This window comes from Henckelia pumila, chromosome 1, assembly GCF_033568475.1.
Source record: "Henckelia pumila isolate YLH828 chromosome 1, ASM3356847v2, whole genome shotgun sequence".
In the NCBI taxonomy this organism is placed as follows: Eukaryota; Viridiplantae; Streptophyta; class Magnoliopsida; order Lamiales; family Gesneriaceae; genus Henckelia; species Henckelia pumila.
This window is the reverse complement of record NC_133120.1, coordinates 134,215,626-134,287,714: the sequence shown is the minus strand read 5'-3', so window position 1 is coordinate 134,287,714 and position 72,089 is coordinate 134,215,626. Positions and strand designations below refer to the sequence as shown.

At 36.3% G+C, this 72,089-nt stretch overlaps 2 protein-coding genes and 1 long non-coding RNA gene across 6 annotated transcripts; 1 reads left to right on the top strand and 2 right to left on the bottom strand.

Moving 5' to 3' along the window:
- Positions 1 to 15,137: 15,137 nt before the first annotated feature.
- Positions 15,138 to 21,132, bottom strand: LOC140874047 (uncharacterized). Its single transcript, XM_073277324.1, has 2 exons — positions 19,087 to 21,132; positions 15,138 to 19,010 (listed from the first exon to the last, which is right to left on the bottom strand). Exons 1-2 carry the CDS (start codon positions 21,130 to 21,132, stop codon positions 15,138 to 15,140), a joined length of 5,919 nt encoding a protein of 1,972 aa, XP_073133425.1.
- A 5,651-nt stretch (positions 21,133 to 26,783) lies between these two features.
- Positions 26,784 to 29,164, bottom strand: LOC140875986 (uncharacterized). 4 transcript variants are annotated; one of them, XR_012148627.1, is made up of 4 exons: positions 29,077 to 29,164; positions 27,930 to 28,016; positions 27,325 to 27,418; positions 26,784 to 27,077 (listed from the first exon to the last, which is right to left on the bottom strand). It is a non-coding gene; the product is annotated as an uncharacterized lncRNA (long non-coding RNA). The 4 variants fall into 4 exon arrangements; XR_012148628.1 differs by having other exon boundaries at positions 28,715 to 29,150; XR_012148630.1 differs by having other exon boundaries at positions 28,997 to 29,150.
- Positions 29,165 to 54,640: 25,476 nt separating this feature from the next.
- LOC140884024 (protein transport protein SEC23 D) lies at positions 54,641 to 62,357 on the top strand. The gene is made up of 13 exons (XM_073290691.1): positions 54,641 to 55,159; positions 56,033 to 56,092; positions 56,543 to 56,596; positions 56,671 to 56,843; positions 57,000 to 57,186; positions 57,361 to 57,506; positions 57,582 to 57,736; positions 57,939 to 58,020; positions 58,094 to 58,209; positions 59,168 to 59,266; positions 61,001 to 61,124; positions 61,263 to 61,755; positions 61,970 to 62,357. Exons 1-13 carry the CDS (start codon positions 54,832 to 54,834, stop codon positions 62,182 to 62,184), a joined length of 2,232 nt encoding a protein of 743 aa, XP_073146792.1. The 5' UTR covers positions 54,641 to 54,831; the 3' UTR covers positions 62,185 to 62,357.
- The last annotated feature ends 9,732 nt before the right edge of the window (positions 62,358 to 72,089 follow it).

Below are 72,089 nucleotides of genomic sequence, written 5' to 3'. Positions count from 1 at the left end.
GCAATGGTTTCAGAAGTCCTGCTGGCCTCTGATGCTCAACTTTCACCTGTTGGCATGTCAGACACTCGTTCACAAATTTCAAGATGTCTTTCTTCATACCTGGCCATCAATACAATAACTGAAGATCCTTACACATCTTCGTACTCCGTGGATGAACGGAATACGGTGTATTATGTGCTTCTGTCATCACTTTTGCTCTCAATGAGTCCACTGCTGACACCCACATACTGCCTTTGTGATGCACAATCCCATCTTTTACTGTATATAATGTACCACTCTTAGCCTCATCTCTTTCCTTCCATGCTACCAACTAATGGTCTGAAGCTTCGCCTGCGCGAATTCTATCAAGCAAACTCGGCACCACTATTAGAGCTGATAAAGAGCATACTTCCATTGGTTCAACCAACTCCAATTTCAGACGCTCAAAATAGGCAATCAAATCCCGTTGAGTTGTCAACCGATTCAAAGTCGCAGTCTTGTGACTCAATGCATCAACTACTACATTGGCCTTACCCAGATGATAGCTAATGTCACAATCGTAATCTTTCACCAATTCTAGCCATCGACTCTGCCTCATGTTTAACTTCTTCTAAGTGAAGAACTACTTTATGCCTTTTATTCGGTGAAAATCTGACACTTCTCTCCATACAGATAATGTCTCCACAACTTCAAAGTGAAGACAACTGCTGCCAACTCAAGATCGTGAGTTGGGTAGTTCTCTCATGAACTTTCAGATGTCATGATGCGTAAGCAATCACCTTGTCTTCTTGTATCAAAACAGTCTCTAACCCACTCTTGGAAGCATCTGTATATACCACAAAATGACAGGTGCCTTCTGGAATTGCTAACACTGGCGTTGTCATAAATCTCTCCTTAAATTCAACAAAACTCTTCTCACACTGATCCGACCACTCGAACTTCAGCCCTTTCTGGGTCAAATATGTCAGTGATAGTGCTATCTTGGAGAAATATTGAATGAATCCCTAGTAGTAGCCCGCTAAACCCAAGAAACTACGTATTTACGTAGTATTCTTCTGAGCAATCCAAATCCAAATTGCTTCCATCTTAGATGGATCAACCTCAATTCCTCTTGATGAAACTAGAATAACCAAAAATGCAATATGTTCCAACCAAAAGTAACACTTACTAAAATTAGAAAATAACTGCTTCTCCATTAGAATCTGCAAAATTGTAGACAAATGCTGACGAAACTCATCCAGACTACGAGAATATATCAGTACGTCATCTATGAAGACTATGACAAATTGATCCAAGAAAGGCTGGAACACTCTGCTCATCAAATACATGAACACAGTCGGTGCATTGTTCAACCCAAACAGCATAACCAAGAACTCGTAGTAGCTGTATCGAGTCCTGAAAGATGTTTTTTTTACATCCTGTTCCTTCACCTTCAGCTGGTGGTAGCCTGATCACATATCGATCTTAGAGAACACCACTGCTCCTTGAAATTGATAAAATAGATAATCTATTCTTGGTAATGGATATCTGTTCGTTACTGTAACTCGGTTTAGCTCTCTGTAGTCAATGCACAACCTCATTGACTCATCTTTCTTGCATACAAACAACACCGGTGCACCCCAGGGTTACACACTCGGTCTGATAATCCCTTATCCAACTGTTCTTGCAATTGATCTTTCAGCTCCTTCATCTCGGTCGATGCTAACTTGTACGACGCCTTAGAAACTGGCGTGGTTCCAGGTACCAACTCTATTCCAAACTCAACCTCTCTGACTAGAGGTAACCCCGCAACATCATTAGGAGAAACTTCTGGAAATTTCTTCACCACCTCAACTTCTTCAAGTTTCGGTTGAGCAAACTTTTCTGATCACTAGAGATGCTTGCTAGAAAACCTACACACCCTTTACTTATTATCTATTAAAACATTAGCAAGACAACTGGAAACAACAATCATACATGTGACAACAGCTGAGTTTGGATCCACTTGGTCTTGAGTCATCGCAAACACCCTTCCCTTGATTGGTTCCTTCAACTAGGGCAATCTTTTTTATAGTGTCCCGGTTTTTTTCTTAGAAAGAAATCATTGGATCCCCACATGCACTGACCTAAATGAATATTCCCACACTTCTGACAGACTATAGCATTCATCGGCTTCAGAGCAGTGATTGTTAACGGTTTCGGCCCCTAAGGTCAAGGCTGCAATTTTTGCTGAGGTCGGTTCTGAGATGGAGCCTAATATGGTATCTTCTGGTTAGGCCCCTGCTGATCCTTACCTAAATAACATGTCCTATTTGCCTATGAATCCTTTATTATGTCATTTCGGTCACTCTCCGACTGAATAGCCTCATCAACTGCTGCACGGTAAGTGGCTGCCCTACTTAATCTAACATCATGAAGGATGGAGGCATTCAGACCCTCCATAAAATGTTTCAATTCCTCCGCAGGATTCTCAGAAATCATGGGCACAAATTACCATCCTCTCTCAAAATTCTTTATGTACTCGGCAATGGTCATGCTCCCTTGGCGAAGCTCCAGAAATTCCCTCGCCATTCTGGTCTTTTTACTCACCGTCAATTATTTCCCATAAAATACGTCTTTGAACTCATTCCAAGTCAGCGTGGTAAGACTCACACGGTTTGCATCAGTAAACTGCATGAATTCAAAGATGATCTCTAAGGACTGAATCCACTCCTCATCCACTATGGGGTTGGCTCCTCCCTTGAACTCAGATAGCCCTAGATCCTTGAACTGCTTAAATATCAGCTTGGTAACTACTGGGCGATTGTTCGTACTGTTGCCCGCATGTGCCTGAATCAGTTTCTGAATCTATGCTCTATGAGCTCGACTTTACTCTTGCAGAAAATTGTCTAGTCCCGCCAGAAACAGCTTATTCTGGTTGTTCTGGTCATTATTCTCGTTGGTCTGGTTTCTATGGGTAGTCATGATCCTATTTTCCAACAATGTCCACATACTAAATCACGTCATAAACATAATAAAACATATTTTTAACATACATAACTCGTAAATCTAACATACTATCATGGATCTTAATCAATTATTAACATAAAACTTACGAACCTGAAGACGAAGCATCTGAGTCAAGGCAAGTATGCATGCGAGTGCTAACTCTCAGAGCGAACCTCTCTGATACCAAGCTTTAACGTCCCAAAACTCTGGAACTTAACTGAACATACATTCTTAAAAGTTTTGCGGAAAAATTTGCGGAATAAAAATCTTTAATAAAATCAATCTTCATCACTAAAAGAAAAAATATTTAAATGTACACCAACAACCGCAAAAGATAATAAAACAAAATTTGCAGTATTGCCAACCAGGCCAACTTAAAAATATACAAAACTTGTGTTTCGTTCCTCAAAATAAATTTTCAAAATAACATCATTCATAACGGAGCTCTCATGCATCACCCGTCGGGCCGACCGTTTGCTCCTCTTCATGGCCAGTTTCAAACTCATCAATATAATCATCTAAAGCATCGTCATTACCTGCATCATTCAAGTATAGTGAGTCTAAAAACTCAGCAAGTAATGCATTCAAAAATCATGCTTAACTTGAAACTTAAGATATCTTAAAATAAAGTATAACTGAACATAACGTAAAACAATCAAATAGTTGTAATGAAATATATGCATTTGTGGCAAATGTCGCATGAGCACGTGTTTTGGAACGGTCATCCTCGGAACTCATCCCAAGGAGCCGTTTCCACATTCTCATGAGCACGTATTTTGGATAAGCCCTTTCGGAGCTCATCCCGAAAGTCCAAATCCCATCATTTTCGTTTTGTTTTGACACCACAAAATCACATACAACATCAAAATATTTTCATGTAAACATCATATCATCGTAATGTACATCATCATACTTCTTATCATAAACTTCATGGTCATAAACTTCATATTTTCATGTTCATAAACTTCATCCATTCATGTTAATAATATTTCATAAAAAATTCATGCATGCTAAAACCAATATGGAATCCATTCATGCATAAAATACTTCATAACATTTCATGACTGTCATGGAAAATAGTTTTCATGAAGGTACAAGTCATATACATGCATTACATAGCATAATCGATCCACGTAAGTCGTTCCGTCCATCGCGGACATCAAAACTTGAAATTTTTTGCATAAACACTCTTAAAAATACTTAAAACACCTTAAAATATTATAAATAAATTTAAGACTCAAAAAAAGGGTAGGGAAAAATCCTGGACAGCACGGCCCGTGCAGGGGCGCCACTTTGCGCTGGTGTGGCTGCCTGCACACGCAAGGCATGACTCTCGCGTCTTGCTCTCTTTTTAGTCCTTTTCGAAGTTATTCACTCTTTCATTTAAAATTATGATCAAAACATGAAAAACTTCAAAATCTCGTAATGGAATTCATCCGAAAAAAACCATTTTCAAAAGATTTTCAACAAAATTTCCAATCAAAACTCCCACATAAAATTTTGATTTTTCAAACATCTATACCTTTGAATCTCAACAAACTTACACCGAACACATCAGGAACGCATCACTCTTCGCGATTATACATCACTCATGAAGCTATTCTAAAATAATGCATCAAAGAACATCATAAATCTACCTAGGTTTCATATCAAACATAATTATACTCTTGAATGGTGGTTTCAAAACGTTAAAAACTTGCTTGGATTATGACGTTTGGATTTAACCTGGACTGGAGAACAATCAAGCCTCGAAACTTGGAAAAATTTTGCCCTAGCTCTTAATGCAGTTAGAACGTGAGGAAGGGGAAGTGGAAAGGCGACGTACAAGTGAGAAAATAACTGACAAAATTTTGAATGATAACTCAGTTTGTGACTAATGGGCTTAATAGTCGGCCCATTGGTTGCAAACAAAACTTTTAAAAATAAAACACCCAGCCCACTATATCCCAAATTTAAAATTAAACATAAAACATTTTCCTAACTTGTTTGAAGGCTAGTCTCGTTCCTTCAGTTTAGTCTAAATTCCAAACCTGAAAATTTTAAAATAACTTGCAACTCATCAAATATCGGGCAAAACATAACATCATATAAAATTAAACATAACAACTAAACATCATGAATAACATGCATAAAATCATACAAGTCATTTAAAATTATCGTGATCAAGCTAGTGGACTTTTGAACCTTATATTAGCGCTTGAGAAGCAGCGTTGCAATGCTTGAGGTTAGAAAGTGGAAGCGCCTCAGCTCCCGTGACTTGCAATGCTGCGGGAATAAAACAAAAACGGGAATCTTCAAAATTCAGAAGACTCGATTGATGGGCTTTGATTGATGGGCTTCGACAAGGACTCTGCCCTATATAAAATCACACATGCACGCACAGAAAGGGGGGGCTGGCTGCACATATAAACACATCACGCAAGGAGAGAAAGAGAGAAAAGTTGCGCACGTTCAAGAAAAACTCGAAAGTGATGAAGCGAATATGAAGACGAATGATGCGCACGCTACTTCGGCTTTGTTTTCCTTAATCTTTTTTTCTTAAATTCTGGAAATTGATGTCTAGTTTTTCAAAACATTCTTAGTTATAATTATTTGAAATCTAACACTCGGGAGAGAAGATTTTGAATAAAATCATTAGAAAATACATTGTTAATGTTTATATAGTTTGGGAGGCGTATATCTTTAACAAAGCTTGAATAAGAACTTTGTTTTGCACATATCATTGAGTCTAGATTTTTAATAGGGATATTGAAATCAAAACTTAATTGATAAATTCTATTTGTTGCTTGGAAAAGGGAATAGAAACAATTAAATTACTTGGCTCTTAAACGAGTGGTATTCATGAATATAAATTAATTAGAAGTAGTTGCCGAAACTAAGTAAAATTAAAACCTCTAGATATTTTCACTCATTGATTTTCTCTAAGTGTGTTAATTGCTTATTAGTTTTCTAGTTAATTAATTTGAATAGAATAAAAATCTCATATTTAATTTTCTAAATAAAATCTAGCTTTTTTAATTGCGAGCATTAATATAATTTTAAAAACATACTACTCGTGGAAACGATATTATACTCACTAAATATTAAAACTTGACATTGTGCACTTGAGAGGAAGAAATTACGCAATATGAAGCATTTTATCAAACACTTTGTATGAAAAATTTTTGTATATAAAAACAAAAAAAATGCTTCAACAATGCATCTTAAAAATAGTAGCAATAGTAAATTAAATGCGATAAATAAATAGACACAAATTTTGTAGTAACCCAATTTTTGTTTTAAGCAATTAAGTGTCTAAGCATGTTAGAATGGTTAAAACATGATTATAAATTTCTCGGTTAAGATAATTTGGTGGAAAATCGGATTCAAACTTTCGGAAGTAGAGGGTGAGTTCGGAAGCTTTGAAGCCACGATTGAAAGTTTCGAAGTCCTGCAGTCAGACAATGTAAGAGTTTTGATTGGGTGATTGGATAGGTGACAGTTCAAAAGCTCTAAAGAGCGTTTGGAAGGTCTGAACTATGTCGGCAGCAGTGAGTTGTCCAATCAAGGACAAGTGTTTGGTGTACGAGGATCTGGAGGATGATCAAAAGATCCAAAGAGCGTTCGGAAGGTCCAAACTGGCGATCAAAAGGTTCAAACCGCCGATTGGAAGGTTCGATTTTCGTCTATAAATAGAGGCCAAATTTCTCATAGTAAGTGCATGTTTCGGATGTGAGTTTCAAGCTAGTGTTTATTTTGTAGTGTTTTATTCATCTTTTCGAGGGCCGAGCGTTAGTGAGGTGCTATGGGGCTTGTAGAGGAGCTGTGCTTGGGTCAGGACCTTCGACATCAGCGGACTGACAAAAGACGCATGTATAAGTCTGGAATCTTAGTAGATATTGAGAGTATCTATTAGTCTAGTTAAGAATTTTAGATAAGTATTGGTGATATTGTATTATCTTGACTTGTAGGCTTGGATTGTAAACTTTTAATACTACAAGACCAATAGTTGAGGTACGTAAGTACTGACTGAGATAACCAGCGAGTATGCATGTTTATGTGTTATATTATTATGTGTTGCATTACTATCGGGCATGAGATACATGATATTATTGTTCATGATTTATATGTGGCATTGACATCTCACGCTGAGCCTATATATTCTTTCAAATATATCCTATTGTTCTAGGGCCACTCATCCTTAGTGTTTTTTTGTATGACCGGGTGCCGTATGATACCCATTGTATCGACGGAGCAGCATTTATGGTTTTACCAAGGACAGTGATAGTCCAAGATCAGAGTTCAGTATGTGTGGCACCCACTGTATATTCGGAGTAGCGTGCGCATACTAGTGGCGCCTGTGTTCTGAGCATTATGCTCCCGATCGATCTTGATCCCAACATACCAGGGCATTCATTATTTCATGTTGCATCATTGCATGCATTATATAGACTTTTATACTCGTAATTTACGTTTTGGGCATTAGCGCTCACATCCTTGTTTTTATCTCGGACATTCCATTCGATGGGACATGTTTGCAGGTGGATCAGGAGAGAGATCAGCAGTTGCTAAGTGTCCAGGGCTTTGGTACTATGGATCACCAAAGGTTTCTAGTTTTAGAAATTTATTCAGTATTTATTCGATTGGGTTTTATTGATTAGGTTTCATTGAGCTACCGATTGTATTTTTTCAGGTTGTTAGATGGATTAAGTTTTCCGCAGTTTCTCTGATTATTTTTTATAGGTTTTAATTGCATGCGTAAGTCTCTGTTAGTAGACGATTCAGGTTTGGGTCGCTACAAATTTGTTTATGGATGTTCGAAGATAAAACTCATATGTTAACCCTTCTTCCCCTTGGAAAGATACACTAAAAGACTTTGGTTTATACAACTCTTGTATACAACCCACTCCAAACTTATGACTTACCCCACTGCCTAAGTTGGAACTCCTAGCACACTTGATTGTAGGTCTCAACCTCACAATTCTCATAATGTTTAACATCTCTTATGCCAAGATTACAAACACAATTTTTAATGTCTTTGTGTGAAAACTCACACAAAACTCACACAACTAATCTTTGAGACTCATCTCTCTTGTATATGTGTGAGTGATTGTGTGTGAGGATTTAATCTCTTGACAGTGTATTTATCTCTCAAATATATCTTCACACATTGAGTTTACTCTTATTCTAGCTAATTTTTTCAATTAGGATGTCCATTCTTTTGATATACATACAAAAACTTGTATTTGATCTTCATAATGTTGTATATGTAGGCTTCGATAGTGATATATACGTTATATACAGTAATATGACCGTTTGGAAAGCTTCGGCAAGTTTCTGACATTTAAAACGGTCAAATCCACCTTTCTGGCCATTTTTCAAAGCTAGACTGGTTTAGTTAAAGAAATCATGGATCAGTTGGCCTGGAAGAAGACTGAAGCAGTCTTGAACAAGACTAGAATAGTCATGGAATTTGAGTGATAATTTGAGTGATTAGTTGAAACATGATTCGTTGATTTTTGGTCAAAGTGTTGAACATAAAGGTCGTAGCCCTTTCTCTTGGATTTCTAACACATCAAGAATTGCACCATTCGGAGTTCATATGAGAACGTTATGCATGCAATACCAGACTATGTATAGTCTCGAGTTCTATCATCAAGCTGTGCAAAACCACAAACTTCCACTAAATTTTTTAGCATCATAAGCTCTGATTCAGTCTTTGACTTGTGAAGATGATTTGTAGATCATGTTCATAGATTTGTATAGCATACTGAATCGTTCCATTTGGATTAAGGAGCTGAGGGATACGACCATTAAACCAGTACTGATCTGCCAAACTTCTTTGCTGTTATAAGTTCATCCAGTTTACTATTGAGGCACAAGTTTTACCTAGATAACATCCGAACTGGTCCAACTGGTTTGAAATATGACTTATAGACCTTTGCATTCAATGTTCAACGATTTTGATGTCTTGACATTTGGATCACCGAGTTGTGAGATATGGCAATCTAGTTCAATGTTGAGGCATCAGTTTGACCTAGCTAACATACAACTTGGTCTAACTGGTCTGAAATATGACTTGAATCTTTTTGAGTTGGCTATTCAATAGTTTTAGCGGCTGGTCATTTGGTTCATCGAGCTACGAGATATGATCGAAAAAATAAGATGCGCCAGAAACTAAGTTGTGCTGAAATTATTGTAGCTCAAATTCTTTATTTCTTAAAATTAAGAAATAGAAAATCGATACAAAGTGATTTAAATAAAGATTAGTGAATACAATCTCTAGATAATCCCTTGATTTTTCTCTTCAATGGCAATTTCTTGTGAAATGTGAATTTCTTGAGTGTTTGATCTTCTTGGAAGATGATTTGATATCTTGATAACGTTAATTCGATGGATTCACACCTTGTTATCGAATTAACCTTCAAAATTTGGGAAGAACGCGATGAACTCCTTGAATCACGCCTTGAATTTTGTTGATCTTGAATTTGGTGAAGAACGAAATCTTCTTGGATTTGAATGAATTTAGATGTGTTTGAAGAATAACGCAATTAATTCCTTGAATCACGCCTTGATCTTCTTGAATTTAATGAATTTGATGAAGAACGCCTTGAATTTCGCCTTGATCTTCGTTGATTTCCTTGAACTTCTTGAAGATGACTTGAGAGAAAAATATTGAATTCTTCTACTCCTTTTCTTCAGTCTTCTGTGTTGTGTTTTTCTTCTTGATCATCTGCCTCCTATTTATAGGTGAAGGATGCAGAATGTTTCCATTTCCATTTGATGAGGTGTCGCAATTTGATTGGCTCCTCATGATTCATTTGGTGATTATTTTCCATTAATCACAATATTTGATTTTAAATACTAAAAATATTAGTATTTTCTTCCATTTGATTCAAGATTTGATTTGAAATACTAAAAATATTAGTATTTTATTCCATTTTTGTAAGATGCAATCTTGATTTAAAATCTTGATTTGATCACAAAATATATTAAAATATCAATTTAATTAACTATTTATTTTTTTTTGTAGGAATTTAATTTCCTATAAATAAATAGTCAATTATTTTTTTATTGATATTTAATATATATATATTTTTTGGCATTTTCCATAAATTTAAGCTAGACAAATTTAATTGTCTACAAATGCCCCCTCGAGACTTATTCACAAATGTGTTTTTTTTTTCTAGTGAATAAGTAACGATAATTTACTTCCAAAATCACTTTATTTTATATTATATATATACACGTTTATATATATGGAAGAAAGAAAAAAAATAGATTCTATCCTCGAGGAAATCCATGCAGCACAAACAATCTCACACCGGCCCACGTGGGTGGATCTTGCATATTTCCCTTCAATAAAATTTTCTTCTTTACCAAGCAAGAAAAAAAAAATGGAAACTTTTATTTCTTCCATATGCATCTTCTTTGAATGGAATTTTTTTTTTTCCTTTTTATACATATCCCTCCTCTATAAAAAGGAGGAGCATGTAGGGCAAAAATTATATTCTTCGTAAGTACGAAAATTGTCTCCCAATTCTTTTTTTTCGTGTTTTTTGAGATGATGCTGCCATAACTTATGTCGTCTAATTTTCTGTGCAGGAGTGATCCTTGCAAACCGATCAATTCTTCAACGGAAGGCTAAACAACACGAAATTGCCATATTGCGGATTCTCAAATTTCATTGATTCTCGAAGACAGAGTATTTTGGCCCATACTAAAAGGTGTGCCCCTTTACTCTTCAACTATTAATATTTGTTCGATTTTGACTCCATGTGTCTGCAGGTTGATTGGCCTTTTAAGGAAGCATACAAGACTTTGACTCCTTCCACTTTGAATTGTCATTCGGTACGGGTGCCTCTTCCCTTTTCTTTCTTGCTTTTTTTTTTTTTTCAGTGCTTCCTCTACTTTTTTTTTTTTTTTTTCCGGTGCTTGCCCCACCTTGTTTCTTTTATTTTACTTATTTTCTGTATTCTTTTCTTCTCTTTTTGTTTGTTTGCTAGGCAAACTCGTGCAGCACAATCTTATTTAATTCTTTGTTCTTTGTTTTTTCTTTTTATTATTATTATTATTATTATATACATGCATGTTAAGATACGTTTTAATATACATATTTTAAATTTTCTTTCGTTTTGCTTTTGTTTCTTTTGTTTTTGTTTTTGTTTTTTTGTTTTTGTTTTTGTTTTTATTTTTAGTTTCAAAATTATTATCTAAACATGTAAGCAAATCACTTTTACGTTATATTACAAAACTTGTTGTACCTATATATCTATTTAACTATTATTATTATTACACATAATTTTCAGTTTTTTTTTTTATGTATATCTAATCTTCTATGTATTTAGTTTTATATGTACAAATATTATTTTTATTTTTTTGTTATTATTCTATTGTTATATATATTACACTTACGTAATTTTGTTCTTTATTATTTTTTTTTGTTACGTATTATTATATTAATATTTTATACATATATCGTATTACATTTTTTTTTTAAAACACTTGTCCTTATAGTATTATTATTACTATCTTTTAATTACATATATATAATCATATGTACATTTTTTTATTATAATATTAATTATTATTCTTACTGTGATGCCTACGTATTTTTTATTATTGTTATGAATTTAGTCATATACATATATATTTGATTACCTTTATTACTAGTTTACAATTATTTATATACACGTTTTCAAAATATTATTATTATTTACAATCTTATACGTATTTAAGTTTTTATTTATTATTTACATATTAACAATATTTTTTATTAATTTTTTTTTTTTTTTTATGTAGCACAATGGTCTTTTTCAAGGACATATCTTCTTCTTCCGGCACTCAACGTTTGATGATTCTTGATGACGAAGGTCAACCCGAAGAGAAAGGCACTATTTTGATTGTTGATGAGCCTGTGGCCGGTCGTTATGCAAAACCATGGCCGCGATTGACAAACTTGCTTTATGCTCCCGAGTGGTCCATCGAGACTCCTTTCACCAAGAATTCTAAAGTTTGGGCTTTGCGGTCTACTCACCATCAGCAACCGCAAGAGCATGCTCCATTGCCATCATTGGGAAGACGTATTATTGAAGGCAATGCAAGGTGGGATGACACACTCCAATTCATTGGCGAATTTCATTACATCAAAGGCTATTGGGAGTGGACTGAAGATATTCTTAGTCGATGCGATCATAGGCTTCGAGCGGCACAAATATATGACCCGGTTTATGCTTCATTATTCACATATGATCGAGATTCCAACATTATGAAGGCATTTTGCGAGGCGTGGTGTCCACTCAACAATACATTATTGACTTCACATGGCGAATTATCTATTTCTTTGTGGGATTTGCACTCTTTATCGGGCCTGTCTATCACCGGAAATTTATATGATGAAGTCGTCCCTAGTGCCAAGGAGCTCACCGGCATTGATGAAGCGGGTAGTAGATTCTTTCCTCGATCATGCAATCACTTACTTCATGCTTTTCACATTCTTCGAGGAAATTCAAAAGATGATCCATTCTCTCAAGTGACTATTGATCAGTGGGTTAGATTTTGGTTCAAGAAGGCTTTTCAGTATCATTCACCTCCCCCTCGTAGAGATAAAAAGGCAACGCCTCCTGAATCCACATATAATCCACTTGACGATATCAAGACACACGAAGAATGGTCCCCTGCAGAGAAGGCTATATTTTCGAAGCTTGGAATCAGAGACAACTCAAAAGATGAGACATACTTGGCGGCATATGTATCTTGTTGGTTATGTGTATTTGTCCTTCCTCAAAGTGGTGCCAAAATTATTCGTCCAAGTACTTTCAAGATGGCAAGCATCATGGCTAGTGGGCGGAAGGTAGGTCTTGCTATTCCAACATTGACGAGCATTTATCGAGGCCTCAACAAAACTGCTGCTTCTTTAAATCCATCTCGTGCATGTGCGACTTTTCCTACACACTTCATCTACGGTTGGCTCGCGCATTACTTTAAGACTCACACCCAAGTTTGGCAAGGAGCACGTGGTCCAAAAATGGCGACTTTTTCCGGCAAAGGGAGGGCAAAACATTATGATTCAATTGAAGCTCGCAAAAGAATTCACAAAGGAGATTTTGCTTCTTGGACTTGCACCATGATCACAAGGAGTAAAGAATTTTTATATCTTGATAATGGAAACACGGAGGAACTTGAGCAGAATTATTTTATCGTCATCCGTTCCGGCTATCTGTCTTTGCGCCAAGGAAGTCGCTTCTTGGTTGAACCTTATAGTCCTCACCGCTTCAGTCGTCAGTTTGGATTTTATCAAATACCACCAGGGGTTCTTGTTCGAGACGTCCGCAAAGCTTCTTTGGATGAAGGGCTTCTTTTTTGGCGGTTGATTACTCTTTCCAACTCAATGTCTAGAGTGCAATTTCCATCCATGCCCCCAAATGCGAAGAGATTCTGCTCCGATGAGTATAAGAAGTGGTGGACAATAGTTCATGGAAATTATTTGGAAGAAAACTTTACCATTTTAACTATCTCGAAGCCTTGTGAAAATTTGCGAGAAGGTAAAGTTTGTGAGGATGAAAATGGGTTTCTCGGTGAAGACTCTCGTCCCAAAGATCATAGTGCTCGTGCAATCGAACTTTTAGAGATAAACAAGAGAAAAGACTTTCAAGATAGTGAGAGTAGTACTGCAGACCATCATTGGAAAAGGACCAAAAAGACCTCTAATCCTTCCGAGCCAAGAGTTATTGACATTGATAGTGTAATCAGAGACCCGAGACTTGTGGGAAGCTTTGTGGGAGAGGTAATTTTTTTTTTTTTTTTTTTTTTTTTAAGAAACTTCCTTTCTCTTATTTTTTTTTATTTTTTGTATTTTCCATCAAACCCTTTTGTCATTCCTTTTTTTTTTTAGGTGGAGAAAGAGTTATTGAATGTTGATGATACTCATGGTTCACAAGGCAGCCAAAAATCGATCATGGGACCGAACACATCACTAGCAATTCTTTCAGCCGGTGAACCTATACCAAAAAAAGGTTCTATTCTGGCGATTCCTAATGCAACTCCCAAGCCTGCTGCCCTTCATGCATTTGATGGAGGGAAATTTTTATTTGATCACCAGAAAGAATTTCTTCAAAGACTGTGGGTCGACCTTCGTGAAAAGATAATGAATATTTCAATTGATTGTATCTCTTCTCTCAAAGGCGATGTGTTCTTGGTGCTTGATACCATGAATACTTTTCATGATTTTGATTTCTCTGGTTTGGAAAAGTTATTGGGATCATTGTTTGACAAAGCTGCTGCATTTGATGAAGCCCGGTCAAAATCTTCCGAACAGGCTGCCCAGGAGATTCTTGCACAACAACTGAGTGAATCCAAAGATCGTCTTGATGCTGCTAAGACTAGGGAGAGCAAAGAGGCAAGTCAAGTTCAATCTACTCATGAGGAGTTGGAGCGCCTTACTAAGGAACTTGATGATTTGAAGAAGAGAAAGAAGAGTTTATCTGCTTCCTTAAAGAGACAACAACGATTGTTATCCAGTGCTCAAGCGGAGGTTCATAAGATTGAGGAAGAAGTCACTGCCATCGGAGATGTTTCCCCTTTTGTTGATGGGGCCGTCGAGAATTTGAAGATGTCGACGATCCATCTTGAAGTTGCCAAAGAAGACTTGAAGAAATTTAGTCCCTTTGTTTAGAATTTGTTTATGACTTTCATTTCCTTTTATATTTTGTAATGAACATCACTTTGAGAGGTTTATAAATGTACTTCTTTGATTCATATATTTTTATTTTTATTTTTATTTTTTTTGCTTACACTCCACTTGAAATATAAAATGAATTATAATTTCATGGGAAACGAAAACAGCAAGTTCATGACTGTACTTAGAAAATATCTAAGTTGCCTACGTACCCAACATAGGGATCAAGTCATAACGTAGTTCAAAATTTGATTGTTTGGGGGGTGCCGTGCACAGTTTATACTCATGTGGGCTAGGAGTATCTATTTCTTAACCACCCTAGACTAGGTGGGGATTTAATATTTTAACCACATAAAATACCATAAGTGGGAGAAATACAGTTTAACCACATGAATTCACTATTGGTGGGGACATAACAGTTTAACCACATATAATACCTTTGGTGGGGACATAACAGTTTAACCACATATAATACCTTTGGTGGGCACCGTTCACAGTTTATACTCGTGTGGGTTAGGAGTTTTTTTTTTTTTTTTTATGCATAGTAATGCTTCAAGAATTTTCCGTTTATGGGACCAATCCTTAAGCCATCTTCGGCCACCAGTTTGTATGCGCCATTAGTATAAACCTCCTTGACAACATATGAGCCATCCCATTTTGATGTGAACTTGTTTCCGGTTCGATGAGTTGTGATGATGGGCCTTCTCACTGTGAGTACTAAATCACCGACTTCAAATGAGCGTGACCGCACTTTTTTGTTGAAAGCTCTAGAGAGACGAGCTTGGTAACACTCAAGTCTTTGTTGCGCTTCTAGTATTTTCTCATCGAGAGCTTCTAACTCCTCGAGGTGCAAACTTGCATTTTCTTCTAATTTCAAGCCTTCTTGTATGGCTATCCTTAGTGATAGAATTTGTTGCTCGAGTGGCACGACGGCTTCCACACCATACACCAATGCATAAGGAGTTGCTTGAGTAGGCGTTCTATAAGTTGTTCTATATGCCCATAGAGCCTCTCCAATCCTTTCATGCCAGTCTTTCTTTGATTTTGCAATTATTTTTTTCAAGAGATTACACAAGGTTTTGTTGAAAGCTTCGGCCAAACCATTAGCAGCAGCATAGTACATAGAAGACTTCCTTTGCTTGAAACCGAACTTTTCGCAGAGCTTATCAATCAAAGTGTTGCAAAAAGGTTTCCCATTATCTGTGATCATGTACCGAGGAATTCCATACCGGTATATAATGTGGGTGCGAATAAAATCAGCAACATTTTCCTTCTTCACTTCTTTGAGAGGCACTGCTTCAGCCCATTTAGAAAAATAGTCTGTTGCAGCCAAGATATACAAATGCCCACTTGAAGATTTAGTCAGCGGTCCAACTACGTCTAAACCCCATGCGTCAAATGGCCAAGAGGCTACTGTAGGGTGCAACACTTCAGGCGGTTGGTGAATGAAATTTGAATGGTACTGGCAAGCTTGACACCTTTGTGCATAATCCATGCAATCTTTCACCATTGTTGGCCAGTAATAACCCATTCTTTTTATTCGAAAATGTAGCTTTGGACCTGATTGATGGGCTCCGCAAATTCCAGAATGAGCTTCTTCCATTGCTCGGGTGGTTTCTTCATCTCCTAAACACCGTAAGAAGACTCCATCAAATGAGCGCCTATATAAGGTATCCTTGTAGTAGATGAAGCGCGCTGCGCGCCTTCTAATGTCTACCCTTTGACGCGGATCATTTGGCAACTTTTCATACTTCAAGTAATCGACAAATGCTTGACGCCAATCTTCTTTCTCAATTTCGAATACTTCGACAGTGTAGTTATCATCTTCTTTTTCTTCATCACTCTCATCCTCAAAAAGTGGCGGTACTACCCAATTTTTACATATTGGCACACGAGCTTCATTGTTTGGCATGGAAATTGTAGAAGCAAGCTTGGCCAGTGCATCAGCTTGTTTATTGTCTTTTCTCGGCACATGCTCAATCTCCACATCACCGAGCCACCCCATAAGCTTCCTAGCATAATTATGATATGGGAGTAATTCAGGCTTTCTGACTTCATATGATCCGAGTAACTGATTAATCACCAGAGCCGAATCCCCATATACTTGAAGATGCAATTGCTTTATATCGACCGCCATTTCTAGTCCAAGGATTAGAGCTTGATATTCAGCAACATTATTGGAGCAATTTTGAGTCAATGTGAATGAGTATGGCAACACTTCCCCGTCAGATGTCACAAATATAACTCCAGCACCGGCTCCTTCCTTATTCGAAGCTCCATCAAAATACATTTTCCATGGGGGTTTAAATTCAATTACAAGAACATCTTCATCCGGAAATTCATTAGATAGCTCCCAATCGGCAGGGATTGGGTGGTCAGCTAAAAAGTCAGCTAATGCTTGCCCTTTGACAGCCTTCTGAGGAACATATATAATTTCAAATTGCTGCAATTGGAGATACCATCTTGCAAGTCTATCAGAAAGAACCGGTCTTGACATCACATATTTTAGCGGGTTTGCCTTTGAGACAAGCCGGACAGTGTGGGCTTGAAAGTAGTGCTTTAGCTTTTGAATGACAAATATGAGGGATAGACATAACTTCTCTATTGGTGAGTAGTTCAATTCATTTGGCGTCATCATTCTACTCAAATAGTATAGTGCAGCTTCCTTCCCATCATCATTATCTTGAGCTAATAAAGCTCCGACGGAACGCTCTTGAGCAGTGATATAGAGGGTTAATGGGCGTTCAGGCACCGGGGCTGCCAACACGGGAGGCTTCATCAAATAATCCTTAATGCTCTTGAAAGCATTCTCGCAAGATTCATCCCACTTAAATGGAACTCCTTTTTTCATGAGGCGGCTAAATGGTTGACAACGCCCAGCCAAATTTGAGATGAACCTCCTGATATATGCCAATTTTCCTTGCAAACTTTTCAGCTCGTGGATATTTCGAGGTCCGGGCATTTTTAAGATTGCATCAATTTTGGCTTGCTCAATTTCAATCCCTTGATGCCGGACAATAAATCCAAGGAATTTTCCTGATGTGACACCGAATGCGCATTTCAAAGGATTCATCTTGAGTTGGTACTTTCTTACGCGCTCAAAAATTCTTCTTAAATCTTCCAAGTGGTTATTTCTCTGTTTGGATTTAACAACCACATCATCAACATAGCATTCGACATTTTTGTGTAACATGTCGTCAAAAATGTTCTGCATTGCCCTTTGATAAGTGGCACCAGCATTCTTTAATCCAAATGGCATTACTTTGTAGCAATATATACCCTTTGGAGTGCGAAATGAAGTTAACTCTTCATCTTCTGGCGCCATGCGAACTTGATTATATCCAGAAGATCCATCCATGAAAGACAATGCTTCGTGACCCATAGTTGCATCAATCATGAGTTCAGTGATAGGTAACGGAAAGTCATCTTTTGGGCATGCATTATTCAGATCTCGAAAGTCAACACAAACCCGAATTTGTCCATTCTTTTTCATTACAGGAACTATGTTGGATATCCATGTAGGATACTTGACTTCACGGATGAATCCAACCTCAATGAGTTTGTTAATCTCAGTTTCGATTGGAGGGATTAACTCAGGGTGGAACCTTCGTTGAGCTTGCTTGATAGGTCGAGATCCCTTTTTAACAGCTAAGTGATGAACAATCACTTTCGGATCCAGCCCAGGCATTTCTTTGTATGACCATGCAAATATATCTCTAAACTCTTGCAGTAGCTCGATATATGCTTCCTCTTCATTGATGGACAATAGGGCGCTGAGGTAGATTGGTCTCGGGTTATCATCGTCGCCTAGATTAATCTCTTTTAGTTTATCAACAGTGGCCTTTACCCCTTCTTCAAGTTCAAGGGGAGCAATTTCAGCATCTTCCTCTAATGGATTTTCTTCTTCATTTGAAGTGATGTGACAAGAAGCAACACTTTCTGTATCATCCTCATCCTTTTGAGTTTGAGTGTAAATCACTGTTTTCACCTTAGCCTTCAGGATCTTATCGCATGATATAATCAATGTGGTGCATCGCTTCATGCGGGATGGAATCAAACTTCGCAATCTTTTCGGGGTTTGCTGATTATGAGCCTCACGCAAATGCTTGGAAAAGTTCAATTTTTGTTGATTCCTTTGCCTTTTACGTTGGCCCAGCCTATCAAAAACAGACACTCGTTGATCCTTTTTATTTTGTTTGTCAACAACGGTGTTTGACGAGTACTCATCTTCAGCAATATAGTTGAGGCTGACTCTTTTGATGGCAATGCGGATGGGACTTTGTGGAATGAACCCAAGGCCTGGTCGAGTTTTTTGAACAGTACGCGCATTTCCTTCAAGAGCCGCTTGTTTGTTAGAAACTCCTGAGGGGAGTTTACCCAAGGTGAGGTTTTCACTTGGGTTATCCGGCTTTAACGAGTAGTTTATAAGCTTTTGGATCAAAGCCCTTCGCATTCTGTAGTTCTGAGTACTCCCCATGTTCTACCTCGGCCCCTTGAGTTGGACGGACAAATCCGATGATAGATGGTCGTTTTTCATCAAGTTTTGTTAAAGGAAGTACCATCTTTTTCAAAGGATTTTCTTCTTGGACAGGCAATTTACCTTTTGATTGGTCTTTATGAACTTCCAAGGCTTCTTTAATCTTACTTTTTTCATCATCCTGTCCTTCGGGTTCCCGATGAGGTGAACATTCTTCGATTCTTGATGTCTTCTCATTATCAAAATAGTACTTGGCATCGGCAAAGTGTGATTCGGCCTCGGTAAATGGTTTATCATCTCCAAGTACTTTTCTTACCACCCCATCTTGACAGTATTTAAAACATTGATGCCATGTAGAAGGAACTACCCCATTTTCGTGAAGCCATGGTCGACCAAGCAACATGTTGTATGATGTCCTGGAGTCAATGACATGGAAGAATGCACTTGAGGTCATGTCATCCATTATTAGTTCTAATCTTATGGCCCCGAGAGCCCTTTGTCCTCCTTGATTGAATCCTTGGATCATCAAGCGACTATTTGCAAGTTCTTCTGTGGCAATATTCAACTCCTTCATCGTGCGCAAAGGCATAATATTAACTGCAGAGCCTCCATCAATTAATATCCTATTCACCTTTTGCTCGCGACTATATCCCGTGACAAATAAAGGCCGATTGTGAAAGTCAGAACCAAATGGTAGATCTTCGTCAGTGAATGCTAAGGTCGCTACACAATCTTTCTTATTTTCGGACTGATCGATCTGGTTGAAGAGACTTCCTTGTAAACCTGTTACGTAGCATGATGCACCATCATTGTTATGTATTTCGATTTGATTGACATTCACATTATCCTCTTCAAGTGATATTTTTCCTTGGCGAGCCAACTGCATGATTTTATCCTTGAATATGAAGCAATCATGAATAGGATGCCCGATCAACCGGTGATATTTGCAATATTTTGGGTCATCCACTCGTTTAGCTTCTTCAGGTCGCTTCAGTTCTGGTAATTCAATCAAGTTTGCTTTGACCAAATCATCAAATATCCCCGATACATCAGAGTCGAGAAAATGGTACTGTTTTGATTGCATTTCCTTTAAACTCAACTTTTTTTGCCCTCTTTCCTGATATATCTCTTTCTTTCCATTGTTTTTATCATTTATATTTCCCTTGACTTTGACAGGTGTGGCATTAACTGTCATCGATTCTTTGGTCGGGGTCTTTGTGAAAGGCTTGCCTCCTTTCTTGAAGACTTCCTTTTCTTTTGCTTTATGAGATTCATGAGCTGGAGGTCCCTCTGCTCCACTTGCAGCCATACTTAATTCCATGTCATGAGCTCGAGTAGCTAGATCCTCGAATGTCTTTGGCTGGATTCCTTGAAGGATGTATCGAAGCCCCCAATGCATACCTTGGATGCACATCTCAATGGCGGAAGATTCCGACAATCGATCTTTGCAGTTAAGACTCAAATTTCTCCAACGATTGATATAGTCAATGACAGGCTCTTCTTTCCACTGTCGTGAGTTTGTCAGCTCGATCATGCTAACTATTCGTCGAGTACTATAGAAGCGATTGAGAAATTCTTGTTCTAGCTGATTCCAACTATTAATCGAGCATGGCTCCAGATCAGTATACCAGTCAAACGCATTTCCTTTTAGTGAGCGAACAAATTGTTTGACCAGATAATCTCCGTATGTTCCAGCATTGTTACATGTCTCGATGAAATGAGCCACGTGTTGTTTTGGATTTCCCTTGCCATCGAACTGTTGAAACTTTGGAGGCTGGTAACTAGGGGGCATCCTCAAGTCATCGATCTTTTGCGAGTAAGGCTTGGCATATGTGAGAGATGACTTGGAGCTTCCGTCAAGTTTTTCTTTGATAGTACCCATGATGAAGTCTTTTAATTGGTCTACAGGAACTGACCCATCAGGTGAAAAACTTAAATCTTTAGTATGTTCCTTTCCTTTTTTCTTCAACGATGATTCAGTTTCACCGTTAGTTTCACCTTGTTTGTCCATGTCACTTGCATCAGTATGGTCTATCTTTTCCATCAACTTCATGATTTGGGAGTCTTAATCTTGAACATGTCTCGAGAGTCCCTCAATTGCCTTCGTCAGATTTGCTATTTGATCTTCTAAAGTTGAGGCATTTGTCACCATTACTGGTGCTATGTGCGAGTTTTGATGGGTTTCTAAGAAACGAGCTTGCTCAGAAGATTTCTTCGACATACTTCTTGTGACGACCCCAAGACTTTCAGTTGAGATCTTGTTATTGGTGGACATGATGACTTAGAACTTTTGGCGAAGAGAAAAGATGAAGGGTAGAGATGGTCCCACTGGGCGTGCCAAAATTTGTAGCTCAAATTCTTTATTTCTTAAAATTAAGAAATAGAAAATCGATACAAAGTGATTTAAATAAAGATTAGTGAATACAATCTCTAGATAATCCCTTGATTTTTCTCTTCAATGGCAATTTCTTGTGAAATGTGAATTTCTTGAGTGTTTGATCTTCTTGGAAGATGATTTGATATCTTGATAACGTTAATTCGATGGGTTCACACCTTGTTATCGAATTAACCTTCAAAATTTGGGAAGAACGCGATGAACTCCTTGAATCACGCCTTAAATTTTGTTGATCTTGAATTTAGTGAAGAACGAAATCTTCTTGGATTTGAATGAATTTAGATGTGTTTGAAGAATAACGCAATTAATTCCTTGAATCACGCCTTGATCTTCTTGAATTTAATGAATTTGATGAAGAATGCCTTGAATTTCGCCTTGATCTTCGTTGATTTCCTTGAACTTCTTGAAGATGACTTGAGAGAAAAATATTGAATTCTTCTACTCCTTTTCTTCAGTCTTCTGTGTTGTGTTTTTCTTCTTGATCATCTGCCTCCTATTTATAGGTGAAGGATGCAGAATGTTTCCATTTCCATTTGATGAGGTGTCGCAATTTGATTGGCTCCTCATGATTCATTTGGTGATTATTTTCCATTAATCACAATATTTGATTTTAAATACTAAAAATATTAGTATTTTCTTCCATTTGATTCAAGATTTGATTTGAAATACTAAAAATATTAGTATTTTATTCCATTTTTGTAAGATGCAATCTTGATTTAAAATCTTGATTTGATCACAAAATATATTAAAATATCAATTTAATTAACTATTTATTTTTTTTGTAGGAATTTAATTTTCTATAAATAAATAGTCAATTATTTTTTTTATTGATATTTAATATATATATTTCTTTTGGCATTTTCCATAAATTTAAGCTAGACAAATTTAATTGTCTACAATTATATTTCAACACCTTGTCACTTTCAATTTGTGATCAACCAACTACACACTTAATTAAATATATTAAAAATACAATAAAAAATTTTCTTATCATCAAAATCAAATTTTCTTAGATTTTTGGACCCAACAGTTTCTATCAGTGTTTTTATTTGCAAATCCTAGTCCTGATTTTGATATGAATCCTTAATGACATGAATTGAAAACACGATTATTAAAGAAAATCGCACCCTCAGCTCAATAACAAGGAGATTCAAAGTGTTTTCCCGATCTTGAAAGAAGTAACTGATTTGTGATATTCACCCCTAAACTATTAAGTTTGGTAACAAATAAACACGAGATAAACAATTGTGATTCAAATAAACTTTCAAAAAATTTGTCTTTGAAAATCCACGATGAGAACAATCGACAAACGTCACAAAGTGTTAAACTTTGATAAGTTTGATTTTGAACAAAGAAAAAAGTTTTAATAAAATTCTAGAGAGATTGTTTTTTATAGAAATCAATAATCTGAATTATGAATAATTATTTCATGTGTTTTCGTGGTATTATATATTTATAATGCTAAAAGATAACAAAAATAAGTCTCCTAGTAGAATTAAACTATATGTTTCCTAGTTGGAATAGACTCCAGAAGATGTAATCTCCTTGATCTTCTAGGATTTTGATCTTCTTGGATTTCTTGATCTTCTTGAACTTGAAATCTCACCTATAATGCATTGTTACACTAGAAAACCAATCTAAAATAATTATATGAGCTTTAAATATGGTAAATCTGGGCCCATATCAAATACTAATATAATAATCCCTAAAACTAAACTAAATACCCTTAATTGAGGCTCTTAAAATAGCAAAATAACTAAATTATATAATAATCAAGCTCAATAACTTGAACTTCCAAGAATAATCTTTCAATGTCTTTAATTTCTTCAAATTGTTATTCTCTTGAAATACCTCCTTAAACTTCTTGTTTCGTCTCATATTTAATGATCCTTGCGGCAACTCTGGAGGATCCAATTTTTTCTTAGCTTGATAACTTCGAGAGTTATCCATGATCATATCATACTACCATTCTTGAAAAATATTTGTCCTAAAATCTTGCTCGTTACCTATACCAAATAAAAAAATATTAGAAACATAAAAATCTTAACGACACCATACTTACCTTGTGTTTTCTTCTTGTAAGCTTTATCACTCAAGTCATCCAACAATTTCAATGATCTAATGTCGGTGATTGCTTCTATATTTTCTACATCAACTAGTGTACCTTGCACACTCAAAACAAGATCAAAGAATACAAAATTCTTCATGATAAGATGAACACCTTATCACCATTAGCATTTAAAAATATTATCAATATTCCATTAAGCATGACTTTAATAAAATTCCTCAATTTCTTAGACCTAGTTAACCCCAACACAAAATTCATAGGTATATATAACCATTGTGCTCTAATATTAAGAAGTGATTTATTCAAATCATACAAGTGTGACCTGAGAGTTCTTTGTCTACACGCAATATAACTCTCACAACTCCACTCAACATATCTAAGGGTGGAATAGGATCGGAACCCGTCCCGTAAACCCTCTATCCAACTCCCGTCCCAAAAAGATTTGAAAAACTTTTTTTCTCCCGATCCCGCACCCGAAACATTTCGGGATCCCATCGGGTAGGGAGAGAAAATCTCGAATTTTTTTTTCATATTCAAAATTTTGTTCAAACAAATAAAAAAATGTGATTATGTTATTAAATATACTATATGGAAAATTATATTCATAAATAAAAATAAATATTCAACTTAAAACCTATAATATTAAAATATTCTGGATAATATTTCAAGGTTTTGTTAAGAAAAAAATGTATCGGATAATTATAATAAAATATTTGGATACAATTACTAAATAAATTTAGTAAAATAGATTGTCAAATTAATATCTTGAGTCTTTTTCTACATATTTGTTCTAATTAAATAATTATAAATATGAATTAATTAAATTATTAATTTATTTTTAAAAAACACACAAAAATAAAATGTCATTTCGTTATTTTACAATTTGATCATTCCAACAATAAAAATTATGCGAATTAAGTCAACAATTAAGTGTTATATGAGATGAAACATAAGAATATTTAGCTTATTATATTAACAAAGTTATTAATAAAACATATTATTATATTATTTCGGGATGGTCGGGAATCCCGTAGGGATTAAATTTTATTCCCGATCCCTCTCCCGATATTAATCAGGATGGAAAAAATCCCGAAAGTTTGGGTCGGGAAAATTTCGGGTTGGGATTTTTTCGGAACGGGAATGGGATGAGATTCGAGAAGGGTCAGGATTTCAGGAATTTTTGCCACCCCTAAACATATCTCTTCATTTGTAACCAGAATAAGTATTTATCCATATGCTCTCACACAATCAAACTCACACCATAACACATCAAACTCACACCATATGCTCTCTCAACAAGTAATTCATTCAACGATGAACATATAATTTATATTTAATTTTCTGTAAAAAAGTTCACATTGCTCAAATAAAATTTATCATGAAGATCAGACAAACATAACACAAATCACAATCCTTAAAATCACCATCCAATGCATACAACTCTTTAGCATTCTCAAACCATAAAAACTTTGAGTCTAACATAGATAGAAGTACATATCTTCATGGTAGCACATCAGCTATCATATTTTCCTTACCTTTTTTTTTTTTTACTTCATCACCTTTTAATCATCAACTCGCTCTCCTTGAGAACTCACACCAATGACAAATAAAACGAGTTCTTGTAAAAAAAAAATGCACTCTCTTTTAAATTAACACACAAATTTTCATCTCTATATGTGAATAACACAAGTATCAAATGTTCAACAAGCTCATCCAAAATTTTGCTAAATACCAAGATTTTATCAAAGTATACCACAAAGAATTTACCAATATGTGCATGCAAAACATGACTAATCAATCTCATGAAAGTGCCAAGTTCATTATTAGCTAATCCAAAAGACACGACTAACCATTCTAGAAGATATGACTTTTCACCTATACAACTCATGCACCATTCACACACATCAACATAACTCAAGTCACTCAAATTCTTAACATATATAATCACATTCAAGAAACTTAAGATCTAGATTTGAAATCAAAGCATATTCATATATGTAATCACATTCAAGAAATTTAAGATCGAGATTTGAAATCAAAGCATATTCATATGTAGCACATTCACACATCTCTCAAAAAAGTAATTAAATCCAAGAAATTTAAAATTAAGATCATACCTTTGAAAGTTGGTATTTGATTTGTATTTTAGATTTAAATTTACATCATACATCACAAAAAAAAAAAAAAAAAACTTTCAAATCTCAAACTTCACCTTGTGTGTACTCAACTTTACATGGATCAAACATGTTTACATTTTTAACATTGTATCTCATTTTCTTCCTCATCGACACATCTCCGATATCCTGTAAAGAAAAAATCACGATGTTCGAGATTGAGCTGGCTATATCATGATAATGAGATAAAATCTCTTTGTAAAAAAGTACTTTAAGGTGTATATTCAATTTCAAAGCCTTTTTTATCTCACTATTTTGGGCCATGTATATATTTTTCTTGGCCCCTTTCCTCTCATTTTTTTTTTCCCTCATTTTTATTTCTCAAGACCATCTCACTCTTTTGTCCACTATTTCTTCTTGCCATATCACTCACTCTATGAAATTCTAATTGACCCTCAAAAACCTTTTTTGGGTTTAATTGAACTAGAGAACTAGATGGTTTATCCAATTTACTCACCTTATTATATAATGGTTCAAATGATGCCCTCATCGCCTTAGTCATACGATCCATCAATGCTTCCATTTGAACCTCGGAAATTCCGTGGTTCGAACTATCCCCAATTTCTTTATGAGATTTTCTATTAGATATCGTACTTGCAAGAAAAGGTTAGCAATCACTACAAGAATGTATGCTTTAATGACATTTAAAAGTGTCACGACATATTACTTATCCTGGCACTTTTGATATAGTGACATCAAGTAAAAATGTCCTCTATAGTGATGTCGAATAAAACTTTATGACATTTCCTAATGTCACTATAACATAAAAATAGTCACACCACCAATGTTATGAATAATTGTTATAGTGACAAAAAAGTGTCACCATAATATTTGTAATGACATTTATAAATGTCATCTTTTCATATAATATAAATGCACTATAAGATTTGTAATGACACTTATAAATGTCATCTTTTCATATAATATAAATGCATTACCATTTTTTAGGATATTTATAATCTATTAATAATTTTTAAATACATCACAAATTTAATATTAAAAACAACTCAAAATAAAAATCATAAATTATTGATATTTATCAAAGTACTTAGTCAAAAAAACATTTATTAACAACCAATGTTTGGATACATAGAATTCATACAAACCTTCTCATAATGTATCATCAAGTTACCTTTTAAAATGCATCAACAAACTAAGTACATTAAAATCAAATGACTTAATAATAACAAGAGAAGCCAACATTTTTCTTCAGAACATCCTTCATCATCTGGACAATTGCTATTATGAAATTCATTTGACCACAAGCTTGGCTTAATCTCTTTGAAATTTTGATCAAATCGAGCCTCCAACCAAGATACAATGTAGACAGATTTCAGATAATTCACAAGTACCAATCGTAGCTGCAAAGAAGGATTAAATCAGAATACATATTATCTCATCGTTTAATTCCCTTGCTCCTCAAAACAACTTTTTTTTTTTGTTTCTTGGGCATATAAGCTTAAAGATCTATAGGTCTGAGCCAATATCAGTTCCATTGGCAATTAAATACTTACTACTCAAACATATTTAACAACTGAAGCACAAAATTAATATGAATACGTCTATCTTAAAACCAAAAATGCAGTGCATAATTTAGCCAATTTATACCAAGCTTCGCATTCTCATCTGGTGAGGTAACACTGCGAGGAAGTCCTTGGTCTCTCCAAATAGCATGTACAAGACCATCTTCTAGTGAGAATACCTGAAAATACAAAATATAAATATATCTTAACCAAATTATGTACCTTGGGTTTTAAACACCATCACTTGCTTCATGTAAAGAAATAAACATAAAATTCTGATAAAAATTTTCTTTGAGCCTTCAACAATAATACTACAAGAGATCACATCAAAATGTAGATAAATATTTGAATAAATGACAATACACAACTTTGAATACAGTTACATGTCACCACATGTACACTTGTCATGTGTTCATACAATTGGCATGCAAACATGTTGGACATCTGCAGTCCATCTTCCTCATAAAACAATTAAATTTTGAATAAAAAAACCACAATCAAATACAGAACAGTACAGTCCATAGAAAACCAGAAGAGAAGAAAGAAATGATACAATCAGAAACCACGAGATAAAACTCCCAGAAGCTCAGCCAGAACAGAGAACTGTCATGTCTCCCCTTGAATGAATTGCAAGAATAACACAATAAAAAATAAGCTCAATTTCATGTTAAAAAGCCACAAGTAAATCACCTCAATTTCGTATCCGATATCCCACAAAGCAGTGACAACAATGACCATTAGAATCTGATATGGATCAACTGACAGATCTGCAAAAACCTATGAACATAAATGAAGACACCCACTTAGCAATGTTGCTCCCACGCTATATTACTGCTAATAAAAAAACTAAGAAGTTATTCAGCAAATCCTATTATGAATGACTAGGTAATATATGAGAGATGCAAGCCAAGCTATGGAAAACCAAGGAACCTATTAGGTTCAATCAGTTCCCACAACAGGCATTGAAACTGTCTCGAGCAATACCAGCCAAGATCTCATCTTGATTTTCCCCACAAAGATGATAATTGTTTCATGTTTATTTTATCTTTAACACTGGGTTCGTCTATATATACTTGTCGCAATTCTTCAAAATAAGGGGCAACAAATCTATTGGAAAATTGAGCATTTGATATTGTGCAAAGCAGTCCAAGACTAGAAGAATAAAGTATATATAATTAACAACATAAATAAAACTTTTAGAGTTCCTACTAACTCCCATTTCATCAACGTTATCAACACATTTCCTTAAAACTTCAGTTTTATGAAAATTTAATCTTGGAACAAAATCAGATATGATTAACAATCTGCTTCATGAGAATACCACAGCTCTCCAAGAATTTGACATTGGGCACCAGAGTCTTTTCCAAATCCATTATGAGTAACCACCCAGATACTTGTGTGATAAATATAAAGAAAATGAATTAAATCAAAGCGGGTTAAAATCCATTTTTAGACAGCCTATTGTATGCCTGTACCTCAAGAAAACCCACATGAAACTCGAATTAAAGTCTAGAATGGATCTTAAAATCATCCCAACTCAAAGACAAAAGTAAGATGGAAACCGAACAACAGCTTCTCCTCAGAAAATCTTGGCTGAAAGTTACTGGAAAGATCTAGAGGAATAGGGGCTAGTTAAACTTTGTATTGAGATTATATACAGCCTCTAAGTATCCGAAAATGACAGAAATCGATGAACAAATGCTACAGAAACAACGCTCAAACAGCAGCTTGCCGGACAGTTTTGATCCGGACAAAACTTTACTCAAAATCTTCGATTAAAGGTTTGAAAGAAAGCTTAGATTGCGACCAACCAAACCCCTAAAACAATTTGAATTACCGACAGAAGTGGGCGGCGTTTCGGCGTTCAAGAATGGTGAGAGTAGAGGGGGCAACGGGTTTGGACCCGGTGGTTCTCACTTTCTTTTCTTTAATTTGATATGATATAATAATAGCATATGTATTTGTATATGAATATATGTAGACTGCGTTTACTTATGTTGATAGGATTGTGAAGATATAATTTATAAGGTGATTCGTAAACTAATTAGATGTGATATAGAGTGTTATGGATAAATAATAACTTGTTTAATGTGATTGATTACAATTGTGATTAGAATTGTGATTAAACAAAAATTCACAATTTTGCCCTTTAAATATAATAGAAAAGATTATAAAGAAGGGTATATTTGGAGTTTTCTAATTTTCTTTCCATTTATACAAGCCATAGATTATTTATCCTTAATGAAATTGAGGATTACAAATCATGCTCAAATCTTATTATTAACGGGCCTTAGTTTATGAATTTTTGTTAATTTTTAAGTAAACATGTGATGAATTATTATTAATAGTCTTATCATATGATAATCACCCCAAGTAAACACAGTCGTATTATAAAATGATTAAAATAAGGGTAAATTAAAAAATTGGGAGGGAAAACAAATGAGTTCCTCCAAAAACAAAAGTGACATTATTAAAAATGTCATCACAAGTAGTCTAATAAGTATATTTTTTTTTTTAATTAAGAGTTTTTCATAAGTGTCACTATAAAGTTCTATTAACGACATTTTTTAAAAAATTTCCACATAAAAGTGTCACCATAGGCATTTTTTCTTGTAGTGAATAAAAATTTTCTCACCAAAATCCTCACAAGTCTCTAAAAAAATCACTCACACTCTCTTTTCTTTTTCACTCAAATATGGAATAGTTTATGCTTTGTGTTTATGTGTATCAAAATCATAAGTATAAACTTGTAGACACTGGAAAATTGACCCTCGTAGACCGCAGAAAAACAAGCAAAGTGACTATAAAAATTGAAATAGACTTGACACCAAAGGATGAACAGAGACAAAAGAAATTGACCACAAGTTTTTTTCTGCTTCTACTTTCGTTCTCCTTTTTTCGACCGACTTTTTTTTTAATTTTAAATTTTTTTTTGATAATTTGTAGCACAAGGAACAACAAAACTTGGGCAACAAGATAGAAAGAAACGACGTAGAAGTCAACAGGAAATAAACTCAAACGAAGAACGAAGAACGGAGAACGAGTAAAAATCAAAGATGTTGAAACTATAACTTACTTGTCTCTAGAGATGTCAAAACGGACCAGCGGGGCGGGCCATCCCAAAACCCGTCGTAACCCACCATTAGGGGGGCGGGCCGACCCTCTTTTATGCGGGTTGGGAAAACACCAACCCAACACGCTTATTTTAAGTGACGGGCGGGCCAACCAAGCGGGCCTAAGTGTAATTTGGCGGATTTTGGCGGGCCAACCCGCAACCCACCCCAACCCACCACTAGGCGGGGCGGGGCGGGGTGGGCCAATCTGAAAGACCTAGACCGTTTTGACACCTCTACTTGTCTCAAAACCTTTGCTCTTGATACCAAATGATACAAAAACGAAGAACGAGAAACGAAAAACAAATATCAAAAGATATGATACGACTTACTTGAATCAAAGGAACCGTGCTCTGATACCAAATGATATGAATCCTTAATGACATGAATAACAAACACGATTATTGAAGAAAATTTCCCTCAATTCAATAACTAATAGATTCAAAGTGTTTTCCCGATCTTGAAAAGTAACTGATTTGTGACATTCACCCCTAAACTATAAATTTTAGTAACAAATAAACACAAGATATACAATTGAAATTCAAAGGAACATTCCAAAACGTGTCTTTGACAATCCATGATAAAAAAAAAAACAATCGACAAATGCCACAAAGTGTTAAACTTTGATAAGTTTGATTTTTAACAAAACAAAAAGCTTTAATAAAATTATAGAGAGAATTTTGATAAATATCATGAATAATCTGAATTATGAATAATTATTTAATGTGTTTTCGTAGTATTACACATTTATAATACTAAAATATAACAAAAATAATTCTACTAGTGTCACGCCCCGTGTCCGAGACGTGTCACCGGCGTTGTTACAAATTTAAAAAAAATCGAAACTACAAGCCTTGCAGTACAGTCTATACCGAACCAGTTTTTTTCATAAAAATTCCAAAATCAAATGTCTTACAACCCAACAGAAAAACTTATGCAAAATATGAATTCAAAAATACTAGCGAAACATGCAGAAGCGTTTATTACACAAAATAAATCAGAGTACTGAAACCCAAAATAAATCCAGAATAATCGAACAGAAATAGAATTTCACTGTCTTCCTTGTTACCAACCCCAGAACATGTCCTGCTCTTTCTCATCTAAGTCTTCTTCGATATCTGGAAGGGAAAAGTAAGGGGGTAAGTGTTTTGGGAAACACTCAGCAAGTGGGGGCCGATCGATCATATACATATATACAAAAATGATTGAACAAAAACTCATCATAGTATGGCATATCATAATTCATAACATTTTGACAAAAACACTACAAATCCTCTCTTTACTTGTGGCTAACTGATCAGTCCCCTATATGTAATCCCTTTAAGGGGTGAGGTCATAGAACGGTTATTGTTACCCACCGTATCAGGGTCATAAAAAACATAGTTCAGAAATTCCCTTTCCACTCAATAACTCGAGTCTAAGCAGTGTCTTAAAATATTCAAGTTCATACATGTAACAGAATTCATAGCAAGTTTTAAACATATTATGACGATCGAATCTTTAAAACGTATATAAATTTTAAATAAATGTATAAGCCCACTTACCGATGTTGTTCTTGAATCAAACGAGGATAGTTGAGTTTTGTACAGAACTTTCGAAAATCAGCCCACTGATTTTTGAAACCTAGGCAGTTCACTCCTTGCTCTAACATTCGAAATTATGGAAAAAAGAGTTGACAGATTAGTGAGTTTATCCATTAAATTTTCTAAGAAAAAGGTACGGAAGGTAGAAAGTCTTACTGACTTTGGACGACTTCAGCAGAGTATCGTCTAGCGTACTTCGAACTTTTGCAGCACCACGCCTTGGAGAATTTCGAATCTAGCAGCCTAAGGATTTTTGAAAACTTGCTTGCTATAATGGTGTGAAAAATTGTGAAGGGGTCTTGGGGTTTATATAGGAGAGGGGAACGAAATTTGAGGCTTGGATATCGACTGGTTTGTTGCGGAGATCAGTATCAAATCTAAACAAAACAATCTCCAAGAAATCTGCTTTGATTTCGAATTGAAGGGGGGAAATCTGATGGCTAACTGACTGGATCCCTGTGCTGATTTTTCAGCTAATATCTTGAGATTGAAATTGGGAGAAGATTTCGGGTCTTCACAACTAGTAGAATTAGATTATAAGTTTCCTAGTTGGAATAGAATCCAAAGGATGTGATGTTCTTCATCTTCTTGGACTTTGATCTTCTTGGATTTCTTGAACTTGAAATCTCGTCTATAATGCATAGTTACACTAGAAAACCTATATAAAGTAATTATAAGGGCTTTAAATATGTTAAATCTTGGCCTATATCAAATACTAATAAAATAAACCCTAAAACTAAATTAAATACCCTTAATTGAGGCTCTTAAAACAGCAAAAATAAGTCTTTAACTAAATTAAATAATAATCAAGCCCAATAATTTGAGCTTCCAGACTTAATCTTTCAATGTTTTTAATTTTTCAAATTGTCATTCTCTTGAAGTGCCTCCTTAAACTTTTTATTTCGCCCCTTATTTAATGATCCTTGCGGTAAATCTAGAGGATCTCATTTCTTCTTAGCTTGATAACTTCGAGAGCTATCCATGATCGTATCGGATTTCAAGGACGAAATCTCTTAGTAGGAGAGAATGTAGTGATCCAATTATCATTTAAAATTTAATAAAATATTAGACATGATTAAGGGGTTATTAATTAAGTAAATCAAGTGTTTAATCGAGTTCAGAACTAAATAAACAAGCTTCGGACCCTCCGAAGTGTAGTTTGGAAACACCGAATTGATCGGAAGAAAGTTTGGAGGCACTAGAGAGATCGGATCTTCCAAACATAGATTGGAACAGCCGATCAGAGTTTCGCCATGTTGATTGCTAGGTATCAAAGAGTGTTGCATGTGAGTTTGAAAGGTTCGAAGTATTGATTGTGTCATCTGAACATGATCGGAAATTTCGAAGTGTAGATCAAAGATTCGAAAGACAAATATCTAGAGACGTGTCAAGACTTGCAGATTCAGTCCTTCCGAACCAAGGATCGGAACTTCTGAACTCCATCTATAAATAGGCCAATAAATCCTCACATTTAGTGTTTTAGTGTATAATTTTGATTGTTTGAGCCATATACTCGAGGGCCAGGAGATAGCGAGGTGCTTCCGGGGTCGTATCAAAGCTGTGCCTAAGAGTTGGGACCTTTGATATCAGCGGCTGACGACAGACGCATGTATAGTTCGAGATCTCTAAGAGTTATTTAGAGTATTTATTAGCTTAGTTGAAGCTTTTATATTAGTGTTAGTGATATGATAATCAATTGGATGTAGTTTGGATCCTAGACCCTGACTGTAAATCTGTCTAGTAGAGGTATGCAAGTACTAACTGAGATGAGATATTCAACGATTATACATGCTTATATGTTGCATTTATGTGCCACAAATACATGTTTATATATTTATATATATATATATATATATATATATATATATATATATATATATATTGAATTTGCATATTTTATGTTAAGCCTGTATCTTCTTCGAGATAGCTGTTCCACTAGCTAGGTTCGTTCAGCCATACACCATTGTTATATGATCTGACATTGGGAGCTACCATTATGACGGAGGCCAAGCCCAAGACTATGATGATATAGACAAGTGACCACTTAATTCGGTTATCTATCAAGTGCACTCGGTCAAGTAATAGTAAGTGGACAGAGAGTCCAAGTATCGATCCCACAGGGACTGTAGTCAATATCAAGAATTAATTATTTTACTTAATCTAGAAAAAAAATAATAAATAAGAATGCAACGAATTAAATAAAAATTTAATTACTAAAAATAATAAGAATTAAAATAACTGAAAGATAAATATAATTAAATTGAGACAACCAAGACACACGCAGGTACCGAACAAATCATGTAACATGTAGCCGATTCAGGACTCAAAATTAATCTTAGATTACGAGAATTCTCCTAACTTATTCAAAGGTCTATTTCTAGAACAATCAAACCTACTCAAATATCAACGGATTAATTTTTCGTAATTCTAATCAAATTTGAATGCATTAAATATTTGTGAAAATTCAGTTTTCACATAAAACCACACACTGAAACCGAATTCTATTTATAATTGGTTTTACCATGTGTTGATTATTAAAGTGATCAAAATCAATCCCTCATCTGTCGACTTAGAACCGATTAACATGCAAGCAAACAGTTGATCAGACTATCTAACAATCAATAAAATAAAATCAAGTCTGAAAAATCCCAAATAAACATTCAAGTTTTCTACATGAGTTTGTTCGGCCCAATCACGTCATCTTGGTTGAAATAACAGACATCTCAAAAAGAGATAGCTCAATATGCAAATGTATGCAGGATATAATCATGTCATATAAATCATGCAGTCACATATTACATGCATACTCAGTCAAGATATCTCGAACAGTACTTTCATATCACAAATATTAGGCAAGCTCTACCAGCTCTAGATCCACGCCTATAATCTGCACTACACTGCCAAATGATACTAATATAATTATAGTGCTCTAAAAGCCTTAACTAAGCTATTGCATACTCATAAATATTTTTAGAAAGCAAAATCTATACCTGCGTCCGTCGTTAGCCCGTTGTTGTCACTTGCCTCAAAACTAGGCCACAGCTTTGCTATGACGCCTGGATCGCTACGTCACTTTCGGATTTCCAATGGGACGCCTAGAATTCCCTAGATCTAAGCTAGAAGACTAAGGAATCGAGAGAAAAGAAGTGAAAGGTGCATCTGAAACTGAGGCTCGGCACCTCTATTTATAGACACGAAACGGAACGTCCGTACCTCATCGTTATGTCCGTTCGTCCGACGAACGTTGCTTCCTTTCTCCTTTGTTGCTTTCGATGTCCCATCAAGTGCGTAAGCAATGACGCATTATGATTGCATGAACGTTGCATCAGATCCCCGGACGTTACGTTCGTTCCTCCTGACCCTCCGTAAAGTTTCTGATCATTCTGGGTCTATTTCCGGACTCCGTTAATCCATTAGAAGTCTCTTTAATCATGTTTAACTTAACTAACATGATTTATTGGAGTGATTAACACTTAATCATCAATTTTGGGTACGGGCTACTACATTCTCCCCCACTTAAGATATTTCGTCCTCGAAATCAGATCTTAAGTACTGAATTCGAAACAACGTGTAAAAACATATTTATTCATATTACACGTTTACAGAGTTCACAACTTAATACAACTCGAAAACAAAATCAAAATAACTCAGGATTTTCTGAACGCATCCTGTTTTCCAGCTCCCAATTGGCCTCCTCAGTGCCTCGGCGCTGCCACTGAACTAAAACCAAAGGAATAACTTTATTACGCAAGACCTTATCCTTACGATCCAAGATATGAATAGGTCTCTCTACATAAGTCAAATTTGTATCCACCCGAACTTCAGACGGCTGCATAATATGAGACTGATCTGCCACATACCGTCGCAACAGAGATACATGGAACACGTCGTGAATACTAGACAGATACGGTGGCAAGGCTAGACGGTACGCTAAATTGCCAATGCTCTCCAAGATCTCAAACGGGCTAATAAATCTAGGAGACAACTTATCCTTGAGGCCAAATCTGAGAATTCTGCGGAAAGGTGAAACCCTCAGAAACACTTTCTCCCCAACATCAAACTGCAAAGGCCTACGCTTGGTATTAGCATAGCTGGCCTGATGATCCTATGCAGTCTTAATCCGTTTCTTGATCTGATCAACAACATCTGATGTCTGCTGGACTAACTCCGGTCCCTCAGCCTGTCTCTCCCCCACTTATTCCCAGAAGAGTGGAGTACGACAACATCGCTCGTACAATGCCTCGAAAGGTGCCATCCCAATGCTAGAATGATAGCTGTTATTGTACGCGAACTCAATCAATGGCAAATGATCCTGTTAGGCTGAACCAAAATCCATAGTGCAAGCTCGAAGCATATCCTCTAGAGTACAGATAGTACGCTCTGACTGTCCATCAGTCTCCGGGTGATAGGCAGTACTCAAACTAAGATTAGTGCCCATCGCACGCTGAAAACTCCCCCAGAACCTAGAAGTAAACCTGGGGTCTCGATCGCTGACAATGCTCACAGGCACTCCATGAAGTCGAACAATCTCCTGAATGTACAATCCTGTCATACGATCCACAGAGTCCTCTCGGCTATAGGCAATGAAATGCGCTTATTTGGTGAGTCGGTCCACCACAACCTAGATAGCATCACAATTCCTCAAGGATAGCGGCAAATGGGTCACAAAATCCATCGTGATAAGATCTCATTTCCACTTAAGAATAGGCAGAGTGTGAAGCAAACCTCCAGGTCGTCGGTGTTCTGCCTTGACCTTCTGGCCAACCAAGCATCTCGAAACATACTGATACACGTTGCGTTTCATTCCCTTCCACCAGAACCGAGTACGTAGATCCTTGTACATCTTGTTGCTCCCCTGATGAATACTAAACTTAGTGTGATGTGCCTGAGACAATATTTCCTCTCGCAACTCTTCATCCTCCGGAATCACAAGCCTACCAGACAAACACAGAAATCCATCTGACTGATAGTGAAATCCAGACGTACTACCCTCGTTGGCTAGACGATCCAAATTCTCGGTCTTCGAATTAGACATCTGAGCATCCCGAATCCACGAATACAAAGCTGGCTCAGATAATATCGCAAACATCTGGATACTCTGCATACCTTTCTTGTGCTTGAAGGTATACCCTGAAGAACAACACTCCCCAATCGCACTAGACATCGAACAAGTCTGAAGTGCGGATAGTCGCACCTTGCGACTCAAGGCATCAACGGTGAGATTAGCAGCTCCCGGATGGTACTTAATCTCGCAATCATAGTCCTTAAGCAAGTCCATCCAACGTCTCTGCCTCATGTTAAATTCCACCTGATTGAACAAGTACTTGAGACTCTTATGGTCGGTGAAGATCTCAAATTTATTGTCATACAGATAATGACGCCAGATCTTCCAAGCGAACACAATAGCTGCCAACTCCAAATCATGAACTGGATAATTGTCTTCGTGTAACTTCAACTGTCTAGAAGCGTATGCAATCACATGCTCATTCTGAGCCAAAACACAACCTAACCCCTAAAGATAAGCATCTGTGTACACCACATACCCTCCAGATCCTGATGGTAATGCCAACACCAGCGCAGAAGTCAACTGCCGTCGAAGCTCACAAAAATTCTCCTCGCGCTCGGAGGACCACTCAAAATCAACACCCTTGCGGGTAAGCTGCGTCAAAGGTCGAGCTAGCTGTGAGAAGTTCAGAATGAAGCGACGATAATATCCTACTAGACCCAGAAAACTACGGATCTCAGCAATCGTCGTCGGACGCGACCAATTAAGCACAGCTTCAATCTTGCTCGGATCAACAGAAATCCCCTCCCTGGATATGATATGGCCAAGAAAGACCACTCGATCCATCCAGAACTCACACTTGCTCAGTTTGGTGTACAATTGCTCATCCCGAAGAGTCTGCAGTACCAACCGTAAGAGAGAAACATGCTTGTCCGCATTACACCAAAATATCGTCAATAAAGACCACGACAAACTTGTCCAAATAATCCCTGAAGACACGGTTCATCAGATCCATAAATATAGCCGGTGCATTAGTCAATCCAAATGGCATCACTAGAAACTTGTAATGCCCAAAGCGAGTACGGAATGCAGTCTTGGCTATGTCCTGATCTCGGACTCTCATCTGATGATACCCAGATCTCAAGTCAATCTTGGAGTAAACCGAAGTACCCTGCAGCTGATCAAACAAATCATCAATACGAGGCAAAGGATACTTGTTCTTCAAAGTAACTCGGTTCAGCTGCCGATAGTCAATGCATAGCCGCATAGACCCATCCTTCTTCTTGACAAAGAGAACAGAAGCTCCCCAAGGAGATACACTAGGATGAATGTACCCCTTTTACAAAAGATCATGTAACTGATTCTTCAATTCTCGCATCTCTGACGGAGCCAAATGATACGGTGCTCGAGAAATAGGAGAATTACCTGACATCAACTCTATGCCAAACTCGTCCCTAACAGGAGGAAAACCCGGAATCTCATCAGGAAATACATCTGGGAATTCATTCACAATCGAAATACTCTCTATCCCAATGCTCTCAGTGGACAAATCAACTGCATAGATGAGGTAACCTTCCCCGCCAGACTCTAGAGCTCGACAGGCTCTCAAAGCTGATACCAATGGCATTGGGGATCGCGCTCCCTCACCATAGAAAAACCAGCCATCACTCCCATTTGGATGAAAGTGTAGTAATCTCTAATAGCAGTCCACTGAAGCTCGATAGATTGTCAACATGTCAATCCCCAGAATAAAATCGAAATCATCCATCGCAAGAACCATGAGATTCGCTATCAGAATGTTCCCTTTGAACTCTAAAGGGCAACTCATCACTAGACGCTTAGCCAAAGCAGATTGACCCATTGGAGTAGAAACAGAAACGACTATGTCTAGTGAAATGCATGGTAACTTATGCCTCTTAACAAAACATGCAGAAATGAAGGAATGAGATGCACCAGTGTCAATAAGTACAAGAGCAGGTATGCCATATAACAGAAAAGTACCTGCGATGACCTTCTCATTCTTCTCCACTTCCTGATCATGCCTCAAGGCAAACACCTGGCCAGAAGCTCGCGGCTTCAAGTGAGAACTCCCAGCAGACTGTCCCTGCGACCTCTGCTGAACGGTGGCCTGAGAACCAGATCCTGAACCAGAACCAGAACCGCCTCCCCCAGCTAATGGACAATCCCTCCGGAGATGACTAACCTCTCCACAAAGGAAACATGCTCTAGAAGCTCTACGGCATTTGTCTGACGGATGGTTCTTCCCACAATGGTCGCACTTCTCCTTCTTCCCAAAACGGACAACACCACCGGAACCAGAGGAAGAAGAAGTAGATCCGGACATCTTGAAAGACTGAGCATGAGGACCCAAAGAACTCGTAGGCCTAGACTGAGAGAAAGATCTGTTACGCCGAATTCTATCCTCCGCCTGGTGACAACGGCTCACCAAACCCTCGTAGGACATATCATCACCATCCGCCACATGGTCATGAATCTTCGGGTTAAGGCCCTGAAGGAACAGATTGTACTTAATCTCAGAACTATCAGCAATCTCGGGGCAATAAGACAACAAATCAAAGAACTTCTGCTGATACTCCTCAATAGACATAGATCCCTGACGCAAGCTCAGTAATTCACCCGCCTTCGTCTGACGGAGTGCAGGAGAAAAATACAGCTTCAGAAAAGCTGTGCGGAACACAGCCCAAGTGGCCACTCCTCTTGCCGCAATGAACGGTGCAGAAGTGAACCTCCACCACCTACGGGCTCGCCCATCCAGAAGATAACCAAGCGTCTCCATCTTCTGCTCGTCAGTATAGTGGAATGTCTGAAAAGTCATCTCCATGCGATCTAACCAGTTCTCCGCATCCTCCAGAGTCTCGCCTCCAACCAAGGTCTTAGGACCCATTTGTAAGAACCGACGCACACTGAAATGGTTCTCATCCTGATGACGATGATGGCGTTCCCGACGACGCTCCCGGTTAGAATCGCCCCAACATCCACCTATACTGCAATGGCTACTCTGATCATCGCGATCTGCCATCTACAAAATTACCTCACGGTTATTTTATGCAGAATCTAAATCCCAAGAATAATATGCATGCTCTGATACCATAAATGTAGTGACCCTTACCGAGATCACATACTAATCAAAAACTTAGGCATGCGATAACTTAATTTAAACAATAATCAGAAATAAACTGCGGAAGCAATAAATATTATATAATCCCAAGGCAAGGAATCTGCAAATACCAAATAATTATACAACCAAATCGAATATTGTATCAACCCAAATACAATAAGATAAAAACCCTAGGCGAAGCTCCAGCCCAATCCACTGCCTAGCCCCTCTTGGATCCACCCGCCTCATCCAATCACAAACCTGCCCCATGGAATAGGGTGTCCAAAAACACAGAGTACACGTGAGCATAAAACGCTCAGCACGAGAGTATGAGTATACATGCATGCAAGTGTACCTCCTACTGACTAGAGGCCAAGGATCAGATAACAAAGACAGACCGGGCCCTGGTATGTAGCACGCTATGTCGTCGCTTCAAGAGGTGGCTCACATACAGAAAACCAGTGGATACTCCGGACCCAAATCGATGGAAATCCATCCACTAACAAGATAGGGTAAAACCCTACTAACAGACATCTCAAAAAGGGATAGCTCAAATGTATGCAGCATATAATCATGTCATATAAATCATGCAGTCACATAATACATGCATACTCAGTTAGGATATCTCGAACAGTACTTTCGTATCTCAAATACTAGGAAAGATCTACCAGCTCTAGATCCACGCTTATAATCCGCACTACACTGCCAAATGATACTAATATCATTATAGTGTTCTAAAAGCCTTAACTAAGCTATTGCATACTCCTAAATATTTTTCGAAAGCAAAATCTATATCTGCGTCCGTCGTTAGCCCGTTGTTGTCGCTTGCCTCAAAACTAGGCCACAGCTTCGCTACGACGCCTAGATCGCTACGCCACTTCCGGATTTCCAATGGGACGCCTAGAATTCCCTAGATCTAAGCTAGAAGACTAAGGAATTGAGAGAAAAGAGGTGAAAGGTGCACCTGAAACTGAGGCTCGGCGCCTCTATTTATAGACACGGAACGGAACGTCTGTTCCTCATCGTTGCATCCATTCGTCCGACAAACGTTGCTTCCGTTCTCCTTCGTTGCTTCCGATGTCCCATCAAGTGCATAAGCAATGACACATTCTGATGGCACGAACATTGCGTCTGATCCCTGGACATTGCGTCCGATCCCCGGACGTTGCGTCCGTTCTTCCTGACCCTCCGGACCATTTCTCATCATTATGGATCTATTTTCGGTCTCCGCTAATCCATTAGAAGTCTCCTTAATCATTTTTAACTTAACTAACATGATTTATTGGAGTGATTAACACTTAATCATCAATTTCGGGTACGGGCTACTACAAGTTCTATGTCTACTTAAAAACACGAATGCTTTCAACCTTTCATAATACACCTTCGAACGTGTGTGTGTGTGATGTCGTTTCAGTTTCATGAAACTTAGACATAATCCGTTTCAAGACTGCTTAGTGACCTATGACATATCAGTGCAAGTTTCACTCTCAAGTGTCCATTTCTTCCAATGATCTTTTAACAAAACACATCTCCCTTGAGAAATTTTTACGCACCGCCGGATTTTGCACCCGACTTTCTTAAGCCCCAAAAATTACCCGCATACTTAGCTATAACTTTGATAGGATTAGAATTTCAATCCCTTCGTCTACAGCCCGGATGGAGCATCAACCCCATTGTATCCGTATACTTAGCCTTGGAAGTGGTAATTAGGATTTCAATTCCTCGTCCATGACCCGGATGGAGTTGAGTTTTTCAAAACTAATTTTTTTTTCAATTTTTATTATTTTTTTCAAAAATTTTGGTGCGCCCAAGATCATAATAGCAATGTAAAAGACTCATCAAAATTCACAGAATACAGTTAAGCTCCACAAAACACCTATTACCGTGCAATGATCAAACAGACAGAAACTTTCTCAAATATTTTGCTACAATTCATTTGTCTAACATAAGTGCTTAAAAATATTTATGGGTCAACCTACAGTTTCTCATGTCCAATCAAGAGAAAAAACAAAAAAAATTTCCACAAAAATCATAATTTCATATCATCATTGGCTCTCATTCATCATCCTACTCAACACACATGAAAACAACAACAAACCTGACACGAACTATATGCAAATAAACTAAACGATTACAAATGCAACACAAACAAAACACCTAAATAAACTAATCTACCCCCCCATAATTATCCAAAGCATTGCCCTCAATGCTTTAGAACAATGAACAAAATGCACAACGAACAAATGCAAAACAAACAAACACACAATGAAAACAAAAATAACACTCCCTGGTTTATGCGTCTGCGTCTTCCTCCGGCTATAGAACTGAAACATCTAGACCTTCTTAAAACTTAAAATGCAAAAAACTTTTTTTATATATATACTATACATATATGCCCATACATATATGTATCACATTTAAAACCAGCTACTGCTACACGTAGTAGTTTAAATAAAAATAAACAATTAAATAATTTAAAAATGGTTTCATGCATGAAACAAAATAGTAAGTATTCCATGTTTAAAACTCAACATAATAAAATAAATGTATCTTAAAACATCCCATAAAAACTGCAACGGTCACGGGGCCACTGTTCCGTGAACTTATACGTCATCACCACCGGTAGGAGCTATATAAATATCATCTGACTCACCTGCACCATATAAGCATAGTGAGCCTAGGGGATCAACATGTCTAAACTTGAATATCAAGGTTTAAAATAATGCATCACATAATCATACTAATACATATACATGATACATGAACATGCATGACAATATTTTTCATAACATAAATACTGAAGCATAAATCTTAATCATAAACATCATCTTTCTTCATCATACATAACATAATTGAGCATGGTATTTTTGAAACAGTCTATGGTCCTATCCGTAAGTGTGACGCTTATCTGTGCCGACTGATCAGTCTTATAAACCAACGTACGTGGCGATGATAAATCACCTCCTATGGTAGTAAACTACCGCATAAATCATATATCATATGGTGGATAACCACCCTTATGTCACACTACTTCAATTTCCATCAAGAAAATATTTTTTTGCTCAACTCATACATAATCATAATCATATCATATAAAAATTTCATGAATGCATGCACTGAAAATTGTTCGTAATATATATTTAATTTATTCTTCATAATAAATATACTTATACTTAAAATATAAACTTCATGCATAAAAATAATTAAATATATATTGCGGACTTAGTTATTTTTCATGGTTTGGTCCAGACTACTAGTCTCTATACTAAACCCCTTAACTGACTTAAAGCCCATTAACTAACTTAAAGCCCATAATTAAATAAATAATTTTAAAAATTATAATTTTTTTACTAAAATAAAATACTTAAATATTATTGGGCTTAAATAAAAATATTTAGGCCCATTAACTAATTAATTCATATAAATTCATGGACTGGCCCAATAAAATCACTGACTGGCCCAAAAATTCCTATGGGCCCACAAGCCCATGAAAATCATTGGGCTAACTTAAAAATAATTTTGAAAGTCCAAATAAAATCATTTGGAAGACCAAATAATTTTATTTCTAATTAATTGGCCCAAAAACCAATTAAAACACTAAATACTTAAAAATTAAAATACTCAAGCCCGACCCACCTAGCCCAGACCCGAACCATCCTAACCCGACCCATGACCCCCTGACCCGACCCGGACCCAACCCTGACCCAAGAACCCGACCCAGCCACTCCCCAACCAAGCCCGACCCTTCCCTCTCCTAGATTCCTCTCGGCTCAGCGGCAGTCCCCATTCCCGACGTTCGTCCGGCCACCTCCGGCCACCAAATGCCGGGGCACCACCACCACCATATAGCTCACATTCAGGAGGTTCCAACACAACAAGAATCAGACCAAACCATGGCTCGAGGAGTGAGAACGAAGCTCTGCACCAGACACCTTCTTCCTCCTCGCGCGCAGACTGAGCAGTCCCCAATATTTTGATCGTGCGATTTCTTCCTACCACCAAAGACCGTGAAACCACCTCTCAATCTTAGAAAACATCTAAAGCTTTCAAACCCAACAAACCTCACTCAAAATGGTGTCTCGAGGAAGGAGAACGAAGTCTTCTTCCTCAGAATCCTAATTTGCCCGATCTGTTGCACCCAACTTGAACAGCTTCGACTTGGACCTTTCCAGCCCCAAACCAACCACATAGCTCAACCATGAGGACCCTAAGACACCCCTTGACAACAGCCATGGACCTTTCCAGCCCTAAACCAACCACATAGCTCAACCATGAGGACCCTAAGACACCCCTTGACAACAGCCATCAGCCTGGACCGCACCATGCTAGGAAGAAAACGTGATTCATGGACAAGAATACACAACTATATGCAACAAATAATTCATATCTTGCAATATTCGAACCTGATAACTTCTACAAAAAAAACATCATGCATGGATAATAGCTTATATGGTGGCCAAATAAAAGTTTTAGACATGCCTTGACAATTCTAGGACGATAATTGATGTGTATACGAGCCTCCGGGACGACGAACGGACCAAAATCTTCAAAGATCTAGGTTGGAACGGCTATGGAGGATGAGTTTTCTGAAGAAATCGTGAAGAAAGGCTGAAGATGATGATAGGAGGCGGCTGATACGTTTTTGATCTGCTAAAGGAATTAATTTTAGGTTTAAATTTAAGTAGATAATGGGTAGATTTAGGATAATAACTAATATAAATTAATTAGGTAGATCATATAACATAAATATAAGATTTTAAACTTTTAAAAATACCTACTAATCTGATATATAATAATAAATCCCGAAATATAATATTAAAGGATTTTTAAAGATCAATAAAAGTCATTAAAATGACTTATTTTGGCCAAAAATCAATTCTTAAATAAATATATAAGTAAATACTAAAATTTTCTTGACAAAATACCTTATAATATTATTTTAAGGCTCATAAAACTCATAAAATATTTTTGGCTAAGAATTTTGGTATCTCGTCCGTCCACGGTTCCGTCTACGCGATCAAAAATAATAAATTCCTTAAAAATCTAGAATTTCCATAATTATGGGTTAAATGCTAAAATAGATTAAATCATGCATATAAATCACATAATATCACATAAATACATTTAACCCTTAATTAAATATTAATTTCTCCTAATTATGCATGCGGATTTACGTTTAAAATTTTCGGGTGTTACAATTCTCCCCCCCTTAAATTGAATTTCGTCCTCGAAATTAAAGTACTTACCCGAATAGCTCTGGGTAGCGAGTTCTCATGTCTGCCTCGGTCTCCCAAGTGGCTTCCTCCTTGGAGTGATTCAACCACTGGACTTTGACCATCGGTATGACCCGCGTCCTCAGTCTCCGCTCCTCCCTGGCTAAAATCCGAATCGGCCTCTCCTCAAATGTTAAATCCGGTGCTAACTTTAGAGGCTCGTAATCCAACACATGTGCCGGATTCGAGACGTATCTCCGTAGCATGGATACATGGAAGACGTTGTGCACTTCCGCAAGCCCTGGTGGCAAAGCCAAACGGTAGGCCAACGTGCCAACTCTCTCCAAAATCTCAAAAGTCCCAATATACCTCGGATTCAGCTTACCTCTTCGACCAAATCTCATCACCCCTTTCGTAGGTGATACTTTCAGAAACACATGATCACCAACAACAAATTCAAGATCTCATCGTCGAGTATCAGCATAACTCTTCTGACGACTCTGAGCAGTCCTCATCCGATTCCGAATCTGAATCACAACATCCTCAGTCTGCTGTACAATCTCAGGACCAAGTAGAATCCTCTCACCAACCTCATCCCAATGCACGGGAGATCTGCATCTCCACCCGTAGAAAGCTGCATAAGGAGCCATACCTATAGATGCCTGAAAGCCGTTGTTATAGGTAAACTCCACCAACGGCAATCTAGTCTCCCAAGAGCCCTGAAAGTCGATGACACAAGCTCTCAGTAGATCCTCGAGAACCTGGATCACTCTCTCAGACTGACCATCTGTCTGGGGATGGAACGCTGTACTGAATAATAATCTAGTCCCCAATGCTGTGTGCAAACTCTTCCAGAAAGCAGATGTAAATCTCGGATCCCTGTCTGATACTATCGACACTGGTATGCCATGCAGTCTAACAATCTCCTTGATATAAAGCTCTGCATACTGTGTCAACGAGTAAGTAGTCCTCACCGGCAAGAAATGATCTGATTTGGTGAGTCTATCCACGATCACCCATCTAGTTCCCAAGTTTTAGTATCCCAAAAGTCATGCTTCTGCTGCGCACTCTGATAAACAAAATATTAACTTTACTAATAATTTTTTTCCTAAACACAACAATCACACTATGCCAAAACTTGACTGATTTTATATGCTTATACACTCTACTTATCAATCCTCCAACATTCGTGAGCCAAACTTTTGTTCCCAAGTTTACTTATTAAAGCATATAATTACAATATCAACCCCAATAAATTCAACTTGTAAAACGTATCCACACTCTAGCCTTCTATAACAAGTTAAACATCTTTGAGTCGAACATCTGCCATTCATCGCAATTTTCTTCAACTTATCCATTTACCACTACACTTTCAACTATCGAACGCTTGAAAATCTTAAATCTCGAGTGCTATAAATCCATGAAACCCAAAAAGTGAATTTAGTATCAAACGTCATGCACAACATAAATTCTCCTAACGTCAGGAATATGCTTAAAATATATGAATTCTAATTCTGTGGTTAGTTTAGGCTTAAGTCACTTAGATTCTCCTATTGGAGGAATGAAATTCCCCGAATAGTATTTACATGTCATCATCTCTAAATAGCATAATAATATAACATTCAATAGTTAATTCCATATCATTTTCTAGTTGCCTCTATTTATAGTCCATGGAATCTGAACTCCTCAAAATCAAAATACTAAGTCAATTACCTAATAAACTGAATAATCCGCTCACAAGTAATACATGTTGGTCCCATGTACAGTCAAAACACAACCAGTACCTTTTTGCTCATGCATCCCAAAAATCTTGGTGGAGACACTCCTATAACATGACCCAATAATTCAAGTTTATACAACTCAAGGATATTGAAAGAACATCCATACAAATACTTATATACAATTAACCCCAACGTAAAACGAAAGTATCGAGATAACAGTTATAATATCAAGTCATTATGCTGACTCGTGATTATTCTAAGTGCTTCAAATACCCATACGTGCGTAGAACCAACAACTCAAATTCTCAAACGACTCAACTCTTAACAAAAGAACTCACTCCATAAAATATATATATATATATCGTCAACTCTTAGGTCATATCTAAAGCTTATATTACACTTGACATCGAAACCAAAATTTTATAACAAGTGTTATGCCACACCTGGCCAATTACACAAGCCTATAAAAATTTATACCTTCATCATTCAGTCATCACAATATCTATAAGTCAGGCTGACAAGTTTCCAAATCTATTTATTTAAACGTAGTGACTTGAATGTCAAACCCAATACAGCTTACTTGGTAACACCAACCATGCGAACCCTTAATTCTTATCAAAGATTACCCAATTTTTTATCAAACTAACTCCACGATTATTTTTTATTCTCAAAGATTCAAGAATCTAATACAAAACATTCTTATCATCAATTTATACCTCATATAATTAAGAGTACAAACTTAAAACCACAAACCATCAAACTATAACCTTATGGTAGCAGTGTCATCTCCAAGAAAATCATGACTTCTTCGTCAAGGGAAAAACCTTAATAGTTAAATGAATGACAATATGATATCTGTGAACCCACTAGCATAATTTGACACATGCGAACTTAATTCCCAAAAATATATACTAGACTCTATAAAGTAACATTTTAAATTCACAAAGAAGAAAATGATACAACCCTCGATTAATCATTTTGCGAGGAATCCTACTCTTGCCTCAAGCAATAATTCTATTGCTATCACAAAAACTTACTACCTTTAATCAAAATTTACCTTTATTGTTCTATTTTTCGCTATACCTTCATAAAAAAAAAATTCTAGATAGGCTCGCTACCTCTTATCATCACAAACCCAATAATTTACCAATGAAATCATTCTAACTTAAAATCAATAAGTTACTACAAAAATTCAAGTGACAATACATATATCATAAATATCAAACTTAGTTTCAACAAAATAAAACCAAATTCCCAAATTCGAAATTCCTTGTGGACAACCTGTCGTATAACATGTCTTGGGCATACTGCATCACCACACATTCTTCACGTAAATTGCAATGCATAACTAAGTATTTTAAAACTTTGCTAACATAAAGTCTTAAGTCATAACATATGCTCCTGATAAATCAAATAAAACATTTAAAAACTTACAGACCGATAGTGAGATTTTTGAGCTTCACGTGGCAGATGGACACCCTCCAAGGACCGTGCTTTGATACCAATTGAAACATCTAGACCTTCTTAAAACTTAAAATGCGGAAAACTTTTTTTTTTATATATATACTATACATATATGCCCATACATATATGTATCACATTTAAAACCAGCTACTGCAACACGTAGTAATTTAAATAAAAATAAACAATTAAATAATTTAAAAAGGGTTTCATGCATGAAACAAAATAGTAAGTATTCCATGTTTAAAACTCAACATAATAAAATAAATGTATCTTTAAACATCCCATAAAAACTGCAACGGTCACGGGGCCACTGTTTCGTGAACTCATACGTCATCACCACCGGTAGGAGCTATATAAATATCATCTGACTCACCTGCACCATATAAGCATAGTGAGCCTAGGGGCTCAACATGTCTAAACTTGAATATCAAGGTTTAAAATAATGCATCACATAATCATACTAATACATATACATGATACATGAACATGCATGACAATATTTTCCATAACATAAATACTGAAGCATAAATCTTAATCATAAACATCATCTTTCTTCATCATACATAACATAATTGAGCATGGTATTTTTGAAACAGTCTATGGTCCTATCCGTAAGTGTGACGCTTATCTGTGCCGACTGATCATTCTCATAAACCAACGTACGTGGCGGTGATAAATCACCTCCTATGGTAGTAAACTACCGCATAAATCATATATCATATGGTGGATAACCACCCTTATGTCACACTACTTCAATTTCCATCAAGAAAATATTTTTTTGCTCAACTCATACATAATCATAATCATATCATATAAAAATTTCATGAATGCATGCACTGAAAATTGTCCGTAATATATATTTAATTTATTTTTCATAATAAATATACTTATACTTAAAATATAAACTTCATGCATAAAAATAATTAAATATATATTGCGGACTTATTTATTTTTCATGGGTTGATTCAGACTGCTGGTCTCTCTACTAAACCCCTTAACTGACTTAAAGCCCATTAACTAACTTAAAGCCCATAATTAAATAAATAATTTTAAAAATTATAATTTTTTTACTAAAATAAAATACTTAAATATTATTGGGCTTAAATAAAAATATTTAGGCCCATTAACTAATTAATTCATATAAATTCATGGACTGGCCCAATAAAATCACTGACTGGCCCAAAAATTTCTATGGGCCCACAAGCCCATGAAAATCATTGGGCTAACTTAAAAATAATTTTGAAAGCCCAAATAAAATCATTTGGAAGCCTAATTAATTGGCTCAAAAACCAATTAAAACACTAAATACTTAAAAATTAAAATACTCGAGCCCGACCCACCTAGCTTGGACCCGGACCATCCTAACCCGACCCATGACCCCCTGACCCGACCCAGAACCAACCCTGACCCAAGAACCCGACCCAGCCACTCCCCAACCAAGCCCGACCCTTCCCTCTCCTAGATTCCTCTCGGCTCAGCGGCAGTCCCCATTCCCGACGTTCGTCCGGCCACCTCCGGCCACCAAATGCTAGGGAACCACCACCACCAGATATCCCACATTCAGGGGGTTCCAACACAACAAGAATCAAACCAAACCATGGCCCGAGGAGTGAGAACGAAGCTCTGCACCAGACACCTTCTTCCTCCTCGCGCGCAGACTGAGCAGTCCCCAATATTTTCGATCGTGCGGTTTCTTCCGACCACCAAAGACCGTGAAACCACTTCTCAATCTTAGAAAACATCTAAAGCTTTCAAACCCAACAAACCTCACTCAAAATGGCATCCCGAGTAAGGAGAACGAAGTCTTCTTCCTCAGAATCCTAAACTACCCGATCTGCTGCACCCAACTTGAATAGCTTCGACTTGGACCTTTCCAGCCTCAAACCAACCACATAGCTCAACCATGAGGACCCTAAGACACCCCTTGACAACAGCCATCAGCCTGGACCGCACCATGCTAGGAAAAAAACGTGATTCATGGATAAGAATACACAACTATATGCAACAAACAATTCATATCTTGCAATATTCGAACCTGATAACTTCTACAACAAAAACATCATGCATGGATAATAGCTTATATGGTGGCCAAATAAAAGTTTTAGACATTCCTTGACAATTCTAGGACGATAATTGATGTGTATACGAGCCTCCGGGACGACGAATGGACCAAAATCTTCAAAGAGCTAGGTTGGAACGGCTATGGAGGATGAGTTTTCTGAATAAATCGTGAAGAAAGGCTGAAGATGATGATAGGAGGCGGCTGATACGTTTTTGATCGGCTAAAGGAATTAATTTTAGGTTTAAATTTGAGTAGATAATGGGTAGATTTAGGATAATAACTAATATAAATTAATTAGGTAGATAATATAACATAAATATAAGATTTTAAACTTTTAAAAATACCTACTAATCTGATATATAATAATAAATCCCGAAATATAATATTAAAGGATTTTTAAAGATCAATAAAAGTCATTAAAATGACTTATTTTGACCAAAAATCAATTCTTAAATAAATATATAAATAAATACTAAAATTTTCTTGACAAAATACCTTATAATATTATTTTAAGGCTCATAAAACTCATAAAATATTTTTGGCTAAGAATTTTGGTATCTCGTCCGTCCACGGTCCAGTCTACGCGATAAAAAATAATAAATTCCTTAAAAATATAGAATTTCCATAATTATGGGTTAAATGCTAAAATAAATTAAATCATGCATATAAATCACATAATATCACATAAATACATTTAACCCTTAATTAAAAATTAATTTCTCCTAATTATGCATGCGGATTTACGTTTAAAATTTTCGGGTGTTACAAGAACTCCAACAACAACTTCTCTTAATGGGGCAACATACTGCACATATAAAAGAGGCGGGTAAGGCGTTGAATTAGCAAAATATAATAAAAATAAAAATAACAATAAAAAGAATAATGAAAAGAGAATATTGGGTTGCCTCCCAGTCAGCGCTAAAGTTATAGTCTATAGCCCGAATATATAGTAGCAAGCATTAAAGAGCGGCTGCCGCCCATAGTAAAAAATCATACGACTCTACTTATGAGTCTTGATTTCGTACTCCCTCAAGCTAGACGTGATATTGACTTTGTAAGCTTGTCGGTCCAACAAAACTCGGAATGAACTGATTATTTTGGAAGGAGACTCCTAATCTAAGGTGAAGCTCATCGAGGATATAATACTGTGGAGGTGGCGTCAATGAAAAGAATGAATCTTCTAATGATGTACATGTAAAGGCCACTGATGAAGTCAAATCTTTCTCCTTGTATATTTCTTCCTCCTCCACTGTCACTTTTGGCTCCTCTTCGCATGAAGATTCCTCAAGAAATATTTTCTCATGATCTAGCTCAATTACGGTTGCAGGATCACATTGTCATGCAAATTGATCAACACAAATCGCTTCATTATCTTGGTTGATATCAGAAACGGATTGCATCAGAAGCTTCATGTGTACATCCAAGAAAGTCAAAGAATTGATGCGAGTTTCTGAAAATTGCTGGTTGATCTCTGAATGTTTATTAATAATGTTCTGCAACTGATTCACATAACCTTCACAACGCCCTATACACTCTTATTGAAGCTCAAATGGTTGGTTCGAAAAATTTGTGGAGTTGAATTCTGGAGGATATTGATGACTCCAACCCTGCAGTGAAGGATCACAATGCCAATGATAGTCAAAATCTGCCATATAATTTAACAAGTGCATCGCACGTCGTGATCTCTGTGAAACAAGTGACTGCTAGTAACCAAAGCTCCATAATCCACCCAACTTCTTATTGTCTCATCCAAACCACCATAAAAAATCTGAGTTAGCGTGTAGTTTGACAAACCATGGTATCAAAATCTTTTTGCCAAATCATTGAATCTCCCTTAAGCAACATAGAATGGTTCCAAGTATTGCTGGACAAAACTTGTGAATATCCGTCGATGATCCATCTTCAGGTACCTCACAAGCAAAAGAAAATAAAATTAAAATTAAAATTAAAATTAAAAATTAAGCAAAGGAACAAAAAGAGAGAAAAAATGTCTAGTCTCAAGCAAATAATCTATCTTAATATTAACCAAACAGTCCCCGGCAACGGTGCCAAAAACTTGACCGCTTAATTCGGTTATCTAGCAAGTGCACTAGGTCAAGTAATAGTAAGTGGACAGAGAGCCCAAGTATTGATCCCACAGGGACTGTAGTCAATTCTCAAGAATGAATTATTTTACTTAATCTAGAAAAAAATAATAAAAAAGGATGCAACAAATTAAAAAAAAAATTAATTACTAAAAATAATAAGAATTAAAATAACTGAAAGATAAATATTAAATTGAGACAACCAAGACACACGCAGGTACCGAACAAATCATTTAATATGTAGCCGATTTAGGACTCAGATTTAATTTTAGATTACGGAAATTCTCCTAACTTGTTCAAATGTCTATTTCTAGAACAATCAAACCTACTCAAGTATTGACGGATTAATTTTTCGTAATTCTAATAAAATTTGAATGCATTAAATATTTATGAAAATTCAGTTTTTACCTAAAACCGCACACTGAAACCAAATTCTATTTCTAGTCGGTTTTATCATGTGTTGATTATTAAAGTGATCAAAATCAATCCCTCCTCTGTCGACTTGGAACTGATTAACATGCAAGCAAACAGTTGATCAGACTATCTAACAATCAATAAAATAAAATCAAGTCTGAAAAATCCCAAATAAACATCCAAGTTTTCTACATGGGTTTTTTCGACTCAATCACGCCGTCTTGGTTGAAAACAAACTACCAATAATTGAAATTATAATTCAATAAATAAAAATAAAGAAGAACATAAGAAGAAAAAGTGTAGAAATCTTCTTTCAAGCTTGGAGCCTGTAGCCACCTCTCTGTTTCGATCTCTGCGTACCGATCTGAAACCCCCAAATCTGATCTTTTATCTTCTATTTATATGGTTTAAAAAGCCCACGAAATAAAGCCCGATAAGTTGAGAGTTTTAATTTCCAAAATCTGTATTTTTCTTATTTTGTGCGAATTCTTGCTCGAGCGCATCGAGCAACTTTCTGCTCCAATTGTAAAAAAAAATTTGCAACATGAACGGATCCCGTGATGGGTCCGTGCATGTGTCTTTTCCAGTGTGCAGTTTTCTTGAAAAAATCATATCTCGAGTTCTAGCCGTCAAATCAATCCAAAATTTGGACAGCAACTTTAAAACATCTTGAGTTTGATTTTGAACGGTAAAGATTGGATTTGGATGTATCTATAATCAAAAATAAATTTTTGACTATTGCTACTCCGTAATTCATTCTTGCTGCACTTCTCTTGCCCCAAAATCATGATTTTTTCACAAATTTCTACAAAAATCAACCCGGAGAGTGAAATGCACATATATAAAATAAATCACAATAAAAACACGTAAAAACACAATGAGACAATACGAATACTTGCAAAATAAAAAATAAAAAAAACATAAAATAATGCACACAAAATGCACTTATCAACGAGTATGTGAGATACCCAGCGAATTTGCCCCTAAGTCGTAGTATTCACTCATGACGCCTAGTTCGAGAAATATTGACATAATTGACTAGTTACCCAGTCACATCGTTTGCATGCATCATATCGGTTTGTATAATCATAATTTACTTATTGGGTATTAGTAACTCGCATCTTTGGTGTTATCTTGGACACCCTGTTCGATGGAGGCAGGTCTAAGGTTGGATGAGGCAGAAAGTTCGAGACAGGGTTAACAGCGGAGCCAATGACCATGTCGGAGTTTTTTTTTTTGTGTTTCTGTTTTAGCTCAGATACATATTCGATATTGTTGTATAAGTTAATACAGAGTTTCAGTTGTTTACGTGTTTCCAATTGTATTATGTCGGAATTGCTTTGAGATATTTGATTTTAAGTTTTTCGTCAGTTTTTATCTTTGATTAATTTTATCTCTTTAAGTTAATTTCATACTAAAATTTGTTGAAAGTAAATGATCCGGATCAAATTTCTATATAACATGATCAATTCATCGTGATGATTAGAAGAAGTTTGCGTTATTGAATTGGGTAGATCATAGTCCATAGATGCCCTTATTTTAAGAAAAAATAATATTTAAAAAAAACTTAGACCTAGTTGGCGATTTACTATTGGCTCTTCTTATGTGCATCGGCGACAACTTGGGTCGCAATCGTCTCCTCCCCCCCATCCTGTAAAACGCTGTCGTTTGATGTACCATCTTGCTCCATCCTGCCCCCAAAAATCAAAGCAAACCCTATTTGATTAAAACCTGGAATAAACCCTATCTTGGATTCAATTTTACTTTTCACAATTTTACACATATAATACTAGTTCTAGAAAATTCGGATCGGCGATGGCGGTTCGGGCGACTATGACCCGGTTTCCAGCCGACCCGAGGGAGCAGGAAGAATGTGGCTTGCCGTGGGGCATCACGTTGATGCCGTTCGCCGCGAAGGACGAGAACGGAAACCCGCCGGTGTACGGATCCGGCGGTGAATTGTTACCTCGCTGCGAGAATTGCTGGGGCTATTACAATACCTATTGTGAACAGGATCAGTGGACATGGACCTGCGTACTCTGCGGCACACTAAATGGGCTTTCGGCTCAGTCCATAGCTAGATATTCACTTCCGGACTCATGCCCAGAAAATATGTCGTCTTTTGTTGACCTCGAGATACCACGTAATTACTGCATCATTCGTATTCAATTTGCAAATCTTTATTTCAGTTCATTTTATGTAATTTGAGCTGGTTACGAGTGTTTCTCAGTACAAATGAGAGTGCAATTTCTTAGTGTTGGGTCTATATGCAGAGTTGATTGTTTGTGATTCGGTTAGGGTGAGGTGTGAATTGTTCTGGTGGACTCAGGAATCTGCTGTGCTGATTGCTGGAAAGCAATTTGCATGTTACTGTAGCATCGGTACTTTTGTCGGTTGAAATTCAGATGCAATGTTGCATCTCTTGCCCAGAATTATGAATAATTGTTTAGGTTTATAGCTGAACACATTAACTCCATTCTAATACTGGTTTGCCAGTTGGTACTGTGGGATTGTACCATTTTATAAGATGTTCACATTATGTGTCCTTTGTTGTCTGTTGATCTCGATAGTTCTTGAAAATTGGTATAGCATAAACAGAGTTACATTATCAGAGTGTTTTATACATGTTTTTTGGACAAATTGGGTGGTATGAATCTATGGTACTTCTTGGCGTTCACTTGTTTGCTGCAATGCTTTCTATTTGTTAGGCATTGACGGACATGGCAACGGTTTGCATTGCTAGGGAAAGCATTAGATTGGCTCTAATATTTCTCTCATTGGAGAGAGCATATTTCACATGCATCAATAAATTGGCGTATTTTGTGATATAGTATGTAAATATTGGGATACAGTAATACATTAAGGATATTATTGGAAACAGCCGCATGAATATGCTTCTTCTCACCTTGCATTTGGGTTTGCAGCGCTCGACTGTTGAGAAGGCCCTACAACAGTTAGCCATGTATTATGGTTTTGTATTTGATCAATTTTTTTATTGATTGTTGGATGGTGGCAGTGGAAGAATCAGAAGAAATGCAGCCAAGGCCAGTCTATGTTGCCGCAGTTGACCTTTCTTGTAAGATTTTGTTTTAAGTTGTGGTAATGTATCACTGCTTTAGGTTGTTTCCTATTTATTGATTTTTGGTAACAGTGAATTTGTACTCTCTTTGGTATGGTTGGAACTTGGAACTGAATGTGTGAAAGAGGCTCGGCTTGCTGATTGCTTGAATGTACAGTAATGATGAGTGCAATTTTGTTGATAAAATTTTATTCTATGAAACCACATGTTAGATTTGTCATCTTTATGTACTCATTTTTGTCTAGAAGACAGAAGAGTTAGGAATATATCTACATTGTTACTGGAAGCCTTTTATATCCATTAAAGTTGATGGAGTTCCATTGGAAATATAAAAATGAAGAGTGACAGAAATGAAATTGCGTTTAAGTTTGTGGTTTTTAACTTAATTCATGAACCACAAACCAATTATGTGCTCTTCCAATTCACTGAATTGTGCAAAATTTGCAGCTTCGGAAGAGTTTTTGGAACTTACTAAAAGTGCTCTCTTAGCAGCATTGGAGGGTATGTCATCTTATAATTGCATTTATGAGCTCTAACAGTAAGTAGGTATTCTGATATATCTGTTTTTTTTACAGCTCTAGCACCTGAATCACTTTTTGGTCTTGCAACGTTCAGCCATAAAATAGGCTTATATGATGTTCAGGGTCCCATACCAGTGGTGAAGAATGTATTTATTCACCCTGATTCTCATGTTGGGCTGGCAATGGAACTCGAAGATGTCATGCCATTATTTTCATTTTTGGCTCCTGTATGTTAGTTGATTTTTCCGTGAAATGAAGCTTTCTCTTTGTTTTCTAATGGTTATCTAGTGTTTGTTTTATATCGTTAGTTCTTTTACTTTCAGCTCAAAATTTGATTCAATAAGCTATTGGCAGCATCCAATGTTTAGTCAACATTGTTGTAGGTTGACACGTGCAAGGATCGTATTACATCTGCTCTTGAAACTCTAAAGCCGACAACTTCATGGGAGCGGACAACAGCTGCGGGTCAAGTAGTAGATGGGGTGTTACTTGGTGGGCGAGGCTTCGGAGTAGCCATGGAAGCTCTCCTGAAATATCTTGGTTCAGAATACGGAAATACCTATGCACTAGGTACCATGGCAATGTAGATTTATTTGACTCTCTTTTTATATTGTCATAAATTGGCTAGTTTTCTATTTATGAAAGTCTCTTAATTGAAAGTTTTTATGTGATTTGTCATCTGTCTGAGCAGCTAAAGATTCAGTAATATTTTTCTTTTGTTTGTTTCACTAAATTGAAGAGCAGCCAGAGTTTTTGCCTTTCTATCTGGCCCTCCAGATTATGGTCTTGGCCAGCTAGACACAAGACGCTATGGTGAGCAATACGCTAGCAAAGGAGAAGACGCAGACCGTGCTCTGCTCCCAGAGCAAACACCATTTTATAAAGATTTGGTACTTATTGTGAACAAATGGAGATATTTTTTTGCCAAGTTTGTTGGAAATTAATTGTTGACGTACGTTAAACAGGCTGCCGTTGCTGTTCAAGCTGGCATTTGCGTTGATCTATTTGCTGTCACAAATGAATACACTGATTTGGCATCTTTGAAATTTCTTAGTATCGACAGTGGAGGCTCTTTATTTTTATATTCAAACACTGATGATTCAACACTTCCTCAGGACATGTGAGTATTGAATACCTAATTCAAGAATGATTTTCCAACTCAGGAAGGGTATATTAAGTACATTTTTGTCCAAATACTTGGTGAATGCACCAGATTTATTTGGTATAAAATGAATTAAATCCTTATATCTGCCTGTTCTTGATTAAGGTATTTTCCTTTTTCACCTTTTTCATCTATTATTATCTCCATGATTTGATTGCAGGTACCGTATGTTAAGTCGTCCGTACGCATTCAATTGTGTTATGCGCTTAAGGACATCTTCTGAATTTAAGCTTGGCCATTTGGTAATTCTGAATCTTTGGCTTTTTTTTCTTCTCCGTTAACTGTTGTATTAATACTTGCAATTTTATGCTGCAGTATGGGCATTTCTTTCCTGATCCACAGTATGAAAACGTTCAGCATGTTATTTGCTGCGACACTTTTGCCACATATGCATACGATTTTCATTTCGAGAATGACAGTGGATTCCCCAGGTAAAAGAAATGCTTTATTCTTTGTCTTATTCATTATTCCTCTGGTAGTGATTTTGGTTGTGTTTGGAACAATCAGAGTCAGCTGATGATCACTCCTTTGTTCTTTGAAGCAATGTTGCAATATAGTGCAGATTGATTTTTTTTCCGATGAGCAATTCATTTTCAGAAGATAACAAATGACTGATATATTATTTTCCTTAACAGTACGATTTGACATGCAAACAACGGTACCGTGAACCAGAAAATGAGACAGTAATAGTTCAGAAATAGCACATCATCCCATCCCTCCCATCAGGAACATGTTACTATTGTTCTGTAGAAAATCCCTTTTCCCACTTTGGATAAGCTTGAGTTGTTGCTGAAGCCAAGGTTTCGTTTTTTGTGTTCTCACATTTAGATGGATGGCAGTACAGTAAGACAGAGTCATCCTTAGACTAATCATTTTATTATCATTTTTATGGATGGATGGAGAAAGAGGCTGACCTTGTATTTCTGATTGGCGGAGAGGAGTTAGAGTGGAATGCCATGGACATTTTACCTACATTCTATCAATCATAAATGGAGCATGTGCCTCTGTGATCTGTGGCAAGCGTTTTTCTAGCAAAGTTTGAATTTCAGGAGAACGGGAAGGCTCGCTAAAAAACTTCGAAATGTCTAGACACAAGTCACTATACCAACCCCCACCCAGTGCATCCCTTCCCTAACACTGAAACAAGAAAAACCCTTAGCTTACTGCATTTTCCAAAGGTTTTTACGACTTGTCATCGTGCCATAGATGCTAGCATGTGCTAACTTTTGATCATATAAAATGTATTTTATTCCTTCGAATGGATGGAAAATTGTAATTGGTTCTTCAAATTACTGTGTTAAGTGTCTTCTTTGTTTTCTTTTTTACATTGCATCTTTTTTCCCAAAAAGTGTCTAATGCAAATAGATTAGTGCGTATTTTTGCCTGCAGACACAGCCAAGAAATGCCTACATTGCAGATTGCATTTCAATACTCTGTTGTTGTGCCCCACAGTGAAAAGTCAATTTTAGGTTCAAGCCCTACTAGCAGGTATGCTTCTGTTGATGCATTTTATTTGTTTGAACATTTCTGTTAAAGTTCCTTCGAGTTGTCTAATCATGATACAGTCCATATACCTGCTTATTCACGAGTTTGGCGTTCACATTCTAACTTCACAAAATAGAAGCCAAATTTTAACCTTATATTAGCTGTGTTCAACTTATTATTAAACCGAATCCCTAGCCATGGTTTCCAAGTGTGCAAGCAACACAGAAAATGTAACTTTGAACCAATCCCTACAAAATAGCAGGACATTTGTGAACACAGCACAGTTCATGACTTTGCATGATGCTCCGCTTGCACCATTGGCAAACCATGCCTATATCTGGAAAAGAGTATCAAATGTTATATAAAACAATCAAATTATAAGTATGAATCAGCATTATGTTATGAACCTGTTATTGGTGGGCCTGAATCCAAACAGCCCAATAGTCACAACCGTAGAAGAGTCTAGAAAGAGGGCAGTAAATAAATATGTGAAGGAGGGGAGTTAGTAGGGATGAGGTCATTTTTCTGTTTTGAATGTTAACTAGCGTGTGCTAGGGACTAGCTTTGGCTAGGGACAGAGATCATCTCTGGGTGTTTTCTTTCTATTTTCAGTGTAGTCATATCTTATTATATATATAAAACGTGAGTCTAGAAAGAGGGCAGTAAATAAATATGTGAAGGAGGGGGAGTTAGTAGGGATGAGTTCATTTTTCTTTGTTGAGTGTTAACTAGCGTGTGCTAGGGACTAGCTTTGGCTAGGGACAGAGATCATCTCTGGGTGTTTTCTTTCTATTTTCAGTGTAGTCATATCTTATTATATATAAAAAATCCTGATTGTGACTATTGGGCTGTTTGGATCCAGGCCCACCAATAACAGGTCCATAACACATTACTTGGCTCTGGATAATGAAAATTAGTTCAGAAATAAATTCAGAAACACAGAAAATTGCAAAGAATTTAAAAAGACAGAATCAAGGAGCTTGGAGTGATCCTGTTACTGGATCAACTGTCCTCTCTTTTCGTTTCAGTGAAATTTTCTCTCCAAGCTGCTGTTATTGGGTACAGAAGCGTAACCATCAAAATTCAAATGATGGGAAATGTTCATATGGCCCGAAATCATTCCATTAACCTTTTTTTAAAAAAGAGATAATTTTCATATTAGGACAAATCAAGTCTTGACTCTTGCCTCAAGTTGCTCGACCAGCTAGAAAGAAGAAAATAATTTGTTTAACCATATGGCTCAGCATACTTGGTCATGTACTTTTCTTATATTTTCATCTTCTGCACCACCCTAAAACAAGTAAAATGTGACAAAAACTAACAAATACTTGGTAAATTGTGAGTATTACCGGACTACACAAGCTGAATATTTTTTTTATTCAAATTTATTGCTTAAGAAACTGACTTGAAGAGTTCAACAATTTCTATCTTTTATTCTGCCAATTATAAATGTGCTAAAGTTTTCTGAGAAATTAATTGAAATTTCAATTATTTTTGGGTCAGGAGTTCTGAAGTTGATATGATGTAATTGCATTTGCTAGGACAATTTCCGTTATCCCTGTTATATCTAAACTTGCACCTTCTTCCTGTGGAGAAATGTGCAAATTTCGCACTGCTTTTTCCATATGATATGCAATTTGTTGTTGCCTCTGTTATTGCAATTAAATTTTACTTGGGTTGATAACTTTAGGCGCCTCCATTTCTTTAGTTTGACTTTGAACATTTAAATGTGTACAGAGCTAAATATTCCCTGAAAAGGAGACTGAGAATCCGAACCATAAAATTTGGAATATCACGGAACATCAACGAGATTTATGATAGTGTTGATCCTGAAGTTGTTCTTTCCATCCTTGTTCACGAGGTAAAATTCTACCTCTAAAAACACTTCTTTGCATCTAGCCAGTCTGATCGTGTTTTGGCAAGTGTCCGAGTGTTCTTTTAGCTTTAGTAAATACTGTCAATTGGTCCTATCATTTTTATTCGGCATAAATGTTCTCAGGTTATTTTGGCCTCTTTGGAGCAAGGAGTTCGAGAGGGCCGGAGTTCACTTCAAGAGTGGCTTGTAAATCTTACGGCTCAGTACAATGATGCTTGCAAGATTTCTGAATACCCAAGAGGAAGTATGACGTCTCCTAATGTTGACATTGCCTTCACCCAATGCCCTCAGCTGCAACCTTTACCCCGCTTAGTCTTTGCTTTGCTAAGGAACCCACTTCTTCGCCTTCATGAAGAAGGTGTTCATCCAGACTACAGAATATATCTCCAGTGTCTGTTCAGTGCCATTGAACCTTCGTCACTTGGCCGTGCTATATATCCATTGTTGACATCGTATGAAACTCCAGATAAACAAGCTTTTCCTCGCCATTCCTTGAGTCGTGCAGCACTTGTAACAAGTGGCAGCCCAATATTTTTCCTGGATGCCTTCACAACTCTGATTGTATTTTATTCAACCACAGCTGACCCTGCCATTGCTTTTCCTCCACCGCAGGACTGTAAGTCATCTATTCATCACTTTATGATCGGGCTAGGGCACGCTGCCCTCACTCAACTTTAAAAAAAAAAATTTTATGTGTAATTTTTTGATCTAGCTTTTAATGTTCCAAATATAGTAACCATCGCTGAAATCTTGTTTCTGCACGGATTTTTCAACATTAAGAAAATGGATTTCATGGTGCTTGCTAACGATTTTACTACTTTCTCACACAGGCTTGTTAAGAACCACTATCAACAAGCTAAAGCAAGAGAGGAGTATAACTCCTAAGCTCATTTTTATCAGGGGAGGGCAGGACGATGCAACGGTGTTTGAGAACTATCTTATAGAGGAGCAAGATGTTGAGGGAAGTGGCTTCACAAGTGTACTGGGCTTTGTTTCTTTTCTTGATGAGATCAGTCATAGTGTGTTAGTTTACAAAAAACAATAGATGCTATATATATCTTTGATATCTGATCATGCGTTTGAAACTATTTTGTCGCCTTCCCGAAAATGATTTGTATCATTAGAGGAAGAAAGATTTTGAAGGGACGATTGGATCCGATTCAAAAGTTTTGAATGTAATTTGTTAGAAAATATTTTGGAGAAAGCTATTGATGTGCTTCAAATCATTTCCTAGACAATAGTAATTTTAAATTCTTATTTTGCTCATGAAAGTTAAAAATAAAATAAAGCAAACATGCTAGCTAGTTATTTAAAAACGTAGGCCTAAGAAGATTTTGTTTTTTATTTTTAATTTTTTTAATCCTCGAATAGTGAATTTTAAATGGCTCCACTTAACAAGAAGGGTAATGCTATGCATACATGGACTCTTACACATTGGTTTATATATTACACTTAAAATTACATGATTATCCTACATGTATTTTTTTAAAAAAATTTCCAAATAAATTGCATGGAAGATCATGTAATTTAAAAAAAAAACATTGCCATTGTGATGAAAGGTTCGATAGGTAGGTAGGTATATATAAATTATAAAAGTAGTCGGGCACATGTCTTGCGTGTGCAATGTAATATATTAGATATCAATACCTTAACATTAATTCTAATGACATGAAATTCAAATTTGTAAATAATTAAAAATTTCAAAATTGTTTATCTTATATATTCAACATTTAACTTTATTTTATGCAAAGGCATCCATCAAATTTTAACCTATAAATACAGATTTAGGAATGGTTGACTGAAGAAATATAAAACAAAAAACATATTTGATTGGTTATAATCTTATCGTCCCTAAAACAATAACATATAGACTAAAAAAAGGATAAAAACTTTCGCCAAACCTTTAAATTAAAATCGGAAATTCTGAATTAACCTGCCAACATATAGATGAAAAACAATCATAAATCAATAACAAACATGTGCATTAATTAAGAATTTTGAATAATAAATCAAAGAACTTACAAACAATTAAAGAAAAGAGAAAAAAAAAAAAAAGAATAAGTAATGAAAATACAAATTTATGAAACACAACGCGTTGGAAGAAGATAATTCATCAAAGATCGAATAATGTGGATATTGTGAAAAAGGATGAAAAATCTCTTAACTCATATCAGTTCCACCAAAAGCGCATAGAAGGAAGATGGTTTAAAATTTGATTTTGAATGAATAAAATGCCAATGCCAAAATAAAAATGTAGAAAAAAAAGGTAATATCAGAACGTGATTGATGGGAAGGAAACATTGTTTTTTGAAATTGAAAAATGTTACTTTTACCCTCTTAACTCCTTTAATTTAGCTACTAATAGTAGAGACATTTTAGTATATTCATTAAAGTACCAAAAATAGTTTTTCTAGGGTACTCATGCATTATAATATAAAATAATAATAATAACTAGCAGATATGGCACACGCGTTGTGCGTGTAAAAGAAACTGACGAGAAAGAAATTTGATCCTAACCGATTAGAAATATAAATTGAATGAATGTACTATATCAGTTGCTGTAAACTTATGATTTTGAATGTGAGACTGAAAGCTTGAATGTAGTACTAACTTAGAATGCGCAGAAAGTCGGAGAGTCTTCTTCAACTGATTTTCAAGTCTATTTATAAGCACTGATTTCTTGCAGTAATTCATACCCTATTTTGAGTTAATTAAATATTAAACATGATTAAGGGGTTACTAATTAAATAAATCAAGGGATTAAATGGAGTTAAAGTATGAATACTAGACTTCGGTACTATCGGAGGGTTCGGAAGATCCGAACTCATACACTTCGGAAGCAACGAAGCAGTTCGGAGAAAGGGCATAGTTCGGAATGTCCGAACCATATATCGGAATTTCCGAACCCCCCCCCCCCACCCCCTCATCCAAGTCCTCTATGAGTTGTTACGAGGTGAACTGACGTGTGGCACATATCAAAACGTTCGATGATGTGGCACAATGTCTAAGCAATGCATTTGGACGCGTGTAAATGCATGCAGAGTTCGAAACCACCGAAGTCACGATCAAAACGTGCGATCTCCGGCGATCGAAAACGTGGCATGCATGCAGAGTTCAGAAGGTCCGAATCTGTTGGAGAAATTAAGTTTCAACGTTTAAAGATGATTGCAAAGCTAAACTACATTACCCAAACTGAACTGGACAAAACAAACCAAAACTGGATGAGTAAACTGTTCACTACTGGATGAGTAAACTGTTCACTATCCAAACTGCTATCTAGAATAAAAAGTTTACCTACCCAAACTGAAGATTTCCAAACCGAATCTTAGCTAGACTAAAGCACTTTACTCAAATTATTTGATGAAGTCAGTCTACAAACATTTTCGGAATAATCGGTTGGTGTCAGTCAACATTATTGGATAAAGTTTTTTGTACATTGACATACTACAATCGCATCCTCTCACACAATCGTACTATTTCATTAGAGAGAATGTTGACGTAGCAATACAAACAGTGCAACGAGCAAATCCTGAGAGGAACAAATACTATTTAATATTTATGACCGTTGGCACCAAAGCCTATAAATAGGCCACAAGATCAATTTTGGAGGCTCTCTCACTCACTTGTTTCTCTAATATATCAGTTGACCTCAAGCCTTTAAAGTTTACTTAGCAAAACTGATCAAGAATTAGCACACATTTTAAGAACTTATCTGATCATTGAAAGGTAATTTTGTGCAAGTTCATCGAGGTTTAAATATTTTGTAATAGATTCAGTCTAGTACTGTCTTATCGAGTTGAGTTACTAGGACTTCTAAGATAGGCAGTGGTGTAAGCCCTAGTCTTGGATCAGGATTTTGCAAAAAGTTGTAAAGTTCAAAGTCTTCTAGTGAAAACCTTTTTTTCGAAGGAAAAAGGGTGACATATGAGTTTTTAATTCTCCGAAAATCCAGAAACATTTGTTCGTGTTCTTCATTTCAGTTTATGGTCCTTTCAATCTAGCATTTTATTTCGATACATTGTGTTCAAATCTGTTAATTGACATATTTCCTCACAATACCTTGGTTTGTCAATTAGCATCGACAGCCAAGAAAGAGAGGATTCAATTGACAACCCAATTGAATTCAAGTTTCCGTTGAAGAAATTTTGTAATGTATTCACCTCCCTCTACACCTTACTCGATCCTAGCAAGCGATATTAGAGAGCAGGATCTTTATTGCCTCTAAACACTCCCTCAAGATGACTTCATTCAACAAAAGTCCCATGTTCTTAAGAGAAAAATTTGATGACTGGAAGATAAGGATGCAAGAATACTGGTTTGCTTTAGATGATGACATGTGGTATGTCATCACTGACGGTCCTATTACCATCACAAAGGCCAATACAACAATCGCGATGACAGAAGGAGCTCCTCAAAGTGTTGAAAAGCCTAGAAGCTAATGAAAAACTGAAGACAAGAAGAAGGCTAATTTGGATAAATGTTGCTAAGGACATCTTTTATAAAACTCTCAACAAGAATACTGATAAGTGTGTTTCATGCATAATTTCGTGTTAGTTTTTTAGTCCATTTTGCATGTATTCTTGTCGTGTTAGTGTCATTTAAGTTTAATTTTATTTTCATTCATGCATATTGTTCTGCACCTTACCTCCCCTGGTTTATTTATAGGTACAATGAAGAAATCATGATTTTGGATCACAAAAGAAGAGCCTAAGCACCAAGAAGAGGCGCAAGAAGGGCTTACAAAGTTGCGATTGTCCAAAAACTTATTTATGATGCTAGAAAGATCCAAATCCAATCTCTACCATTCAAAATGTAGTACAGGATGTTGTGAAGCTGCTGTCCAAATTTCGGCTTGATCCCACGACTAGAACTCTGGATATGAATTTTTTTAAGAATGTTGCGCGTTGGGACAAAATTTGGGTGCTCGAGCGGGAATTTCTTACCGCTCGAGCGCGCCCGAAAAAATATGAAGGAGCAAAAACTAAACTTTGACGCTCAAGCTCAAGGCCTCAAGCAGAAATTCCTTGCGCTCGAGCGCGATCGCGACCTGGGTATTTTTATTTTTGAGGACTCTATCAATAAGGAAAGAAAGAGGTTGGATTTGGAGGCATATAAATCTCAAAATTGGAGGAGAATTCGGCACTTTTTGAAGGGAGAGATCTTAATCTGAAGACGGCGGCTAGGGCTTGAAGATATTGAAGGCTTTGAAGAACACTTCATCTTCTTTTTCTTTACTTCTTATTCTTTTTATGATAAAACTTATTTCTTGAAATTTGCTTTCTTTATTGAGTAGTTTTTCTTCAACCAAAACCACGAGATTGGGTCGAAACTAATTTATGTTTGAGGCGTGGTTGCATATTTGATATATTTTTGAATAGTTTCAGTTATTGATTGATGTTAGTTTAATATTTCTTGTGAATAGTCTGATCACCTAATCACATGTTTGTTGATTAATCACGAATCGAAAGAGAATTGATTAAAGATAGCTTCAAAAATATTAATTTACATATGGTTAAACCGACTAGAAATAATAATCGATTTCAGTATGCGGTTTTAGGTGAAAACTGAATTTTCATGAATATTTAATGTGTTTGAGTTTGATTAGAATTAATTAAAAATAATTAATCTATCCAACTTGAATAGGTTTAGAAAGTATAGAAATAGATTGTTAAACAAGATAGGAAAATTAACCATGATTGGAATAAACACGATTTTCAGTTTGTGCCACGCTGATGCATAAATTAGTTCGATACCTTCGTGTGTCATGGTTGTCTTGTTTTAATTAAATTTATCCTTCAGCTATTTTAATTCTTATTTTTTTAATAATTGAATTTTTATTTAACTTATCGCACCCATTTTATTTATTTAGTCTAGATTAAGTGAAATAATTAAATCTTGAGCATTAACTGCAGTCTTTGTGGGATCGATACTTGGATTCGTTGTCCATTTACTATAACTTAACCTAGTGCACTTGCTAGTTCCAACCTAATTTTACGATCAAGTTTTTGGCGCCGTTGTCGGGGATTGTTTAGTTAATATTAGGATAAATTATTTTCTTGAGACTCGACTTATTATTATTATTTTATTAATTTATTTTGTTTATTTATTTATACTTGTGCAGTACTTGGAGATGGATGATCGGCATGTATCAACAAGGTTTGGCCAACAATACTCAAAACTATTCTATGCTGTTTGGAGAAGATTCAATGATTTGGCAAACAAATTTCGAGGCCATGATTTTTCAAACTACACTCTAATTCAAATTTTTTATGTTGGTTTGGATGAGACAACAAGAATTTGGGTGGATTATGGAGCTTTGGAAACTGGCAATCACTTGTTTCACAGAGATTACGACAGTTCTATGAACTTGTTAAATGATATGACAGATTTTGACTACCATTGTCATTGTGATTCTTCACTTCATGGTTGGAGTCACCAATATCCTCCAAAATTCAACTCCACCAATTTTGCAAACCAACCAATTGAGCATCAAGAAGAGTGTTCACGCATTTTAAAGATAATGTGGTTCAATTGGAGAACATTGTGAAAAAACAGACAGAGATAAATAAGTTATTAGAAAGTCACATCAGCTCTTTGAGTTTCTTGGATAAGCAGATTGAGCGTCTTACGGAACCATTTTCTGAGATTTGCCAAGAGAATGAAGTGATCCATGAAGATAAATTAGTGATCAATCAGGTGTGGCTGAATGATGACAACTCAAAAAACCAAGGGTTGGAGAGTGATTCAAATCATGTAGAAACTTCATGGGAAGGTGCTCCTGCAAAAGTAATTGAGCTATATCAAGAAGAAATATTGTTTGAGGAATTTTCATGCGAAGATGAGCCAAAAGTGACATTTGAGGATGAAGAAACATACAAGACGAGAGAGGTGAACTCGTTAATGGTCTTTATATGTACACCATTAGAAGATCCATTCTTTACATTGACACAAAGTCCAAAATATTACATCCTATTTGAGCTTCAGCCTGAATTAAGAGTCTCTTCCCAAAATAATCAGTTCATGCCGAGTGTTTTTGGAGCAATGAGCTTACAATGTCAATATCACGCAAAGCTTGAGGTCGTACAAAATCAAGACCCATACGTAGATTCGTATGATTTTTACTATGGGCGACAATCGCTCTTTGATGGTTGCTTTTGAAAAGTTTAGCGATAGACTATAATTTTAGCGTTGACTGAGAGGCAACCTAGTGTTTTATTTTTTTTTTTTTTTTTATTTTTATTTATCTTTTGCTAATCCACCGCCTTACCCATCGCTTTCCATGTTCAGTAGGTTGCCCCGTGAAGAGAAGTTGATGTTGGTGTTCCATAGCAGGAGAAGGATGACGAAGATAAACCAGGGGAGTGTTATTTTTTTACTTGTTCTTGAATTTTGTGTCCTTATGTGTTTGAAGCATTGTGGGCAATGCTTTGACTAAGTATGAGGGGGGAGATAATTTATAGTTCATTGCATTTTGTTTGTCATGTTCGTTTGTTTGTGAACTTGTTTGCATCTTGGGGTTTAAGTTCTATCATTTTATTTTGTTTGTGTTGAGTTAGGATAATGAACGGGAGCCGATGATGATTGTGGAGTAAGAAAATTGAATTGTGTTGAAAATGTTTGCCTCTGACTTGACATGAGAAACCTTAGATGTAACGGTGAATATTTTTACGAACTACTGTTAAATCAGTGAATTATAGCGGAAAATTGATGAAATTTTTCACTGCTTGACCATTGCACGACACTAGGTTTTAGTGATCTCAATTGTGTCTTGTGAATTTTGGTGATACTCTAATATTTCACTTATGATCTCGTTTTTCTTTTTATTTTTCTCCAAAAACAGATGATTCGTATTCACACCATGAAAAAAAAACAGCTACATCCGGGCCATGGACAAGGGATTGAAATCTTAATCACCTAGTTCAAGGCTAAATATGCGGATTAAATGGGGTTGATGCTCCATCCGAGCTATAGACGAGGGGATTGAAATCCAAATCCTATCAAAGTTGTAGCTAAGTTTGCGAGTAATTTATGGGGCTAATGTAAGCCGGGTGAAAAATCCGACGGTGCGTAAAAAAAATTCTAATATTGAGGGAGGTGTGATTGTTAGAAGTATCTGGAAGGAATTGATATATGAGAGGGATACTTGCACTGATGTGTTATTAGGTTGCTGAGCAGTAGTGTAAATGGATTCTATTTTAGTTTCATTTAACTGAAATAACATCACACACACGTTCACGCTAAATCGAAGGTGTATTGTGAAGAGTTGAGAGTATTTTTGAACTTGGAATGTATATAGACTTCACTGAGGCGATTATTTTCCCATGGAATTATCCTAATTTCATTTTGTTTCATTGTGTTTATGTTTTTTGTCATTTATCTTGCTCGAGGGAGAGCAAGAGTTAAGTATGGGGAAATAGATAAGTGTGTTTCATGCATTATTTCATGTTAGTTTTTGAGTCCATTTTGCATGTATTCTTGTCGTGTTAGTGTCATTTAAGTTTAATTTTATTTTCATCCATGCATATTGTTCTGCATCTCACCTCCCCTGGTTTATTTGTAGGTACAATGAAGAAATCATGATTTTGGAGCAGAAAAGAAGAGCCTAAGCACCAAGAAGAGGCGCAAGAAGGACTTACTAAGCAACGATTGTCCAAAACATTATTCATGATGCTAGAGATATCCAAATCCGATCTCCACCATTCAAAATTTAGTACAAAATGTTTGAAACTGCTGTCCAAAATTTGGCTCGATCTGATGACTAGAACTCTGGATATGAATTTTTCAAGAATGCTGTGCGTTGGGACAGAATTTGGGCGCTCGAGTAGGAATTTCTTACCATTCGAGTGTGCCTGCCAAAATATGAATGAGCGAAAACAGAACTTGGGTGCTCGAGCAGGCACTTTCTGCCGCTCAAGCGCGATTCGATGGTTTTTTAAAGAATGAGAACAGAAGTTTGGCGTTCGAGCGGCAATTCCTTGCGCTCGAGCACGATCGCAACATGAATATTTTTATTTTTGCGGACTCTATCAATAAGGAAAGAAAGAGGTTGGATTTTTGGGCATATAAATATCAAAATTGGAGGAGAATTCGGCACTTTTTGAAGGGAGAGATCTTAATTTGAAGACGGCGCGCGACTAGGGCTTGAAGATTTTGAAGGCTTTGAAGAACAGTTTATCGTCTTCTTCTTTAATTCTTCTTCTTTTTATGATAAAACTTATTTTTTCAATTTTTTTTTCGTTTATTGAGTAGTTTTCTTCAACCAAGACCATGAGATTAGGTCGAAATAATTTATGTTTGAGACATGGTTGCATATTTATATAGTTTTGAATAGTTTTAGTTATTGATTGATGTTAGTTTAATATTTCTTGTGAATAGTCTGATCACCTAATCACATGTTTGTTGATTAATCACGAGTCGAAAGAGGATAATCAACATATGGTTAAATCGACTATAAATAGTAATCGGTTTCAGTATGCGGTTTTAAGTGAAAACTGAATTTTCATGAATATTTAATGCATTTGAGTTTGATTAGAATTAATTAAAAATAATTAATCCGTCCAACTTGAATAGTTTAGCAAGTCTAAAAATAGATTGTTAAATAAGATAGGAAAATTCACCGTGATTGGAATAAACATGATTTTCAGTTTGTGCCACGTTGATGCATAAATTAGTTCGATACCTTCTTGTATCTTGATTGTCTTGCTTTAATTAAATTTATCCTTCAGCTATTTTAATTCTTATTTTTTTAGTAATTGAATTTTTATTTAACTCATCGCAACCATTTATTTATTTAGTCTAGATTAAGGGAAATAATTAAATCTTGAGCATTAACTACAGTCTTTGTGGGATCGATACTTGGACTCGTTGTCCATTTACTATAATTAACCTAGTGCACTTGATAGTTCCAACCGAATATTATGGTCAAATACCTTCAGTAAAATCAAGATGTGCAAAATTACAAAAGAGATATGGGAGAAACTCATTCAGCTTTGTGAAGGAATGAACAAACCAAGGAGAACAAAGCAGCATCATTATCAAACTCAATGAACTGGGAAATGTGTATCCAAACCTTGAAGTAATCTTGAAGGTTATCATAGGACTTCCTAAGGAGTGGGATGTCAAAACTATGGCAATGAGTGAATCAAAAGACTTGAACAAACTTGAACTCCATGATATATTTGCTGATTTCAAAGAATACGAGTTTGAGTTGAAGACCAGAGAGGAAGATCAGCCTGCCCCTTAGTTGACCAAAGCCCTTGTTGCAGTAAAACAAAAACCATCAGTCTCATTGGAAAGGACAACAGAACAGTTGAGCAGTGATGCCATGTCATTGTTTGTGAAGAAGTTTGGAAAATTCCTACGAAAGAATCAAAAAGGATCTCACAGAAAAAATTGTCAAAAGAAGGATTCAATCGATGAGTCAAAAGCATGCTTCAATTATGGGAAAACTGGTCACTTCATAGCAGACTGTTCAAAACATAAGAAGGATGAGAGGAAGTCAAATGATAAGGGAAATAAGCCCTATGAAGAAAAGATAATTTCCAGAGATGATAGAAAATTTTCTAACAAGAAACATAAAGCTCTAGTTGTTGAGGAAAACAAAGCTAAGTAGGCAGAGACTAATAGTGACTCATCTGAGTCAGACTACTCCTTCAGTTCCAGTGACAATGAAGAAGTTACCTGCTTGATGGCCAATGATCAAGAACTGAAGTCTACTAATGAGTAGGTATTTGACTTTAGTTCTGATGAATTTACACGAAATGATTTGATAAATGCACTTCACGAGATGACAAATGAGTATCAAAAACTCTCTGTAACATTCGAGAAGGTTAAGGCAAAGCAACATGATCTACGAGACATCTCTATTGAACCCAAATGGGAACAATAAGTCGAGAAAATCATTCTAGAATTAGAGATTGCTAAACTGAAAACTGAGAATGAGCAAGTAAA

What these genes read in the sequence shown, in the direction of transcription:
- LOC140874047 (XM_073277324.1), bottom strand. Translation starts at nt 21,132, where the DNA reads ATGAAGTTGATGGAAAAGATAGACCATACTGATGCAAGTGACATGGAC. An exon ending in GTCCAACTCAAGGGGCCGAG is followed by an intron (nt 19,011 to 19,086) that starts GTAGAACATGGG and finishes TACTCGTTAAAG; the next exon opens with CCGGATAACCCAAGTGAAAA.
- LOC140884024 (XM_073290691.1), top strand. Translation starts at nt 54,832, where the DNA reads ATGGCGGTTCGGGCGACTATGACCCGGTTTCCAGCCGACCCGAGGGAG. An exon ending in TGTTGACCTCGAGATACCAC is followed by an intron (nt 55,160 to 56,032) that starts GTAATTACTGCA and finishes GGATGGTGGCAG; the next exon opens with TGGAAGAATCAGAAGAAATG. An exon ending in TATTTTCATTTTTGGCTCCT is followed by an intron (nt 56,844 to 56,999) that starts GTATGTTAGTTG and finishes ACATTGTTGTAG; the next exon opens with GTTGACACGTGCAAGGATCG.